Below are 72089 nucleotides of genomic sequence, written 5' to 3' on the forward strand. Positions count from 1 at the left end.
TTCTATAGTAATCATAATTAAACTAAGATCATAATGAGTCATATTGAGTGTGTTAGCATTTTCCTCAAAGTTAGTGCTGAGTCACTGCGGCTGCGAGAGCTGTTTTTATTCCTGGCAGATTCGCTCTGTTCTGCGCTGAGCCGGTTGTTTTCTGCCGACAGAGCGGTGATGCTGAATCTTGTGGCACCAAAACACAAAGATTGGATTTTACACATCACTGCTGCACAACAACAACATCTACGTTCCCAGAGACATAACGTTGCTTCTTCTGCTGCTTTGCCTCAGCATGCATTTTACATTGTAAATAAAAAGTCAGTTCAGTGCGGAGCTGAGTCCTCTGCGTTGACTCCATGCACCACCCAGTAGTGAGCACAGCTAAGATCAGGAGTAGACAAGCATTAGTGTCTCACTTCTCTTTACTCAAATGAACTAAAGTCCCTGAAGACCTGCTGATGTGATGTCTATGGTTTCCTGTCTTCTTAAGTGAAGGTAGACATGAACGCAGTAGACCACATACTGCCTGGTCAACCGGTATTTGGTCTGTCGGCACGCTGTGAGGGAAAAATGCTTCTATATGTTGCTGCTTGCTAAAAGTAGCATTATAATTATAAGTAAATGTATGTCGTACATTTCAAATCACAGTGAGTTAGTACTTCACAATAATCCAGACAACAAATCAATAAAATAAATAAACGGCCATGATCAAATCAGGGAAGGCTGATGTACTTTTATTGGAGCCAGTATATATAGGTTCACATTACACAGTGATATATTCACCACTGTTTTTCTCCTGCAACATTAATGAGTCATGGCTGTGCACATAAACATGTATATGGCTAATTCAGCAAAGCGTTCAGGTGGTAAACAAATGGAAAGGAGCAGATATCAAGGCTTTCTTGAGTGTGATGAAACTCAGAACATTCTCTTTAAACTATCTTAAAAACATGGGTTGCTGGTTTTCTACAGTGCAAATCCTCTGAGACCTTACTTGGCATTTTCACGGTGGAGAACACGCTCCAATCACAATGTGCTCAGGGGCTGAAATGCAGCATCTGCCAGTCGTGTTGATCTGCCCTGGGCAAACACAATCTTACCTGCATTTCTGGTGGTTAAACTGCAAAAACCATAAACCAAGACTGCTAATTAGCACAGCTGACTTAATCATGAACACCCCCCCCCCGTCCTCCTGGCAGAGTTGCACTTGATCGTCGGCATAATGTCTGTTTTGCTTTGACGGGTAAACATCCTGCCTCAGCCTTTTCTGGGCAACTTTGGAATCTCTCCTCTTCGCTCATGAAGCTTTATCAACACCAGCACACACACACACACACATGCAAACACACACTGTCACTTTAATTTTCCACCTGCTCTCAGTTCCCGGCTCCTTGGTGCATACGGCACTGTCCCTTCAGGGCTACTTTACATCAAACATTCACAACTAGATGTTTTTTAAGTGGAAACCACCAACAGAAAAGAACTAAAAAACCCAACTACATCTGGTCGGCAACTTTATGAAACTAGCAAGTGCCTGCTGAGGCAACAAAACTGTGGTGCTTCATGTCTCTAAGAGCCTCGGGTACTGTGTTATTGCTGGTTGGATATTTGCATCTCTTATGTGCTGTTTATCCGTGAATAATCTAACAAATGAGCACGGCAGTGACAGATGCTGCTCTGCTGAAATGCCACAAAAGCAAAAGAAATGGAGGTAAAGAATTTGGAGCTGGTTATAAGAGGAAACACAAACATGCTGTGAACTGAAAAATGGAGATGGAGCATGTTTTATTAATATCAGGCAGAGTCTGTGTCACCTTTATTATGAAGGAAAAGACACAAACTTTTGAGACAGTACCTCACACAGAGAATGATATTCAGCAACAGATGAGATCAATACTTAATACTGTATGTGCTACCGAGCCAGCATTACATTGTTTGCTTTTTGTTTTTATTTCCATGATCCCTCAGACAGCAGCTCAGGATGAAAGAACATTCCTCCTTTGAAGCAATTTCTCGAGAAAAACAAAGAATTTCCAGCGTTCGATCCGAGGACGCCGCCGTCTGAAATGCTGTCAAAAACACGCAGGTCGTCTTGTTGATTTGTTTGTGGTCGGAGGCTTTTCCTTAAAAACTCATCTAAGTCACGAGTGTCTTGATTTTCAGGGTCACATCTGTGTTGGTTGACTGTCTTCTGTCTTCAGCTTTATATTCCCTGTTCCTCTCCTCAGTTATATCTTGCAGCTCATCACTCAGCCCCACATTGATCCTCCTCTCAGCAACCGCAGAAAAATAACACATTTTACTTTATTGCTTTTTTATGTTTTCCTGCACGTTGGCTATGAGAGGGGATTGGATCAACAGGGGACTTGAGTAAAATTCACTCATGTTTAAGTGGCAGCTGTGCCAACCATTTCCCATCATGCTCTGGTTCAAAATGTACCTGTCAGCACAGTGTCGTATGCCCTCGGCCTATGCGTGCATGCATATACAGACTCCGTTCAGGAGAGTGGCTGGAACAACAAATCTTCCGACGTCTTACAGACAAGAGATGCAACACCTTCTTCTGGACACAGGTCAAATTGATTTGGAGAGTTGGGCAACAAACCCCAAACCACAGCTGGAAACATTGCCAGCTGTGGTTTGCACGAGGACCCAATGAAAGCTCATCAAACCCACAAAGCAAAATTGTCTTGGCCCACACTGCGGCACTGTCATCCAGACCACGTACAACGTGGGATGATGGCACTTGGGCTGTCCGCTCATGTTTGCCAGATCTGGGCCACAAATAAGCCGCATGTCATCCAATGCTGAATTTGTTGTGTGCTATTTGGGCCATATTCACCATTTACCACATGGGCCAATTTGGTTTGACATCCAGATTACACTTTACCCAAAGCACCGCATGCTTGCAACAAAAAAAAAAAGGGCCATGTTTTGGCCATATTTATTGTTTTACAAGTCGGCCACTTTGGGCTCACCGTGTTGTCCAGGGGCCCATCTACTGCAAACTTTGCAGATGTGTTGCAAGGGGCCTAAGTCTGTGTCCAATTCCAATGCGAAGAATTGAATGTAAATGCATTTTGAATAAACAAGTGAACAATGCTCTATGGAGCTGTGACAAGATATTCTGTTGACTATGGTTTCATCTCTACAAGCCAGGGGTGTAGCAAGAGGGTAGGAAGACAGGCAATAGTTTGGGGGGCCTGATCATAATGGAGGTGTTGAGGCTGGTTGCTCTGTGAGTGAGTGCAGGACTCGCCTCTTCTTGCTGTGGGAGGGAAAACTTAAATATGGTGCCAGCTGCTCACAGATGCCCTCTCTCCCTCCTCCATCACCAGCACATCTCTGAAGGCTGCGCTGTCAGATATGGACTCAGGGGTCACTGAAGGCTTCGGCGCATCTCCACTGTAGGAATATAGAGAGCCTTGAAAAAAAGCACACAATTCTTTCTGAGCAAACCTGTTGATAGCGATCTTGAGGAAAAGGTCTCCTCTGCCTCTCTGGCTTTCAGTGATAAGGAACAGGATATATTTTCACCTGCTTGTACAGGGGAATATGGCAGCTCCCCTATATAAATCCTTCTCATAAATCGCCATCTCCCATGTGACATTATTTTAATGAGAAGAGATTCAGAGATGAGCTCAGATGTGCAGATATGTCCGTATGTAAATGCGTGATGGGACGAGCTCCTGCTCCCCGTGATCCTGAAATTGATGCTTGTTTGACAGAGTGGACAGATGGGAATAAAACTCAATGGCTGTTAAGTTATTCCACGTGAAGGCTGGACTTAATGACAAAGGGGACACATGGAACTTGAGGCTGGAGCAACGGGAAGCCATAGATTTTCACTGCAGCGGCTCCGAAAGTGAAAAAAATAAAATAAAGAATCTGCGTGTTCCTGGATCCGATCAGGCAGAAGAAAATGAAGGGATGTAAAAACATAAATTGTCCAGATATTTGTAGAATAGTAAGTATCTCCGTTATCAGATTTCATAACGAAGTATGAATGAATAAATATACACTTTTTCTCCAACCAAAATGTTTGATCGTTTTAAGAGTGAATTATAAATATTTTGCCCTTAGACATTCCCTGAAGACATTTTCTCAGAATCTCAGGGTCAATCGGTTTTTGTCTGACAATGAATTAGCCTCTGGGGGCCACGGCAGCAGATATTCAGGCAAAGACTCTTGTCTTCCATTCACCGTAAACTGTTTACAGTCCTGGTTAGGTTCTTTTATCATATTATTGTCTATGTGTTCCACCCCGGAAACCAGAAACCTGACCTTCAGATTCACACGCAGAATCTGTTTATCGAGATTCAACTCGACTTTTTCCAGAACATTTGCCGTCCGCTGCCTTGGTGGAGTGAAACTGGAAGGAAACGGATATCACAGGATGAAGAAGAGGCGCCATGCTTACTCTACCCAGGCGCTACTCCATGTCGTCCTGAAGGTTTTGGAAATGATCTTGCTGTTGTGAACGCGTGTTAGAGTTCATGTTTGAAAACAGTATGTGTTTGCAGATATTTGCTATAACCTTGTGGTGATTGCTCACGGTTCAGCTCACTTTGTTGTGAGTGGTTTGTTTCGTGTTCACCCTCATTTAACGAAGAGCTGTAAAAATGAAGCCACAAGTCAGTCTCATTATCGGTGGCCTTCACCCTGTATTATCACCCGACAGCTCCTCATGTTGCTCTTTACTGCTCCCTCTGTTATTTCTCTTCCTGTCAAGATCTCTGCAGAATTGATTATGAGCATGATCGGTCAAGCTTGTAGCTGGACCCTCAAATGTCATGAATATTGATGAAAAGGCAGAAGCAGAACGAAGAGCACGGCATCTTGTTTGAAGGGGATGATTGTTATTGCAGCCGTAGTATGTTTCACTCAGTTTATAATGAGGAGCTGCTGAAATAAATGCAGGACACAGACTCAACACACCTCTGGATTGACTCGATTTCACTTTGTAATGTGTCGGGGAAAATCCCAGTAGATGCAGAATGTGCGGCATACATGTTACTTAATGAGCTTGTGTAATTAGACGGTATGGATCGCTTATAGGGATTTCTTCCTTGACTTTTCCCATGACCGGCAGAAGGATTTAATTATGGTTTAGCTATTAGATTTATTTCAAAATCACACATCTACCATTACATTCACAGAGGAGGTTATGTTTTCATTTGCGTTGGTGGTAGAATGCGGTTTGACTATTTACCTTGATTATTATTCATTTATAATATATTATGATGATGTTTACACGAGTTGCTAATATAATATTCTATTCATAGTCCTGTATATATGTTCCAGATGATACCATCTACCATTTTGAATATTCCTTTTTAGCTTTCCATCTTGTTTCCACCCAGCGGATGCATCTTAAACCAGTGAATGCTGTGTTGTAATGTGATTAAGACATTGATCTTCATGACCTAAGCTGCGGAGTGCCATTCTGAATAAATCTTGCAGTTGTTTGGTTCTATGTATTTACTCACGAGAAGAAACTCAGGTGGAAATTGCACCCACACCTATCCCAGTGTGTCTGGTGTGGCGTTCCCGACGTGGGCTGGTGGACGTATCTCAACACTGCGTTGTCTTAAATTTAACAAAAGTGCAAACTAGAAAAACCCTCATCATCCAAACACCATTCCACATCGAATATGTGCACGAAACCCCAAAGTACTTCTCTGGAAATGGCACTTCAGCTCTTGAGGTAGTATTTTGACACAACTGTTGGATGAAATGGCAGCTTGACGATGTTTAGCATTTCTGGTTGTCAATCAAAAACTGTTACGAAGGGTTAATTGGACGAGACAGCTCCTTTCAGGGAAGTGTGTTCTGCGTGAGCCACGAAGAAGCTTTGAAAGACTGTGACCTTGTCAGCAGCAGAGAGCGATGAATGATGGACTGCGGTGACATGCCAGGCCCCCGGGATCCTCACAGCTCAAGTCAAGTTGCAACTTGCTCAGAGATGGTGTGCGTGCCCTTGTTTTGCACACAGCACAGTGTGCCTTGTGGATGTTATTTGGCCTGTGTGTGTGTCTTTGTGTGTCTGCATGAGCGTCTAGCCTGCAGAGAGGAGGCTGATCAGGCCTTGAGAATATCCTCTGTGACAGCACATCAGGACCAGCCTCCCTCTCTCCTGACATCCCCCTCTCATTACTGCATTGCAACTCTTTGACTGTTCACTCATTGTCCAAGTCCCACGTCTTGAATGGAAATGACGTGACGAGCCCAATTGCGCTCTGCGAACACAGAGGTTTACCAAAGGGACAAAAAGAATGAAAACACAAACAGTGAAAAGGTTCTCGAGTTTGTTTTTTGAGGACTCTGTGACTGAAAAAGATCCCTTTCATGCTGTGATGAAATCATTGCCTGAAGGTAGCAATAATTGTCCAAGAAGTACAAGCTGAGTTGTCAATGATAACTGAGCTGCAGCTCTATTATGAATTCATGACGCCAAAGTGTATAATTGGCTCATTTGATAAGTTCTGAAAATCTCCTAAACGAAAATGAAGCAAATGAAAATTGCTGTTAGTGTCTTGAAATCGTGACGAGATAGAGGCAGTAATTTGTGTTGCAGAGAGCTTTCAGGCGTCAGTTGGTGTTGATAGATAAAACACCATATTCCCCAAATTAAGTAGATGGAGGACATTTCTGACCTCGTCTCTATTTGACAAACCCAGGTTCTGTTTTATCATCGTCTTTAGGTTTTACTTTAGGCAGCCGTGTCCCTTAGAGAATCGGTTAATAAAGACAATTTCTTTTTTCCTTAACAACTTAGGGGAAATTTTAATCACTGATTGGAGTAAGCTTTTTAATTACACAGGGAAATTATGGATTCTTGTACCGCATAACAGTTACCTTCACCAAGGAGGTCACGTTTGTTCATTTGTCAGCGGGATCTTAAAAACTACTAAATCGATTCCCATGACATTTTGCCGACCTGACCCCAGGAAGAACCAATTGAATTGGAGACCAAAGTTTTTTCTCCATTGACGTTAACATGGTGACCCTGTTCAAAAATGTTTGTTTGGTAGTTTTACTCTCGTTGAGGGTTAATAACAGATGTCAGTGGTGGTGTCTTCATGTCAGAATAACTCTGTGGTCCTCTTGAATGGAGCTCGACTGATCATCCACAGGTTTAGATAATGATAATCACAAACCTCTCATTGTGTTTGAGTGTATTGAGGAGAGTTACCAGTTTCATATACAGCAGATTGAAGAGAAAGAAGCACTAATGAAAATGTCAGTCAACTACAGGATTAAACAGCACAACGCTTCCATGATGACATTTTAAACAGTTTATGTTATAATACAGACTGAAGCCTGAATGGATCAGAGCGTTATTTTCTCACTTTGAAGCAAAAAAGGGGAGCGGACTGTTCAGTGTATTTTTATGACCATGTTTTGTATCACATGAAATGTTAATCTCCAACTGAGCTGCTAATGGCTGCGTGTACGACTGGCTCAGGTTATTTGGGAGTACCGCTCTGAAAACACTTGGCTCCTCGTCCATTGAATTAAAATAGTTTTCACTTTAATCATGAGTAGCAATTAAAGTGACAGAGTTCCCCCTCTTTATTATTTCTAAGTGAGAGCCTCGCACCGCCGGGCTGTACAGTGGTTCGCCGCTCACTCAGGTCTCCCTGCGGCGATGTCGGCTCCCCTTTATGAATAGCTTAACAGCCACTGTAGATCACAGTGAAACCAATTACTGAGGTGAGTCAAAGGGAGCTGAGATTGAGCATGAATTCAGATGCAGCCTGTAGCTGCTGTTGTTGCTTCGCCCAGATATTCCGAACGCATCAGAGGCGCCTCTGATAATCCTGATTAAAAAAACAACATATTGCCGACATGCTTTGATCACAGCGAGTGGTATTGTTGTTTTCCACCACAGCTTACTGATGATGACTGGATTCTTGAGAGCATAAACCAATTCAGCCCCTGACAGCCTTATAATGGTGGACGTAAAACACTCAGAAGTCCCAACCTAAAGTTTGACAACTTGGTTTTGTTTCTCTTATAAATCATTCTCATAACATCGACTGTAGAAGTTCTTCGTTAACGTTTTTCACCTTCTCAAACTATACGACATGAAACTTTAACCTTTTCCAAGTCTTGTTGTCTCCTAGCATCGTACTTTAAAATGAAATGGCAGGAGCCCTGTGACACACAATGTTTCAGAAAGCTATCGTAGTGGTTTATTATTAATTATTTGCACTTATTATACTTTCAGCTCATGAGACATTGACTTGTGTTGTTTATAGAAAACTTCAAAATAACTTTAACAGAGCCCAGCCTGTATATAAAGATGGATGACAAGGATTACCCCTCTGGTGGCTGGCTGTAGTATAGGTCATAAACCCCACCTCCTCCATGTTAGGTGATGGGACATGGACCAAACTAAAAACACATACATGTTTTCCTAATTGTCCATATTTAGTTTCAGTCTATGCCTCAGACATGTTGCAGCTTTTTTTCTGTTCATCTTTTTCAAATAGCAGTTGACAAACATGCCTCATGGGTGTTATACATATGTATTGGATTGATTCATCCAGACTCTAATGTTGTGTTCAGTGCATCTACTTGTTATTGGAGGAGAAGCACGGGTGGAACTGATAACACTAATGATGGTGGTGCTCCACTGCATATCCCAGGAAGCCATGGCGGCTAGTCAGCATGCATAATGATCCCAGGGTCTGGGAGGGGACACAAATAAGTTAAATGGACAGAAGTAAATTTAATTACACATGAAATCACGCTTGACGGGATGTGTTACTCAGTTCTGCAGCGACCAGGGCGGCGCACCAGCCCTCCCATCTAATCACCAAATGACTGCTCACACTGCACAGTGGATGCAGCATGTTCTCGTTTTTCACCGCAGCAAAGCAGACATTTTGTTTGAGAACATAAATACCTTTGGTTTGGTTTTAACACACTTTCTTTTTTGTAGGATGCGTGTGTGGGCGAGGAACACAGTGGGGGCTGTTTTAGTGAGACAGACAGTACTCCCATTACATTCCACAGCGCCTGTGTTAAATAAAGGCTGATATTTTTCCTCCCAGCCAGACCCTTTCAAGAGTTGAGTCTTGTGAAGAAAGAAAAACTTCCTTTTGTCCACAATCTTTATCCCATCCCATGCACTGAACAAACCACGAGTAATTCTCTTGGCAAATGTAGGAAGATGCATACGTGTGTAATCCACTATAATCACACATGATTTCTGTTCTGCTCCACCACAGAGGTTGTGAAGCGTGATTTTCTTTCACCGAGCTATGGATTTGTGACGTGGGCTGAAGAACCATTAAGCCTTAATGGTTCTTCAGCCCATCTTGGATTTGTGATGGATTCCGCTTTTTCCCCAGCTTTAGCCAGGGCACATCACATGACGCCTCTCAGCACTAATACGAAGCACTGTGGTGCCCGTTAGCAGGAAAACAGTGTCGGACCTTATGAGACAGGGAACTCTACGCATTCCTTAACAACTGGAATGACAGAGCGCATACCTCTGCCAAGATGCAGTGGTCCTTATCAAGCTGCAGCAAATTGCACACACAGTATAAATCAAGAGCCGTGAGAAAATGTCACATGATGTCAAGGAAAGTGACAAAAGAAAATATCCTCAATCTGCCTCTTTGTCCGGATCCACTCCAAATTTACATGAATTATTCCCTGGGAAAAATATAAATACGTCAAAAATGCCAAATCTCACAGATAATTCAATGGCCTCTTTATATCCTCTCTAGTTTTTGTGTAACCCGGCATCCTGACATCAATCATGTCAAACCCAGAAAAAACAAAACAACCAATCATAACCTTTTGGCATCTGTAATAAGTTCTCACCGTTCAGACCTGGTATCAACTCTGGACCACTCACTCTTCTGAACTGTTTCACAATGAATCCAACTTATTTTCATGCTTCTGTGTCAAAACATTGATTTGTTTGTGTTTATATAAAGCTTTTCTCATCTAGACCACTGAAAGCGCTTAACAGTATAGTTTGCCATTCACCCATTCACACACAAATTCATACAATGCATCTATTGAAGCACTTCAGTTTGGTGTTCGGCATCTTGCCCAAAGACACTTCGGCAGGCAGATGGGGAAGACTGGGGAATCGATCTGCCGACCTTCTGGTTGGAGGACGACTGCCACATGATGACTGATGTCACAGCAGAACTGCACCAGATTTATTCCAACACATCTGTTGGCTCAGACTGGGCAAAAACGACATTTGATCTTCCACCAGAAATGAGAACCGATCACATCAGGATGTATTTTAATATTTTAATACCAGGTGTGAACAGGACCATTGACAACTTGTCAGCTGACAATTAATGAACATTTTTATGGACCCAAGGATGAACCAAGAACAGAGGGAGCTCAGAAAAACTAAGATTTTAAAAAAAGTGTGAGCGGTTTTCCAACAAAATAGTTGTAAAAATCCAACCTGATCAGATTCTGTTTCTGCGTCTGCCTTTCAACATGTTTAACTTTTACATATGTTTTCTACACTTTGCTCATGAATTCAGTTTCAGCAATGGCTCAAGATAACGGTTGTTTCCATGACGTTAGGTTCAGAACCTGAACACGGTTTCTCACGGTGTGTTGGTGAGTAGCGTCACACAGGCAGACAAACAGCAGGCCACCTGCTCCTCTCGTCTTCCTCTGCACTTTGTTCTGAATCAGGGCCAATCAAGTGAAGTGGCGGCAGGTGGACTGTAATCAGGCTCATGGAGAAGCATGTGGTCACATCTCAACTGTTTCCTCTCTCTCTCTCTCTCCATGTTGAAGCAGAGCTGTTGTTAGTTTTTTTTTTAGATTGGTAGGTTTTGTCCTCTTTTCAACATGTGAGGATAAGAATTTGCCTCAGATCTGGATGGAAATTGATTATAAGTGGGACTAACTCCTTGTTTTTGTTTATGTGCTGTCACTGTTTTAATTAAAAGATACACTTGTCATTTATAAACCTTTTCTTTATTAAATGTTTTGTCCTTTTAAACAGAATCAGATAATTCCAGAAATCGAATGACTGCCTGTACGTAAGTGTTAAAGGCTCAATGCGGAGTTGAATTTGGTGCGGTTCATTAAATATTAATGAATTTGTGGCGACCCAGGCTTCTGTCGTTGACGTCAACAGCACATTCACGACAATGGCAACTGATTGGAGCTTCACTGAACTTAGAGTGAACAGGCAAACATCTCTTTATCAGCAGCGGAGAGGAATTAGGGTTTTTATTTGTCGTGGGTCAAGTACTGCAGGCCCAAACATGCAGGTTCAGATACAACCGCTGGGTTCAACAGAAGCGATTCACTGAGTAGTTTAACACTTTGAGAAGTTGCTGTTTTCCAGTTTCTGAGCAGCCGACTTCTCGCTGGGGTTTTCAAAAGTCTGACAGAACTACACAAAAGATATTAATGCTAAACCAATAAAAACATAAAGATATAGCACACTGACACGTACTATACAGATCTGAGGACAGAGCTCAGCAAGAACGAGCCTTAGATGGATGATGTAAGTTGTGGAGGAACATATTCTCTATTTACAGTTATTCACCAGACAGTCAGTGCACAATCCCACATGCTGCAAAATAGATATCAGTGTTTCTGACACAGATCATAACCAAGATTTTATTAGACCCGTCTCACACAGTGTGACATGTGATAAACCTGTAAGATTGCTGTTTTTTTTTTTTTTCACACAGCGGAGGACACGTGTGAATGGGTCGGGTGTTCATTATGCTGTCGTCCTCCCCTGAACACGGGGATCAGGAAATCTCGGCAGTGACAGGCGAGACTTTTCACCTGAACTGCTGCAGAACCCGATGGTTTCCTTCTCACTGCGTCTTATTTCCCCGGACTGACTCATGTAATCCCACTTCTCCTGTTTCATAACCACTGTGCTACACAGCAAAAAGGAAAAATGGATGGGGTAAATATAGTTATTACGTCCAAGCAGGTGAAAGTTTTTACCCCTGTGCTTCGTTTGTTAGTTTGTCAGCAGGACAAGAAAGACCCAGTTGAGATCCAGGATTATTTAAATTATCTTAACATTGCAAACATTTGACATTGTAACAGGTAATAAGAAGAAACCCTGATATCTGTGAGTATGTGCAGATCAGAATAAAAAATGGATCCAGCAGATTTAAAAGTGGTTCCATGGACTTTCGGACAGAGGGAAGGATTCTTATGTGTTTTCATCAGACTTTCTTTTGTGTGTTTTTCAGCAGGATTCCACTGAAAGAACTCAACTCGATGGAAGGAAGCAGTTTGGTTCTGGGAAGAACCCGATGAACTTTGGTGCAGATCCAGGAATTTATTTTGCTTCTTCAGGGAATAATTGTTGGATCTAGGTGAAAAAAAAAGGAAACTGATATTTATGAGTGTGTATAATTTGGTGCAGATCCAAATAAAACCAGATCTATAGTGAAATCAATTGTTGGCTCCTGATGGAGGTATATACGCTCTAGTGAATTCTACTCATACATGTTTCAAATCTGCTCTTCTTCAAAGTAAATGTGTAAATTAAGAACGTTAAAAGTCAGAAATGAGGGAGGAATCTACTGCTGCCATCAGTGGTGCTTCGTTCACCGTGTTAGCAACAAGAGTCCATTTAATAATTATATTCTTCATTTATACTTTTCAAAACAGTGTTTCTCTCCTGGTATAAACATAAAAGTAGACTGAACTTTTGCAAAAACAGAACAAGTACGCAACATATTAAGTACTCAAACTATAGTACACAGTACGAGTCATATAGCACACAGTGGAGAGGATGAGAGTTTACGAGTTGTGACATCTGCAAAAACTCAGAAATGGCAAAGGCAGTTATTTTGTGCTGAACGGAATATATACAGTATATATATGATAATATAATATATTGTAAATTTAGTTGTATTGTTTTTCCTGTATTGCTATTTCCAGCAGCATCATCTCTTCCTGCCGTCACTATACTTTTTCATTTCATGTATTACATCACGTTCCTGCTGACTTAACATTGCAGTGGCTGATATTAGCGTGCCGCTGCCCGGCAGAGGTGCGTCCTCACCACTTTGACCATCTGAGCACGAAACACACTGCGCACCTTCCCACATCATAACCTTCCAGTCTGAAGGCAGCACATGAAGCAGGGAGCGTAAAACCCCACACGGCTCGGGCAGGACGTCTGATAAGTGAGGACACCTGTGTGGGTGGAGCAGTTAAAATCCCTGCAGCGCCTCCAGCTTTGTTGGGCACTCGCTGGAATGTCGCTGCCAGTGTCTGCGCACGGAAACCTGGTGAGAGTTCACGGGTTTCCTAGATCGAGCGGCAACAGCTGGGACACATCATGACCTGTGTGTGTGTCCATCGCTGGGTGAAGGCCACATCACAGATAGCTTTTCTAAAAGTAGTTCACCAAGCTTCATATATATATATATATATATATATATATATGTACATTATTTTTTTAAATCACAGCATGAAGACAATGACAGAAGAAACTGATTTCGTTTTTTTTTTACAAAATGTGTTGGCGATGTTTCAAATGTCTCCCGTCTCAGTTTCAGTCTCATTTCTTCCTTTGTCTTATACCGTCCCTGCTATTTTAAGCATCATTTCACCACAGTGAACACAGGTTTTTAAAAACCGAATCAATCCACGGGGATTTAAAAGGGCGCGCAGAGGTAATAGCAATGGATTAAGAGGGACTCAGAGGAGATTTGAGTTGATATTGAGTTGCATTGCTCGTCCTGCCAAGCAATTTTTGACAGGTGCTCTGGAAGAATACAGTGATGGGAATGAAAACACATTGATATTGAATTTTCATGAGGACCTTCAGAGCAGTGCAATTACTCCGCCTGTTTTCACTGTAGCATAAATGCACTGGGAATATGTTGTCAGCGCGGTGAGAAGGTTCAGTGGTGGTGGTTAGTTGAGCCTGTAATAGAATAATGTAAGGTAATAACTGCCTAGTGTTTCAATTTAATCTGAAATTTAAATCTTAACTTAACTAAAAAGTCACAACTTCAGAAAAAGACGAAATAGATGGAGAAATTGTAAAGAACAAATGTTTTGCCTCAGGCCCAGAAATCATTTCTGGTTGCAGATATATACCTTCACATGATCATATGTTGTATATATATCCAGCATAAAGAAACGTAATCATGTATACGCCCTTATTAAACATAGTCTATGTAAGTATATTCAACATATATTCAACACATAAGAAATGTAATAATAACTAGAAAATCTCTCCTGCCGAGACATTTTGAATGGGTGCCTTGTGCTCGTCGCCAATGCTCGCGTACAGAGAGACATTTCCTTTAAGAGGAAGGACAGAGACCCTGAGAGTTGACCAATTTCAGAGAGAGAGAGAGAGAGAGAGAGAGAGAGACTGTAATAGTTCAAGAGGAAGGAGAGAGACCCTGGGAGAGAGAGTGAGACAGTGAGAGAGAAAGACATGTATAAAAGCTGCATTTTGATCACAAGTGGTGACTGAGAGACTTTACCAATTTCAGAGACAGAGAGAAACCATGTTATAAGGTCTAATCACCATCCATGGGATTTCATTTTAAAAATTCCGCCTCCTTCAGGCTTCCTGGGAACATCCTGTAACTATTTGGGGGTTTTATTTTGAAAATCCAGTGTCTTTCAGGCTTCCTGGAAACATTCTGTAACTATTTGGGGGTTTTATTTTGAAAATCCAGCGTCTTTCAGGCTTCCTGGGAACATTCTGTAACTATTTGGGAGTTTTATTTTGAAAGTCCACTCTTTTTCCGGCTCCCTGGGAACATCCTGTAACCATCTGAGGGTTTTATTTTGAAAATCCAGTGTCTTTCAGGCTTCCTGGAAACATTCTGTAACTATTTGGGGGTTTTATTTTGAAAATCCAGCGTCTTTCAGGCTTCCTGGGAACATTCTGTAACTATTTGGGAGTTTTATTTTGAAAGTCCACTCTTTTTCCGGCTCCCTGGGAACATCCTGTAACCATCTGAGGGTTTTATTTTGAAAATCCAGTGTCTTTCAGGCTTCCTGGAAACATTCTGTAACTATTTGGGGGTTTTATTTTGAAAATCCAGCGTCTTTCAGGCTTCCTGGGAACATTCTGTAACTATTTGGGAGTTTTATTTTGAAAGTCCACTCTTTTTCCGGCTCCCTGGGAACATTCTGTAACTATTTGGGCATTTTATTTTGAAAGTCCAGCTTTTTTTAGGCTTCTTAGAAACATTCCTTAACAATCTGGGGATTTTATTTTGAAATTCTAGCTTTTTTTACTCTTCCTAGGAACATCCTGTAACTATTTGGGAGTTTTATTTTGAAAATCTACAATTTTTCCAGCTCCCCTGGGAACATCCTGTAACCATCTGGGGGTTTTATTTTGAAAAACCAGGCTCTGTACAGCTTTCCTGGTAGCATTCTATTACTATGGGGGGGCTTATTTCAAAATAAAGGCTCTGTACAGACTTCCTGGTAACATTCTATTACAATGGGGGGGGCTATTTTCAAAATAAAGGCTCATTACATGTTTCCTGGTAATATCCAGTTACTATGGGGGGATGGGGGGGCTTATTTATACACTTAAACATAGGCTCTGTACATGTTTCCTTGTAATATGGGGGGGTGGGGGGGCTTATTTTCAAAATAAAGGCTTTGTACAGACTTCCTGATAACATTCTATTACAATGGGGGAGGGTTGTTTATTTTTATATTCAAAATAAAGGCTCATTACATGTTTGCTGGTAACATTCTATTATAATGGGGGGGGGGGGGTTATTTTCAAAATAAAGGCCCATTACATGTTCCTGGTAATATCCAGTTACTATGGGGGGGGTGGGGGGGCTTATTTTTACTTTTATTCATATGCTCCAAAATTAGCAAAAACCACCACCCTCACCCGGATTCGAACCCAGACTCACGTCACATGATCCAAGTGCCTTAACCACTGGGCCAAAGCGGATGGTGACAGAAACTTTGAATCTAGTAAATTTATAGAGGAGACTTTCTCTCTGACAGTCTATGGGGTTGCTATGGTTACTCACTGATTAGATGAGGAACACCTGTTGTCACCACACTTCGGAGACTCAAACTGGTTTCAGACCAACCCTCAAACAAAAGCTTCTAACTCAAAATCTATAAGTCGTATCTGAGAAATGAACACGTTGTGAGAATCACAAGACTTTGGCCGACGTCCACATATGTTTTTATTGGTTAGAGTTAAGAAATGAGACCGTAAGAGCGATTTAGAAATTTAGTTTTCTCATCGGGAATCTTTTTTGGTGATCTCCATTGAAGTCAATGAAAACGGTAGAGGGCGCTGCTCTAGCGCCACTCTTCAAACAAATGCTTGTAACTCAAAAACTATAGGTCCTATCTGAAAAATGAAAACATTGTGAGAATCCCAAGACTTCCACGAACGTACAGATCTGTTTTGACGAGAGAGAGTTCAGAAATGAGACCGTGGGAGCGAGTTAGACATTTTTCTTCGTATTTCTCCTTTTCGGACTTTTTTCCAGAAATTAACATGGGAGTCAATGGAGAGGTGAGGCAGAAGTCTGCCTTCCATCGGTCACAGACTCTCACGTACAAGAACGGCTTCGCTCTGCCCCGTACCCCCACTGTTGGCATCGGGCAGGATCCTCTTCTGTCAGAGCGAGTGATCCAGCAGGAGATCAACAAGCGGACCTTCAAAACACCGGACATGACTCATGGCTCCTCATACAAGAGCCCGCGTAAACAATTCGTACCAGCTTACGTGACCTTAGACAAGAAGGTATGCTACAACTTTGAAGACTTAGTGTTTGATGGTGTTTGTTGCTGTGTAACCTGACTAATTAATCCCTTGTTTGTCTGCTCACCAAACCTTTGTCTTGTAGGCGCTGCGCTTCTATGCATACTTTAAGGAGGATGTCCAGTTTTGCCCTGACGAGGTGTACCGTGTACGCCCTGTGATGATATACTACTACCCAGAGGATGACAGCATGTACATCTATGAGCCCATAGTGGAGAACTCTGGGTTATCGCAGGGGAAACGGTTGAAACGACAGCGTGTGCCCAAGAATGAACGAGGAGAGCATTACGAGTATAAAGACCTCAGCCTTGGCATAGACCTGGTGGTGTATGGGGTCAAGTACCACATCACAAATTGCGATGAGTTTACAATGGTACAACCTGTTTGATTGATCTTTATTTTTTTTTACAGTATGTTTAATATGTACCCGTCAGTTGTTGAAAATACACCCTGTCTATGTCTAAACAGAAATTCATGGAAAGTGAGGGCATTATTTTGAACAACCCTGAGCCGACGCCAGTTGATCCTTACAGCAACAGTCGCAAAATGACTCTGCCTCGCCACACCACACCCTCAGAATTTGACAGAAAACACCAGTTTCTCACTATGGACGGGAAGGTAGAGTCAATTCCTTCTGTAACCATTATAAACTCTGATCCAGACAGCCATCAACACAGAGGCAGAAAATGAACCGGTTCTAGGTTCAGTCTCTTAACTTCTCTCTGTTCAGGTGCTGTGTTTCTTCGCTCTGTGGGATGACGCTGATTGTCTGCAGAAGGACACCGGATCCGTTACCATCCACTATTACCTTGCAGTGGAGATCAGAGAGATCCATGGACCCAATAGTGGTCGTGATCCCTTCCCTGTTGTGATGCGCCGACAGAAGCTGCACAAGAAACTCAAACCACGTATGTTGCAAAGTCGAGAGACTGGAAAATGCAATTTCTAAAAGAAACATCCAGTAGATGACAACAAATATTCCAGCTAAATTGTGATATGGTGGCATTTTCATTATTGAGTCACTGCATAATTGTTCTTGTCTTATTTCCTTTCAGAGCCCTTCCCCAGCTGTGTGATGCAGGTCTCAAAGGATGAGGTGGAGGAGTACTACTCCCCCAAAGACTTCCAGGTGGGTCACACAGTGAAGCTGCTGGGTCGTCCCTTCTTGCTGTATGACTGTGATGACTTCACCCGAAAGTATTACCAAACCAACCACCCTGACATGGATATGAAACCCATTGAAGTACACAAGACGGTTGATGTGGACAGGAAGAAGGTGAGAATTATATTAAATGTCTTCATCTTTTCTTTCACATGTCAATGTCATCTGACCTGCCTGTGGGTACTTGTGTTGTGGTTACTATTATCTCTTGTCCATAAACCTCTCATGTCCATGCTGTCCACATCTACAGGATGTAGGAAAGATTTGATTGGGGCAATGTCTTGGAACAATAACAGCCACAGATTACCGTTCTTACCTGGATACACCTTTCAAGATATCACGGTATGTACGTTTTTTATGCTAAAGTGAAACTAGCTATCATTTTTAATTTAAAGCGTATTTAAGTTTACATAACATGAGGGTTTAATGTTTCAGTACAGTTAGCAAAACTGAAGTTATATAATATTTACAGTTTACTTTCTGCATTCCTCCAGTTTAAGCAAATTTGAATATATAAATTTTAACTTTCTATCAACTGCAGAGTTGACAGAGGGATCTGAAACAAAAGTTTCTATACAAATGACCAAGCTAAAATTCTCCGTTGCAGTGTTGTCAGGTAGAGACGTTTACTAGTAAACATGAAAAATATTATATTCAAATTATTTATCTTGTACTGGTTCTTTTCTGTCCACTCCTTTGGTTGTGTGTCAGACAGGTTTTTATGTAGTTTAGTGCTGTTGTATGTATTGTAACAATAGGATCACATACCATGTTAATTGGACTTCAATTTAATTGGATTCTTGAATTGATTTATATCTATTTACAGGATTTAAAAAATCTAACGCATGTACTTCTTAATGATCATTCTCTGCAGAAGTCTGCCTTCCATCGATCCCAGACTCTCACGTACAAGAACGGCTTCGCTCGGCCCCGTACCCCCACTGTTGGCATCGGGCAGGATCCTCTTCTGTCAGAGCGAGTGATCCAGCAGGAGATCAACAAGCGGACCTTCAAAACACCGGACATGACTCATGGCTCCTCATACAAGAGCCCGCGTAAACAATTCGTACCAGCTTACGTGACCTTAGACAAGAAGGTATGGTACAACTTTGAAGACTTAGTGTTTGATGGTGTTTGTTGCTGTGTAACCTGACTAATTAATCCCTTGTTTGTCTGCTCACCAAACTTTTGTCTTGTAGGCGCTGCGCTTCTATGCATACTTTAAGGAGGATGTCCAGTTTTCCCCTGACGAGGTGTACCGTGTACGCCCTGTGATTATATACTACTACCTAGAGGATGACAGCATGTACATCTATGAGCCCATAGTGGAGAACTCTGGGTTATCGCAGGGGAAACGGTTGAAACGACAGCGTGGGGCATTGAACTTTGACCAAATCCAGTTAATCATTTTCACCAACTATTGACACTCCAGCAGTACGAGCTGTCAGGATTATGCAGTTGTCCACTCCCTGCTCACGTCCGGGTGTGGTTTCATGTCTCTCCCCTCCTGCTGGAGCTCTGGAGCCTTCCCACCTCCTGATCACTGCACCCGCTCACAACCATCGAATCATCTTCACCTGGTCTCCGCAGGATAGAAACCCCTTTAAAAAGGTGCGCTTCTCAAATGGCGATTGTGAATAAATAGGCGAAGCAGCCGTACGGACACAAAAGCAGCTTTTCGACTTCACAAAGTGGATTCCGAACATGTATTTGATTTATAATGTATCTAATAAATGATAATCGTTCTCCTCCACTTCTAATAAAATTGTGAAAAGGGGAAAAGAAAGAACTTTAAATTTACAAATCTGTTCTTCAAGGTTTGCAATGAATACAAATTCCTCACATAAAAAAATCAACTCGCCTCAAAATAATAAGTGGTTCTTTTTATATACAAAAATAAATAAATACTTCCTGAGCCTGACACTTCTTCTACCTCTGTTTTATTTTTCTGGGATTTATTGATATAGACTTTTTCTTGGAAAATCAAACTCAAGGACAAACAATAAGTAGTAAACTGTAAAGATGCCTTCAAGTGCTGCAAGGTTACAAGTGATACATATTTTTTGGCTGCAAAGGAAATGTGCCTGATACCTTTGGCCCTGTGTTAAAGTCACAGTGTATAATTAATTCATCTGCAGAAAATGGACAGAAATGGAAAATCTGTGTTCCACATTTAATATGGAGATATGCTGTTCCTCTGGCCGGCGTCTAATCTTGCGGTGCAGGTGCTCCACATGCATGCATCAGAAGTGTCCACATTAAATTTGCATCACTTTCAGTGCATACATTTGAATTTGGTTTCCCTCTCAGCAGATGGAGGGAGAGGAGCTTTGATCGGGTTGGTTCACCGTTGTCCTGTGAGCGGCCGAGACACGGATACATCCTGCTACTGTCATGGGAAGAAATACGTGACAGTCATTTAATTAGAGTATTTTCATTGTTCGAATAAACGGAGAACCATTCAAATCTTTGCTGCCTCAACATCCACACTGAACATTCATTCATTATGCTTTTTACCTGAATGTGGAAAAATAAACATTTAAGATTTATGTGATTTTCCATCTCGTGTGTGTGTGTTGATGTCTGGGTGTAGCTTCTTGTTCCCTCCTCCCATCAACATGTCCACGCTCATGTGCAGTTTATTATCATTCCGTTCTGTTAGTTGTTCTCTGCAGAGGTAGAAACACTCATCTTCTGGTTTTCTGGCACCGTGCCTCAATATTTACCATTGTGTTTATGCATCAATCAAGCAGCTCACAATAAGTATGAGTTTACAAGCCTGATCACAGGATCTGTGGAAACTGTGAAAGTCCACGTTAAGTGAAATAAAGATAATTAGTTTATCACGTTATTGCAGATAATTTTCAAACGTTTCCTTGCATTGGTATTAAAAAAGTTAGTATGTGCTGTTTCCATCAAATACATCATAACTAAAGATAATAATCAGCTGGGATAAACCTGCATCTGTACAATCTAAAAAGCACATTGTGCCACATGTTTATGCACTGGAAACAAAAACAGACACATATTTCTTTTTCTTTTCAATTCACCTTGTTGTCTGAGCTCCAGGGAGATAAGACATAAAGAATCAGGAGGAAGATCTTATCATATCAAATGTTGGAGAAGAGATTACACAGACTGCTTAGAGAAGCAAGAACAGATTACCATTGCTGCCACCACCTCTATCTTTATCTTCTCGCCATAATGGACACGCTCGCCATCTTTTGTTTGGCCGTCATTAATCCAGCTGAATTGTGATGAAACTGGGTCACAGCGAGCTGGCTGGACAATGGCTCAGGAATGGAAGCTGTTGAGGAGCATTTATTACGTCCAGTCCAGATGCTGCACATGTCAGTTCTGCTGTAACTGCTTATAAAAGCACTACTGAAATTAACTAGCTCGTGCTGTGCTGCACAAAGGACGTCGCACAAGATCTCACCACGTGGAGAAACATTACAACTGAGCCCAATCAGTTCAGGTCCTGAGCTTTGGTGTGTAATTTTCTTTTTAGTGCTTGGAAGAAAAAAGTCCTTGAGTTGGGTTGTATTTGTGCAGGGAGACACTGCACACTGTCAGGATAAACAAATCTGCTATGGTTACCACTTACCATCAATCCTTTACACCAAAACAATAAGTTGATGGCAATATTTGCAGGAAACATCAATACAATGACAATATTCAGTGCAGGTGCCTGATGTCAACTTATATCTGAAATTAACTTTTAAATACAAACATTTTAAATTGCTCTGATTGAACGCTGCAGCTATGTCTCTGCATTTGAAAACTTGTTGAGTCGTAGCGGTCCATTTCTGCTTTCCGGCCCTGAAAAATAAAGGCTGCAACGAGTGTCTCCTTCCCGATCGAACCTTTCCCAGCATCCAATGCTGTACCGTAACGAATCATTGTTCAAACATTTTCTCTCCTAAGGAGTCTGATTCCATTTGAGACCACGTGTGCTTTGATCCCCGAACTCTGAGCTCTGACATCGACATTTCAAAGTTGTTCTAGCTCGAGACTTTGAATCCTTCAATGTATACGAGAAAAAAAAAAAAGCACTTTTAGAGAGTCAGCAGCATTTCAAATATGATGGAGGAAGAAATAACCATTAGACGTGTGGGACATGAGGTTGAGGTGTCTGCTGTTGAGAGAGGATTGAAAACCTTTTTTAAAAGTGAGACATTCACAGAATCGTGTTAACTTCACCCTGAAGGTGCATAGAAAGTTCTAATTAGACATATTTCGAGTAAACAGGAGCTCGGCAGCTCCAGACTGGAGAAAACAACATGGACACAAAGGATTATGTAACATTAAGAGTGAGGGCGTCTAAGATAACAACGCTTCTTTTCTGGCTTAAAGTCTTAGAATCTATTTTGATACGTGGTTTATGCCCTGCATGAAAACAAGTCAACTTTTTGGTTGGATGATAAAGTTGAAGGATAAGTAAGAAGGGAAATTTCAAAATGGAACGAGGGAGGTGTGAGAATGAAAAAAAAAAACAAAGATGTAATTTTAAAAGAATGAAGAGAGATCCTTATTTTATTCCCACTGTTCATTGGATGGAAAAGTTGAAACTTTGCAGAAACGGTATACTCTTCAGAAACGCAGCTGCTTCTCTCCTCTCTCCGAGGTGAAAAGGACCAGCTCGTGGAGAAGGTGAAGAAATGCCTTCCAGGCATGTTTGATGTGTTGGATTTCAATGAAGCTCCTGCCCGGGCGCCCGGTCACCGAGCAGCTTCACTGCTGCAACTGCCTGAACTGACAGGAGACTCCTGCAAGCAGAATAACTGCAGAGTGGATGCAGCCAACTGAATCAGTAAGCTGGGCCAACTTCACACCTTTGTGTTTTGACAGTCATGGGTGCGGCAAGCATCAGGTGAAGAAAAGATCTAGTGTCATAATCACTATCACGCTGGTGATGGATAAAAGCTGTGGTGGATATACTTTGCTTGTAGTAAAAGTAAGAATATTGTGCAAGGATGTTAATTATGTGCATTAATGTTCTTCATTCAAAAGAATCATTTCTGCAGAATCTGTGTTACGGTTTAGTTTTGGTTTCACGTCGCATTTCACGGAGGTGGCTAAATCATCATCACCACCTACCTACACTTGACATTGCATTCGTCTGACATCAGCTTTTTGTCTGAACCAGGGTTTAGCTGGATCTGGAATGAGATCACCTCTGCCTTAATTAGCTTCTTTTTTTAAAAATCCGACCGTAAGTGTAGGTTAATGCTGCGTAACTTTGATCTACTGAACTCTGATCCAGTCCAGATGTGCGAGTCAGCTGCTGGTTATGTGCAACATCAGCAAAACGTATTATCTTTGAGATCTACACTGATGCTGACGTGACGCTTTTCATTGGAGTCATAAAATCCCAAATGTTCCGAGAAGGAATTGTCTTAATCCTGATTCTTCGAAATCTGTCACATAAACCGAAGCATAGATGGGAGATAATGTCTCTGTCTTTACATTTTATTTTCTCTTCGTCACCCTGCTGCTGTGCTCGTTACATCCCAGTTACATGTTCCTTTTTGACGCTAATGGCCTGTTTCCTGTGAACCATGTAAAGGGAGAACAAAGGAGGTCCCAGAGGAGCCCAGACCTCAAGACACAAAACAAATTGGGGTCTTTTGTGTATAGACGCCATCAAATGCTCACACTGTGCAATTTAGCCATTATACTGTTTCTGCCTTTTCCGTTGCTGACACTCACATAAATACACTGGAATGCTCCCTAATCTTTTTCTGAATGCTCTGATGATTACACTCTGTAAGAGAAGGTTCGGTCAAGAGACCCCAGAATTAAACATTGTTACACATTTTATCTTTCACCCAAGACGCTGCTGGTTGATCAAAGTGTGTGTGTGTGTGTGTGTGTGCGTGCAGGACCATACACAGCGAGGAACCTTCATGTGTGCGGCACCTTTTTTTTTCAAATGTACATTATAGGACTTTATTTACAAGGCACTATGGGAGGATATAGAATATGTTAAAACAATGTCAACGCAAGAGAAACTCAAACATAGTTAATATGGAAAATAAGTGAACACTGACACATGGGAAATATAACACGATGACCAATATTACAGCAATGGAAGCATAAACAGCTTCAAAACGATTATTATAGTGTATATAATTAAGCGTAACAGAGGACATAATGCACATTGAGGATGAATTGTGCCAAACATTCAACAACATTTATTTTCTTACCTCATGTGTAACCATGGTTTTTGTCAAGGAATGAAATGATGTGTATATTCTGGAATCATTTGCATCTTCATTTGTTTGTGTGTGGGGACAAAACAAATCTATTTAAATTGTATAATGTTAAAATCGTTTCAGTGAATATTTGTCTGCTGCAGTTTGAATCTGGCTTTTTAAATCACAGTTGGTTTTTATGTGATGGGTGTGTGATGAGCTGCTGTTTGCATGTGTGTGTGTGTGTGTGTGTGTTTACATACTATATATTGTGTATGTATATATATATGTATATATATATATGTGTGTGTGTGCATAATCTTTTAAAGAGACACTAGATCAATACAGTAGATCCAGGCAGCTTTAACGATGTGTTGATTAATGTATTAGCGAAACTGTGATCTTCTACATATTGATTTTTCATTGAACCAAATCAAATAGATTTATTGAAGATGTTCACATTAAACATTTACAATTTACATTTCATACTTTACATCTTTTATTTATTTCACTATTCTCTGGTCTTTTATAATTGGCCGTGTCCACTTGTTCTCGGGAACAATCTGCACTCAGCTACTCCGGCTTTGTTTTGCATTAGACGTGGATTGGACACTCTGGAGCTTGTGCGTTGAGGGTGGCTGCGAACAGACGTAATGAACCACTGTTTGTTTGGTTTATCTAACAAATTAAAAACGAAGACAGCTGAGGACTGGACTGCAGGATTGGCAGAATGCTACACGACTACATATACTACTACTTAATTGCTTAATGCAGATTTGAAGCATTCATATGGAGGATTTCCAAACCACAGATGAGTTCGGTTGTTGAACGAAGATGAATTAAATATCTCTTGGGCTAGAATCCTCAGATTTTTTATGATTTTAAGTGTTTGCCTGTTATGATGTCAGGGCACAAGGGTTATACATCATGAGTAAATGTATCCTTGAACTACCAGTGAATAAATATAGCAACATCTGACATTGCTTGTTTCAAACTGACTGGGCTAATGGCTTATTAGTCTTGAGCTAACTGATGTTGCAATGGTAACTGTATAAATATCTGTTACGGTTCTGCTTAGCCATATTTGCTAGCTACCGATGTTTAACTTTATTCGTATCAATATGAAACTCACAAACAATCCAGTGTAAAGAAATAATACAGGTAATAACAGTCAGAGACATCATGGGATGAAAAGTTTTTTATGGAGGTGTGTCTTAAGAACAGAGATAAAACCGTTAACTGATTCTGCTCAGCTCAACTCTCCGGGCAGCGTGCAGAGTTCCTCAAAGCAAAGGCTTTGTCTCCTTTGGTTCACAGTCTAGATTCTGGGATGGCTACTAATGATTTGCTCGTAGGGACATAAAAGGTCTGAAATATAGGGAGCGCCCCTGATGATGCCATGTTGCACTACACGTGTTCTAAGGTTTCTTGTATGTTCTAAACATGACCAATTAGTCAACATGTCTTGTTAGGGATCCTCATTCTTGTGAGCATGTAGAGTATGTGTTTGTTTGTCAGTCCTTTGTACTGAAATATTATATGCCACACATCTGGCCACTTTGTATGCATCACTCACACCATTTATAAAGAATGAGGCAGAGTGCATTTTAATTACACTGTACTTCAAAATCCTCTTAAGCACAAATGAACTCAACTTGTGAACCCACTCCAGTGAAATGGTAATTAATGAGTGGTAGTTTAATGGAGTTCCTCCACATTGTGTTTTGATGTCAACCAAGTGTGAAGTATGAAGTAAAACTCAATGGGACAGAAGCTATTTTTTAAAGCTGGGACAAGCTAGTAAGCTACACATTTTATTTGGCACTGTTTTGTACTGACATCCATTTATTCCAGAAATCCCTGTCTGTCTGTTGCTGGTATATCTCGAGAAATGTTCATCTAATCAGTTTCACACTTGACATGTTTATTATTAGCAGCCCAGTGCAGTGTCGGATAAAGTGTGATTTGATAATGAGCACGTTAAAATAAGCTTCAGGGAAAACGCAACTGCTGAACGTTTGCCCCACTAAGTTATTCCACCGGCATATTCCAGAAATCTGTCAGTCTGCATGTACAATATGTGGCTCAAATATCCTGAGAACTGTTCATCTCATCGTCTTCAACCACTCGGCATGTGCAGCGTTAAGGGCCCAAAGAAGTGCAGTGTCAAATTTGGTGTGATCTGCAACCAGCATCACCACAGACCAAACAAACAGACAGGTTTAGAAGCCGTATTTAATGTATAGGCTGTATATTACTCTGTAAAGCAGGATGATGTTTAGTGGGTCAATAATAATTCATGCTCTAACTTGGATGACAACCTGATAAACTCTTATAACAGCAGATGGCATTTTTTTGAGGAAATCCATTATTAGCATTGACTAATCCAAAGACAAGCAACAATTCATTAAAATGCCAATTAATGAACCAACTTGCTCCAAGACAAGCAGGGCAACAACTGCAGCCTCGCTGACTATGAACTTCATTATTCTGGATAAAGGCCAGTCTGAGATTGACTAATTGCTATTGGCAAGAACACAAACGTAGCTATAGGCAGCCAAGGCGTAAAGTCTGTGAACATTTGATTGGTGGTTCAAATCTCCTTTGAGCAAAGCACTGCAGCTTTCATTAGACTTTAGAGTTTCGTGGTGTTTGCACTGGGCAGCTTGCACAATTTCCGTGCCATTTTTACTCTAGCAGTGCCAAAGCTGGATCTAACGGTCATCATGCTCTCTAATGACAACAGTTTTATTACTGCTGTAAATGCTGAACTCATTGTGGGTAAATGGCTTTGCTGTAATTGGGTTTTCTGCTTCAATTATGATAACCTGAAAGATGGTATAAACTCTGCATTGAACAGGAATCCAGCATCTGAAAAACCTGTGTTGTCCAAAAGTAAACTCAACATTAGCCTCGCTTTCAAAAGTTAAAACACGGATGTGGCAGAAAATTGATTAATGGGTCTTAAATTGAAGGCATTGCAAAAGTGCAACCCCAGTAGAACATTGAACTTTTAAAACTAGAACCAGAAGCATATTGTATTTTTCTTTGCTTGCATTCTTCCTCCTTAAAGGTCCAGTGTGTAAGATATAGGTGAAAGGATCTATTGGCAAGAATTCAATGTAGAATAATCCTCATGATGTTTTCACTAGTTCGTTTCATCTAAATTGTATGAATTGTAGTTTTCTTTACCTCAGAAAAGACCCTTTATATTTAAATACTTTATAATTACATCAAGGGGACCCTCTCTACGGAGGCCGCCATGTTTTTTTACATTAGTCCAGACTGGACAAACTAAACACATTTTGAGTTTTTATGACAACTGGAGCTACCACAGGTTCTTTTTCATGTTTGGAAGGAGAGGGTGAGGTGAGGGGTGTTCAGCTGCAACATGTACTTTCAACACTAGATATCACTAAAATCTACACACTGAACCTTTAAAGGTTTAAAATATTTAGAGCAGGTTTTTTTTAATGATGACATAAATTATTCATAATGATGTGTGCATGTGTAATCACTTGAAACTAGGGATCATTGTGTTCATTATCTGAAAATGAGCCCTTTATGTTTACAAAGGGGTATTTAGTTGTATTCAAGATGCAACTTTACAGACACTGAACTGCTTCATCCACATTTTTTAGATCTGTACCAAATTGCACACATTCATAAATATCAGATTTTTCCCTCCCATCAAAATTCTTGAAATAATGAAGAAATGGATTAAAGGAAATCCACCAGATCCCTTTGTCTGCATCTGCCCTAAATTGAGCGGCCTCTTATTTGACCCGTGTCCTATCTCTCCACCAGGTTTTGTGGAAATCCTTTGAGTAGTCTTTACGTAATCCTGCTGACAAATCAGGCGAAAACAAAACTTCCTTGTCGGAGATGACAAGCAGAACTACTGCATAAATTGTGTTGCACATCTTTCCATCATTGTTTTTTATATTTATATATATGTTGATAAAAACCACCATCCATCATCATATTTGCATATCTGGAGTTTTCTGTTCAGGGTCTCTGTGACCCACATTTCAACCCTTTTCAAAAACCCCAAAAAACAAATGTGGTGTAAACATGTTGTGGGTCAATGCCCCTGAAAAGTCGTCCTCCAGGTCCAGAGCACTGCTGGTTGTCTTCTCCAGCAGGTGGTTAATTGCATTCACGTGTCAGACTCGGCCGCAGGTTGTCTGGCTGAGGAGAAACCAGGAGAAACGCACCACAGCTTAATCTTGTGTTGTATCAGTGTCAAAGCATTTGAATGTACTCAGAAGCATATTCATGAAGAAAATGACCTTAGAGCTTAATGCAGCGCATCCCCAGCATAGAAGATGTCCCGTTTTCATTTATGTTTTGTAATAAATGTATAGGGAAGGTGTGAATGCATTCAATGACATGAGTAAGAAGGACAACATGTTTTTCAGGGACGCCTCAGCGTGTGTTGATGTTGCACATCCATCTCTTAATTCTCACGTTTGCTCATCAAGCTGAACAAGATATGGTCACTTGCTGTGACACAGTGTGCGGCTTCCATTCCTTCCTTCATGATACTGCACGATCAGCAGAGTGAAGTCGTCTGCTGCAGAGGCTCGTGGGTGGTCAGGTGGTCCTCTGTCCGTAATTACTGCAGCGACTCAAACCTCCGCTGTCAGCTGAAAGCGGCCCAATTAAGACGCGGCTCCAATTTGTATGTTGCATCCAGCTTTTGTTGCAGTTCTTTTCTTATTTTAAGTAACTTGAAAAGCTGTGAGTATGAGATGTGTAAATCCCAATGTAATTGTTTCCCATATGTAAAAGAAAGCTAAAAATCTAGAAGGGCACTCAGAGTGCACCATCAGCAAAGCTTACACCCAAATCTTATATCTCCTCTTCCTCCCATTATCCAGAAATCTATGCAGAATATCCTGAATCCAAAACCATCTTGAACATTTGGAGCCAGATTCAATGAGAACAGATGTTTTGAATATATTTAATTTGGTCAAAAACAGGTTTCTCCTTGGTTCATAATCCACTAATGAGCTAATATTTGTTCCAACAACCTCAAATCAAGCTTCTGTCTTTTTAAATCTCGTTTGAATGCACATTTGATTTTGAGATCATGTGATCCTCTGAAGGTCCCGCACCCCCCCAGCTCTCAGAAGGTGATGTCTCATTCTGTTAGTGAGATGATTGCCACCGTGGCCACTCCGCAGCAGGAAGGCACATACCTGTTTATTTCACGCCGCCCGCGCTCAGTAGCTCTCAACAGGTGATAAAGGACTTGTGGAGGAAGCCTGCGAGCGTGAGTCCAGTGGGCTTCATGGTTAATAAGACCAGTCACCGCCCGCATGTTTGGAATATCAAAACATCCTCTGCCTCTGCTGCTTGCATATGAGGTCGGAAATGTTGCGTTTCAATAGATAGTATGTATGTGTTGATGCAAAGACGGGAACTAAAAAATTGAGTCTGACGGCCAGAGAACATTGAATATTTTCCTATTGTGCAGAAGAATCTGTTTATGGAGGACACATGATAAAGATTGTTTATTCTTGGTTAGGCCACAAACCTTTCATACATCATTTGAGCACTGAAACGTTGAGGCAGAAATACATTGCTTATATGTGAAATGTCCTTTTTGTGAGCTTTTAAAGACATCTCTTAAGAGTAAAGACATTTTCGGACGGTATGAGTGTGTTTAAAATGTGAATCAAAAAGAAATGTATCTGCTCAGTTTGTATAATCATGTGCCTCTTAACTTTATTTCCAGCCCGTCTGCCCCAGTCTTCAAACCAGATCTACTTCAGCTCCCTCTGGCTCTGTTTTGACTGGAGGCTTAACTTGGGATTAACGGAGAGATGGCCTCCATTAAGGGCTTGTGAAGAGGTTACATCCAGAGTGGGGGTGCAGTCTGCCAAGACCCACTGATCCCTGGGAGGTCAAGTGGCAGCGAGCGAGCTTGAGATTGCTGATGCTCCACAGTTGTGTCTCTTGACTGTTGTTCAGTGAATTTGTAAAAGAACTCTGGACAAACTACTTTGAAATAAGAGAAGTGCTATATTAGGGCCATATTTATTACACATAATAAAGTTGTAATTGACTGAGACACTCAGGTCAGAATATTGTTAGAATAAAGTAATAATTTCAGAAATAAAGAAACAAACAATTGAGGAAATAAGCAGCATGGAGAACCCATGCTCGCCAGAGTTTCACGCCCTCTGGATCCAAAATCTTGACCCAATCTCATTGTGTCTTGAGAAACTAGGAAATGTATCACGAAGATGTAACCTCACAGTCGACCACTACCAAACATCTCCTCCTCCGCAACAGAGACAATTTCCTTCAAATCCATGTGGATCTTTTTTTCAGATTAGATTCAGTTTCTTCAAAGTCCTGATTTTTATGCTAATGTGGTGCTGATGTGACAAAAGAGGAAGTATTGTGTTGTTTGTGAAACTGGTTGTAAATTATAACTTTACAAGATGCTCCACGTTCCTCGTTTCAATGAAGGCAGCAGCGTAATTTATATTCTGCCTCTAAATACCCTGAAATTATGCCTTTTTTCTGTAATATTAAAACTTTATTCTCGAAATCTTTCCCTTTCAAATGCCCCTAATAATCTTAAAAATGAATGTTGTGATTTCTTTTTTTTTTTACAGTATTTATTTAGAACACTAAAAATGGGACTTGGTGCAAGAAGCTACTGTAGATGACACATAAACATAGGATGAAGCCAGGTAAAGCTGGGGCGATTCATCAAATGGACCCTGAGGGAGAAAGTAGGATTGAATTAGTATTTACAATTTAATGGAAGATAAAGTGAAATAAAACAATGCTGGTAAAATCTACACTTTTCTTCAAAGTCATGGTGTTTCTAGGATTTTTGCGAAGCTTGTCTCCGGTGTATCCTCAGATTTGTCATCTGGTAAGGAGTCATCAGTGTCATTGTTAACTTGCGAGGATTTAGCAAAAGCCCCCTTGAGGGCTTTCATTCTCAGTTTTCTGGTTTGGTATGCCATTTCTTTGTCTGGCAGAGCTACATAGAATTTTTCTGCTGTAGTGGGGTCATGGCACATCGCATGAGCCACCTCCTTCCTCTCCTTCTCAGTGAGGTGATTCTTGGCCTGTGAACCCAAATGAAGAAATATGTGTAACATAATCTGAAAGTCTTCCAAATTCCCACCTACGACATACAGATTCAGATCAAACAGATGGAAATCTGGAAATTATCGATGAAAATTGTGAAATACTTGGCTATACTTCAGGCACTCCTAACGCATATCACTTTCCTGAGTACTTACCTGCGTAGAGACACTGCTCCGGATCTGGCCAAAGTTGACTGGCCCCGTCAGTCCAGCATTCACCCAAGCCATATGGAGTAAGAGTGAAGGCTTCCCGATATTCCTGCCGAATATTGTGTGGAAAACATATTTGTTGTCCTCCTCACCAAGGCAGCAGTCACCGCAGGCAACTTTTTTCAGCCACTCAAATTCCATCTTGTTTAGGCACACCGCAGCTTGCCCAAATGAGCTCATAGTTTTGTGCTCATCCACCTAGGGAAACCATGCAGAAAATTAGCTTATTTCTGTGGATAGGTAGACTTAAACTGAAATAGAAAAATACTAATAAAACTTTTGCTATCTCTTCCAACGAATAGTTTAAATACTTACCATAACCCTATACTTCTTGCCACCACCCCAGCAGTCTGCTGACATCACCTGATCACGGGTCATGTTGGTAAAGACGATGGCGCGATGTCCCGTAAGGATGCTCAGATAGCCCATGAGGTAGCCCATGAGCTGACAATGTTCCTTACCAAAACTTCCATCAGCAGGTAAGAATTCTATAATAAATAACACAGATAAATTTAGTTTAGTCAAGTCAGGTTTATGTCAATTCTCCTCTCTCCATCTCCCAATCTGCTGTCATGAGTAAATTTGTACTGAATTGTACTTACGAAGCAACTCAGGAATTTTCTTTTTGGCGGCCTTCATAAATGTCACTTCCTTTTTCGCCTCAAGCAGTTGATCTGTGAAAAGAGTGTCACATATACCACTCATTTCTGAGGTCCCAAATCCCTATTTTTTAGATGACAGAATATATACACAACAATAACACAATAAAGAAAGAAAACATTACCTGTCTTCTTTTTCATCATCTTCTGACGGTGGACAACCACATGCTTGTGCACATTCGTCTGAAGCATCTTAAGCTCATAGAGGAGTTTGTTGAAGTCAGGAGATCTGACTTTGCTGACCGCCTGGAATGAGCACTTCATGTGCCTGATGAACAGGGTGACATTTGTCATCATGTTTCTCACAGTGGTTGGGAGGTAACCCTTTTCGGCGAGGTATAGTGGCCACCTACAAAAAAAGGTAGGTACAAGTAATGAAATCTCACCTCTAGTTCCCACCACCTGATTCCAAATCCAAATTCCAATTTTTCATCTACTAAAAAACATCACATTATAATTTCAAATTCATAACAATAAATGTGTATATATATATATATATATATATATATATAGAGAGAGAGAGAGAGAGAGAGATTTTATCTCTATTTATTCTAACCAAAAAACACACTTACATGCGCAATTTGTCAATGGATATGAGGAACTTCATATCCATTGAGACCATTTTTGGAGGTAGCCCAGTAGCCATATAGAGGCAAAAACGGAGCGCATGACTCGCTGCCTGCCGGGAGGTTGTGGTAGATGAAACATGTCAGTGGAAAATGGTTCAGGACAGAAGCAGTCCAGCAGAGTGGGAAGTCTATAGTCTGTGTCCCGTGGAAGATGGATGCTGAGGATTTGTAGCGGAGCCCGTGGAACAGCACATAGGTGAATTAAGCATTCGTGTGCTGAGTTTAAAGCAGCTGGTAAGGGCTGTGTCAGAAGCAGCAGTGGGAGGTTTGTGAAAAGATGAGGAGAGAGGATGCAGACTGGGGCACTGAGACACTAAAGCTGCATGGGCTTTAAAATGTGCACAAGCTACGCAGGGGTCCAACATAAAAATATGTATGGAGTGTAATTTAAGAGGTAATATTAATGTGGCTGTTTGGTACAACACAGTATGTTGCATTTTTAAACCCACGTATGTTCCAGATGCATCTTTAGGTTGTCTGACTTTAAAGGTGCATTTTAATTTACCATTTAAACCAATGTAGCTGCAGCCATGGTGACTTCACTGTTCGCTGGACTGGCTCCTGAAGCATCTTATCATTCAACTCCTTTTTGTTTCACAGCCTCGCAGTGTCCCTAACATGTTTTGCATTGCTTCTGCAGGACGTTATATTATTTACCTGAGGACGGCAGGAGAACAATCTTCCTACCTGAAAATGTGCACATATTTTGGTACTGGTATGTCGGCTGATTACGTTCTTTATTGGTTTTCTAGTATACCACCATACTTAACAATAGAAAAACATCCAACCAATCATGTTATTCTGTATTATATGCTCTCTATGGAGGACATGTGCTCAAATCAAACCACAAATTAATTTACTGCAAGAGGCTTTCGCCTGTGGCACAACATACGCTGAAGCAACTTATCTTCTGCAAAAACATGGCCCCAATTTACAAAAGGTACAAGTAACCAGTAACTATGTTTGTTACCTGGATATGAAATTACTCTAACTGTCGTGATTCAGCTCCTGGAACTTTAAATAATTAAAACAGGACTGTTTTTGAACAGGACTTTCTAAAGTGTGGCCTTTTTAGTTTGTGGGCATTTACCTTGTTTTCCTTGTGTTTGCGTTCTGTTTGGTTGGTTACTCTGAGTTCTCCTTGTCCTGTTTTATTTTGAAACTTTGCTACTTGTGTGTCTCTGACTCTATTTCCTGCCTTTGTCCTGTTTTGCCGCCCTTGTGATTGTCTGCCCCTGTTTCACCTGTGTTCCATTACCCCTGCCTCTCCTGTTTATACGTCTCTGTGCTTCCCTTTGTCTTGTTCAGTCCATCTTGTTCATTTCAGTCGTGTGTTCCAGACATTTCTTGTTCCCTTGTGTTTCTCACGGTTTAGATTACAACCCCTTTTTTCACTTGAATCTGTGGCTCCAGCATTTGTGTCCTCCTGCTCTTTAAATCTAGTTAGATTTGTCTAAGTGTCAGTTTCTTTACTTTCTGTACCATCACTCTTGTGTATCCTTGTAAACGAAGGCCCTGCACACCCACATAGGGGTTTTCAGCCATTCCATTTGATTTGGCCTCTGCAGGTTAAAGTTGGACAAAGCTTCAGTGTGTTGGGAATTACACAAGGTTGCTGACTCTATGTGATACTGGGAATGTTAAAATTGTTCCCACCCTCAGAGACATCTCCCACCGCAGATATCTTATCTGTATTTCATCCGAGCAAGCGCAGGTGTAACTAGTAACATCCATGATGGATCTCCTCCATTCAGGCGTCCCTGTGAATCGTGACAAAGAGGCAGCTCGCACAAGATCAGGACCCTGGGACTGGGAAACCTAAACAGTGAGCAGCCATTATTAGTGTCATTAGTCAGAACTGTGTTCTGTAGGAAAAGCCCACTCGGCCGTGAGAACGGTTTTATCGCCTTTATGGTTTAAGCGACTAAGTCATATAGCTAAAGGTGGTAATGGCAATGATAAAACGGTCATTGTGAAATAAAGCCCCTCTGCATTATTACTTAAGACCAAAAAATGTACTTTAATTTAAGTTTCAATGAAGTAATCATGATTTTCCAATGACCAATTCTAATGCACAAATATTCACGACTATGAATTAGCAGAAACCCCGTCACTGAAGCTCCCATAGTTACGAAGCAGCCGTAGTCGTCATCTTTACTGAAAAATATTCTATTCTGAAAACCAGTCATTCACTGAGTGTGGATGCTGGTCACTCCTCTTAGATGAATAATATGCATTCTGCTGCAGCAGGGAACAGAAAATTAAATTATTGTGATTGTCAGTGCTCCCAGTTCTGTCTCCATCCGTCTCCCCTGTCTGTCTCACTCGCCTGTCGCACTGCTGCAGCACAGAATCACTGAGTGAGCGCAGTGAAACAGTAAAATGTGACGATTGTGAGACATAGATTGGAATCAAATCTTAACAAATCAATCAGGAAAAAGTCATTTCAATTAAAAAACAAACTGCACTAAATTGCACATTAATTCAGTCATCAATATATTTCAGATGTTTTATTTAGTGGGTTCTGTCTTTGCCTGTGTCCCATCCAACGCTCCAATCTACACCACCCTCCAGTGGAATGTATGATGAAATCATGAAATGTGTGCAAAGGGAGACAATGTGAGACAATGAAAAGTTTTCAGGAGCATTTCATGAAGCGTAGTTAATGATAAAAGAGATATCACTACATGTCCAAGAAAGGTTTTTGTTCCTGGGACCAGAAGAGTTAGTTTGGAAACTCAACCCTAAACATTAAAAACCTATCTTACTCAAATTGTTTTACAGATAGCTCGAGATATCTGGAGCTACTTCAAGAAGATTTACTAACTGGTCATGAGACACTGGTTATTTGTTGCGGCTCATGTCTATCGTATCACATCCTCTGCTACATGTGTCGGGTTTTGTCCCACGACCTTGGTTGCTAAGGCAACTACCATTGAGAAACGCATCAGCTGAATTCAGTCAGACAGCGACAGGCAATGCACTTAGTGAGTGACCTGCAGACACAGTGACTGATACCCTAAAGACCTCAGCAATTGAGAAATACCATCACATTCGGTTGTTGAAAAATAAAATTATGGAATATTGTTTGTCTGCAAATTAGTTTTTACACGGATAAAATTTGATTTTACAGCATTTAGATGTTTATTCCGTTGTCACAAAAAGGAACATTCAATCTTTCATATTTCTCTTCAAATACAAAAATATTATTTATTATTTCCATTTCTGTCGATGGGAAGCTGTAACAGACACATTCGCAATTATTTCTGCTGTCAGCCGATCATATGATTTAAAGCTTTAGAGAACAGTCTGCCAAGTGGATGTCAGCACAGGTGCAATATGCATATGCATACATTTAGATTTTCACCACAGGGAGTATAACAAGGGCATAATGAAATGAAGACCTATGCATTTGATACCTGCTGTAATGAGAAAGATATTACGTTTCTTTGACAACGTGGTCTCTTGTGTGAGCTTTGTCCTAATACCCATTAATGAACTCTGGTTCTCAAAACCCACATCACTGTCAGCAGAGAGCGAAATACCCAACAGGGACTAACCTCTCAATTATGTTTATTAGGAGTGGTGTGCTGCACCATTTAGAATCATTTAAAAACACATTGAAAAAGAAGTCTGTGCTGGATCCTGTGAAGTCTCCGATGGGCTTTTCTTTCTTTAAGCGTTAAAGCCTTGTAAAATGTTTCTTTGCATTGTGCAGGGTGGTGTTGGTTTTCAGTGGGCACCAGAGAGAGGGTATGGAGTTTAAAGATGGTATATTTGGATTGAATCTCTCCCTGTTTACTGTTAACTTAATACTTTGGCTGGCAGTGGTTTAGGATAGCGGAACTGTTTTTGGATGGGAGCAGTTAGGGAAGGTTGGCAGTTGTCAGTACTTCCCGCTTCCTCTTGCTATACCAATGTTTGAGCCCTTTTATTATGCCTGCACACCAATGACAGCCAGGGGTCGGAAGCAGAATGTGTTTGGGTTGTTCGACCCGTTCTTGTCTCAACAATGCCCTGAGGGACTTTCTTCATATTTGGTACAAAGGTTCATGTCACAGCTCTTCTGTGCCCCGCAGAGTTTTACCCCCTTCACTTGTCTGTCTTCCCTCCGCAGGTGAGCAACATCTCTCTGATGACTCGGGTGAAGCGCAGCCAGGGACAGCTCACCACCTCACCTGCAGCTCATCCACTGATTACTGCAGGGATATCTACCCTGGTCGTGCTCCCAGTTCGCCCTCAATACCATAGTACTCGTTCTTGGCTGCTCTAAACAGTGTGATTAGAGTTATGTTACCGTGTTTTGTCACCACCGTTGCTAACAGTTATTTTCCTCTTGTCTTTCTTCTGTCCTTCCCTCCCCTCGGACTGGATCGAACGAACACGTTGCTCTTCACTACCTCACCACCTCCACGTGCCACCTTACTGAGAGACAATGAAATCTGATCTAACCTTCCACTCAGACCATCTCCTTGTGGATCTGTCTCTGCGCTGGGGTCCAAAAAGAATCCCTGAACCGTAACAGTTCACTTGGACTTGTGGATGAAGTGTGGAGAATTTGATAATCAAAGGACAAAGTCGCTGTCACTTAGCTTGCAAAACATATTTCTTGTCATGTGAACACAATATTTTGGAAAGGAATTTCAAATTTGATTGATCGACCTCACAAGTCTGACAAAAACTGCACTGTTTGGTGGAGCCATAAAACTACAGGGTGGCAATTCTAGTTCAAACAACTTTACAGTCTATAATTCAGTGTCTTGCCCAAAGACACTTTCACACGAGGAGCCGGGGATCCAACCACCAAACGTCTGAGTAGGGTACGACCCGCATGACCTCCTAAGCCGCTCTAAGACCACTTTATCTTGCTCACCTGACATTTTGTGAGAGCACTTTGATCAGTATGGGCCATCTGTGGATGACACACTTGATCTCACTCTAGATCGTGACCTTGGTGCGGAGGAGAATATTAATCCTCAAAAACTGATGCAGAGGATAAAAAGAGAAGAAGGATTTTCAGAACATGCATGGTACTGGCCATCTAACACTTTGAGCACCAAGCAGATACTCGCCTTAAAGTGCAGATGGATGCCGTGTAATTAATCATGTGGTAAAATATATTCTAATCATTTTTTATCAAGGAGCAAAATAGAGTTGGATATTTTCTGAATAGAGAGAGCTGATGGTTGAAAGACACGAATGACAGAGAACGAAGGTGCATCCACCGACGTGAACAAAGGTTGTTGTGGTTATTGGCCAACGTCTTAACACGTGTAAAAACCAGACTGTCCCAAACCCCCGAAGTGGATCACAGTTTCAATATTGGGTTGAAAAGTATTGAGGACATTTTGGTACCTTTTCTTTTTTTGCCTCAAAATTTGTTCTCCATCGAAATCCATCCTGTTATTAGTTCAAACATACCACACTGTCCTTGGTGTGGGAACAAACTACAAACATTTACATTTCATTCTCCAACGTTAAGTGGAATTTCATAACGTGTTCATTAAATATTTGGACATTTCCCTATTATTTCATTATTAGTATGTTCTTCTCATCTCTGTCCCATCCCTTCCCAAAGCTCTGATTTATGCAGTGTTCATTTTTGCCTTATTATTTAGGCACAGGGTCAATATGCAGGTTAATCTGAATCAGATCATCTTGAAATGAAGGCAAAAAGATAGAGGAATCAGTTGGGTATCATTGAAAAACTGGAAAGATCCCAATAATGTATAGGGAATTATTTAGAGCATTTACTGAATCCTCACATCATAACATCTTTGGACCTCACATCTACCCACAGGTTTGTTTCCATCCAATGGTCTAACAAGTCCACAGTAAATATCTCATTAGAATTCCCTCTCTGCTCCACATTATCTTCTATAGTGTTTTCCCTTCATTGTTCTGCCCACAGGAGCAAAAAGAAACAGTGCAGACATACACATATCTGTCATCACAAGCAATAATGATTGTCAGCCTGGCCTATCCATTATTACCCATGAAATTCAACGAGTGAAGCATAAAATTGAAATGAAGAGCTGATCTGTATTGTGATGGCTCATTTCCTTATTCCACTTCTCTGCATTAATTCTAATTATGCCCAAGCTGTCTCCACTTCCCTTCTAGGAGAGGCTTTCTGTGTCAGGGTTTCTGTCAGAGCTGCCTCTCCATGATAAAGTAGCAGGGAGAGCCAATATTCCTCACTGCCAGAGATAGGCTTCACACACATCTGGAGGCCTATTTATCAGGACGCGCCACCACTGGTGCAGAAAGACGCACAAAGAGGCACCTCAACAGGATATGAACAGCACATGAACAAGTGCTGTACATGCTTTCATGCGGAATTCACATTCTTAATGTGCAATTAGCATGTAATTGGGGTCTCTGTTAATCAGTGGTTAAACGTTGGAGATTCAATAATTTACATACATGCACATCCCACGTATTAAAAAAATCTCATCGTAAGGCAAGAAGCTTTGGAGTAAAATAAATCCAGTTCAACTTCAGTTGTCGACAACAACAGGGTTGTTGACATTCAGAAGTCTGAATAGAGACAAATGTCCTCAAGCAAAGGTCGGGAACATTATGATGTCTTAACAGTCTTAGGATTTACAAGACATGCAATTGATCTGTGAAACTTCTGGGCCTCTAAACTAGTCCCTTATAGCCTAGAAAAGCTACGCCTGTTAAAATAGAAACACTCAACGATGAATCGATTATTATAGGTCTGAAAAGATCTGAACCCTTGTCCGCCCATTAGTGACCTCTGGAGTAGAACATGTTCTATTCAATATATGAACATATATCAACATTTTCAATTTGTAAGTATGACGATGTTGTGACTTCTAGTGTTGTAGATGTTAATGTTTCCTGATATAAAATGACACATGGATGCTCTTAACGTCTTAGAGAGCTGTGTCACCACATCATGCAAAATATGAAACCTGCTGATATTAGTTTTGACTGTGAATAAAGAGAGGAAGATTCTTAACATGGTAACTCTTTAAGTGTTTTAAAAACAGATTCAGTTTTTCATAGTGAGCAAACTACAAAAGGAATGTTGAGGGATATTTTTTTTTACTGCGTTATCTCTGTATTTCTTTGGCATCATCTTATAAACATTTGATTTCCACCTCTTCAACGTGAGCTGGCACCCAGCACAGTCCCACACAAAGTCAAATTATATGCTCCACTGCTCTGCAGACAAATGCCTAGAATTAGCATCTGAATATGCATTGTGCTCCAATCTCCCACACCAGCAAATTTTAATTTAAATATACACCCTTTACTGGAACTCTGAGCCGGCTCACTCAAATGAGACCAGAGTACCTTTTTATTACGTTATGTCTACAAATTCTCATAGCAGAGTTTCTCAAGGTTACAATAGGCCATTTATTAAACTGTAATGGATTGTGTAGTGGATATAGTCTGTGTTGAAATTGCACACAGAGCAAATGAATGCACAGTCTCATGAATGGTCTTCACCACAATGCATTTTGAACAGCATGCTCTTTTTTTTGTTAGACGTCTCAGATTTTCAGTATTTTATCAAATTTGAAGAAGATGTTTTCAGTCAGCTGCAACTTTCTCCATTAGGTTTCTTACTAAACTTGGATCAGTCTCAAGAGTTTTCAGTCCATAGAAACAAAGCATGTTTCTTTCCTTTAGGCATTACAGGAATGCTGAATCAAGCAGTTATATTATATTACGTATTCATGGAGAGGGAGTTCTGCTGTGACATTACTGCCTGCTGCACCTCCTCCGGGGTCTTCAGCTGGGTACCACCGATCTACATTTCAAAAGATGCTCATCGTCTTCAGCCGGGTCCTTCAAGGTCTTCCATCAATCCCATTTCCGTCAAAAGACAAACTGCTGATGCTCTGTCATAGCCATCCTACCTCATTACATTGAGGCTTTTATTATCATAGTGCGTTAATGTGTGTACAGCATGTTGCATGTATATTCATCGCTTTAATTTTCGAAGGATTTGCCTCCCAGTGGAAGCAGGATACACAAGGCAGGCTCAGACAACATCCAGGCTGCTTTAAAATAAAGATGTGTTGGGATACTATGCCACATGACACAAGGAAAACCATGGGCTGGAAGCCTACAACCTTCATTTGGCAGAGTTTGGGTTCCCAACAAGGATCTTTCTCAATACTTGATTCTAAATGTTGAGTCTGAGCTGTTAGAATAAAATGCCTTGCTTAAAGGTGACAACAATATTATATTATGACACTAAAATAATGATGGGTTGTTTTGATGAGTTATAGGTCCCACCTTAATGAACACAGAACATATAACTCAGTGATAATTAGGCTGACATTGTTGGAATGCTAACAGATGATTCCAACATGAGCTGCTCTTCCTCTTTTTTTTTCTTTTTCTCTCAGTCTCTTCATCTTCTCCAGTACCTCTCCTCTTCCTCCCAAAGTTCCTCCTTTGATTCATGTAGTCTTTTCATTTTCCTCTGTGTCGGCGAAGAAAGTAAATACAGGTCAATGATATTTATGTGCAATTGTTACAGGCCTGTGCTGGGATGATCTTGCAGTAAAAATAAAAATAAATACATGGCTACCTGTAATTTTAATATGCATGTCACTCCTCTGCACAAACTGAGTGAAACAAAGTTTATCCATTTGACATTGGATGGATGGAATTACTTGTTGGCTATAGCTCCCTCGTTAAAACGTAAAACTAAATAACCTGCACCATGATTGATGGTCCCTGTTTATCGTAGCATTACTGCTTTAGATGAATTCTGAGGATGAAAGACATTGTACTACAAACACTTGGCTCGGAAAAGTTCTCTGGTTAATTGTGTCTGTGCTTCGATGCTGCGGGTTTGTTAGAATAATCAAAAATTTCTGCCGAGATCGTCTTGTCTCTGGTTTTAGGTGTTTAACGATATCCTTGTAGCACCTAGTGTTAAAAAGGGAATTTATTTCACAAGTTTTATTAATTACAGCTCCTGAAAAAACTGCACAGGTCGAACCATAAAGAGCATCTTGGGCAGCAATCTTGGTTTGGGCTGTTTTGGGTGTATGAATCCAAACTGAGCCCAAATGTCCAGCGAGTCCGACCGAATAGTATTTCAACATTTTTGTCCAAACATAATGGTGGACCTGTTGAGCGCGGGTCGGGTATCCATGCTCTAGGCCCTATGATGGACATGGTCGCCTATGCACATTTGGAGTGCACATAAACCTGAAATGACTCGAGCTAAGGCGACGCTCCAACATTTAAAAAGACCTCCAGCCTTCGCTCCATTAAAATTCCTCCAGCTCACGCTCCCCATTTGCTTGCGCTCGATTCCACTCACATGCTCTGTCAGAGGCCAGACCTGTGCTGGCCTCAAAAGGGATCATTAATATTTCAAAATGAATCCTGTTTCATAGGAATCCACAAAAGCTTGGACTAATGATGAGAGGAACATGTTCCATGTGAAAGAATTCCAGCTATTGCATTCTAAAAAGGCCTGAAGTCATTTTGTCTCTCGTGGAGACCAGAGAGAATTTGTTGTCATCTCCTTAAAAATGTCAAATTACAAACATTCCGAAGATAATAATTGGAATAATTTGACCGAACAAGATTTCCCTCAGATTTCTTCCTCGCTGTTTGTGTGTCATCCCGAACAATTCAGCTCTGCTGTTAGACAAAATCTGTTTTTTTATTCTGTTTATGTCCATCTTATATAGCCAAATGTTATGAAGGTCAATAAAACATAATTATCCTCCTTAAACTCGTCGAGGTCGTTGCTCCTCTCTCTTCACAGAGAACACAACACGGTGAGAGCTGTCAGGTTCATCAAGTAAGATCAAATTCTAAGCATCTACACACTAATGAGCTGAGACAGCAACACGTGGAAAGTGATACAGACACAGAAGTTTATTTACAGGACACGTATTTTCTCATTCTATTGCATGATTATTGTTATGGAATTTTCCTAGACACTGTCTCTTGTCCTCTCTGGGGCAGAGCGCAACAGGCTGTTGTGTTTGGGGAGTGCGAGAGCTTGGCGAAGGTCAAAGCCTTCACTCCCTAGACATCACTGATATGAGGTTGCGTACGCAGGCAACACTGTCTCCATAGCTAGAAAATACATTTGATTGTTTAGGAACAAGCACACCCATAGATTAAATGATCTGTTGGGGTTTAAAGTGCGACTGCAGGAAAGCAGACTTCAGAATATGAGAGAGCATCATGCACAGATGTTGTATGGATGAATTCTGATTTTCTCCTTCGCCAAGCTTCAATAAATACACCAAAGAGCTCCTGAACGCTTTCTACATTGATGAGTTGACCATTGATCAGCAAATTTTCCACAACAATTATAATTTGTGTTATTACATGAAGATGCTTACAGACTCTAATGTCCAGAAATAACTGTCCTCAAATTATCTGTTGCTGCAGCTCCTCTTTTCAGCCTCTGTCTAAAACACTTGGTTACAGCTCTTTAAGCCCCTCCTCCCCATAAAGCCCAGTCTGCTCTGATTGGCCAGCTCACCCACTTTTGTGATTTGTTACCTGCTTTTCATTTTACCTGGCGTGGTTAGGGGGCGTGCCAGAATAGCCGCTAGGTTTACTGAAGTATCGGCTGAACTCCTGACGAGGCGTTTCAGGTTCAGTGTTGGGGAGTGGAGCTCCCTTTACCACAGACTGGGCCACAGTCACACACGAGAGGAAAGAGACAAACTTGCGTCTCTTTTAAATTTTCCATGCCAATGAATCACTTCCTGAGTGGAGAGATCATAGTTTACAAAAGTGCTATACAAATAAAGTTATCATTATTATTATTATTGTAAGACCATGAAGATGTCCCGACCCTTGAAAAGACCACACATGTCTCATATTAAGGGAAACACAAACTCGGAGCACATCAGCTGTTGTCAGATGACGAATGAGCCTCTGGGGGCAACAGTGAAGACAGCAGACGACTCCTGTCACTCTTCAGTGTTCACAGTCCGACTTCCTGCAGGCAACCGAAGCCTGCAAAAACGTGATCGTTCAAACCAGCAACAGAAACCACGGGACATCTGGCCCCAACATCTCCTTCCTCGGCTAATCTGTTTATGGAGATTAAGGGAGACGTAGCTTTACCTCCACTGTCTGATGTGCAGGTGTGTTTTTAGAGATTTCTGAGAAAGTCACACTCACATAGATTTGCAAAAATCAAACAGATTGTAGATAATGCATGAGCCAATGGCAAAGGGCTTCCCTCCGGCAATTTGCATGTTTTAAAATGTGTTTTGAGTCACCAATGACCATTTTAATGTGGCAACATGAAAAGGATAAAATGCAGATACAGTCTTTCTTCACACCAGCTTACGTGCTGTGTTTGAGGTCCGTGCTCTTTTCTATTTCTGTTATTCTCATAAGGTCACAGTCATCACCATCATTAACCCAGTGAACTGTTGACCCCGGAGAGAACATGCAATTCATTCTGTCCTCTTCAAATTATCTGGCAAATTAGCTCTGTCTAAGTTAGGATGAGGCAATTATCTCAATCGTCTGAGAACTCTATTCAGCAACTCGTCTCCATGACTAATACACAGACCTATAAACTGCTCATGTGGCTGTATTTTTAGACGGTTTTCTTCTCTTCTTTGTCTCCTTTCTTTGTCGTGTCATGTTGAAATATTCAGACTTTCAAACTTTGCCATGTTTCAGTGCTTTTTTTTTTGTTGCACTTTATCCATAAAAATGTATAAGAAATACTTTCAAGAGCAAGAAAAGATGCAGTATTTGAAATATCCAGGTAATGGGATCAAAACATTTTTCAGAAGCTGACAGTTAACCTGAGGGGTGAAAAGGTTCCCAGCCTCTGACCTAAAATGTTAATCGTTGATAACACTCTTTCTTTCTTTTCACCAGCCGCACTCAATCTTCCACATTTCCCTTAAATTACTAATTCAGTGAAACCCTGCAGGCTATGCCACCTTGCTCTTTATTCATTCTTACAGGCATTCATCCCCTTGGCTTTCAGTCTCTCCCTGCAACCTTTTACCTTTTTCTTCGTCCTGCTGTCTCATTTTTCTCCTCATATTTACTCCATTTTCTCCTTTTCATTTCCAGCGGACCTGCGTAAGAAGAATCATGGTGTGGTGCAGGCCATCTATCGTCTGCCTTCCTCTCAGCTCTTTTCCCTCCAGCACTCTTTTCTCCTTTTCATTAATTAATGAGAATGATGAATGAATGAATAATGCTTTGACTCTCTTTAACCTCACTCGCACAGCACGCTGGTCTGTGTTTGAGACAGACTGATTGAAAGTTCACGTCCTGCTTTAAGCACCACTTCAATGTCAAATGAAAAACACATTAAGAGAAAATAATAACGGATCTATGTCCAAACATATTGACAAAGTGTCACTTTAGATTTGGAGAGGGATTTGGATTCAGAACAGTAGTGGGTCATTACTCAGCTCAGGCCTTATTTGGGTTAATCTTTTTACATGCAGCTTCAATAACAATGACACTGGGTCTTGTTACTGTGCTGCAGTGAATTAAAGAGGAAATGAACTGCAGAGAAATCTCTGCCCACTGAAATATGAGGTCAGCTGATTGTCACCCTGCCAAACGAAAATACAAATCATACATGTACGTTACCATGTTGAAAAAGATCAAATATTACATGTATATATAAATGTGTAACTTTGGTTCTCTCAATCACAAAAAAACAAAAGACATAGTTTGATGATGTTGTGAAGCAGCGTTGGATCATGGGAGTTGTTGTATTGAACCCCATTGATAATGAAAATCTAAGTACCTCGATGAGATCATGTGTTAAACAGCGACTTCTACTCCCAAGAGCCAATTTAAAGAAAACCTACAAAGTCTATAAACCCCTCAGACCATTCAGCCACAACACAGTAATTACCAGAATTTATCTAAAACTCCCTTTTTTCCCAATTTGGGTAGTGAATATATTCTCCTGGTGTTGTCCCAAACATTCCCCTCTAGTCAGCCCGAGTGCCTTGTTGCTTGTCCAACTATAAATGTCCTGCAGGTGCACATTTTTTCTTTGTCCTTTAGATTCTGTGCACGACATCTGCTGCTGTTCAATGACCACCAGGAAGTTTTCTCACTGAAAAATTGGGCCTCAGTGTAAAAGCAGGGTGCCTCACCTCCCACCTCCAGGTCGACACCGCACGACAAGAGGCTCCACATCATCGGGTGATATTTTGTGTGTGCCAGGCCGACACCACGGTGAGTTGAGGGTAGAGGAAGCGGTGAGCGGAGATGAGACCATCCTTGACTGCTGGTAATTGTCTCATTTGTCATGTTTCTCTGTCTGTTTCTAAAAGAGATTGTGAAGCAGAGCACAGCTACTGCTGACTCTGGGTCTATAGAAACCCCCCCCCCAAAAAAAATAAGAGCTCCTCCAAACACAAACCCATTGACAGTTGATCAGTTGAAGTCACAAGCTTCCGCAGCAGAAATCACAAATTTAATAAGTATAATGTGATCACAAATCCCCTTTTTGCTTTCAAAGACAAGTCATATTATGAAGTGCCCGAATTCTAATTTAACTTAAGTTTCAAGTCCCCAGAAAATGTGATGTGAGTATGTGTGGGCCACTACTATAGTTTGATGTCAACATCACATCAATATTTCTCTAAATGTATTTATTTACTTTACTTTATATATTATAATAATTCATGTATTTTTTGCCTGATGAAATTTCTAGTATCAAAAGTATCAAATTCGTGGTTTTCCTCCGATGCAGCATTGAATAGCTGAGTTAATCGCTCACTCACGCTGTCGTCCATAAAGCTTTTACCATCCACGCAGACACTCAGACATCATAGTTTTACTTGCAGTTGTGTGCGTGCCCGTATGCGAAAGAAGTTCTCTCTCATTTGAGAACTGTCTGTGTACCTTCTGTCAGCCTCAGGCCGCCTTGGTCTCTAAAGACTTGAGACTTCTGAGAATGATTTTGAAGACAGGTGGGTTACAGATAAAGAGGGTGTTTGCAAGAATCTGTTAAGCAGCAGATTAGTTAATTGACCTTTTTAAACCATGTTCCACGTTTACTGGGATCTGAGTTCTAGATCCTATCTCACAAAATGTGTTTCCTGACAACAGGACCCAGAATTTACCAGGTTATAAGACGCTTGAATCACCTCACTACTCAAGTAACCTGGAGGACAAGTGCTGCTAGTGGAAAAATGCCTAATTAGTAACTTGTGACCGGTCGTGTTTGTTGTTGATTGGCGAAGAAACTGATTTCGAAGTTGTCACAAACACACAAGGAGGATGTTTGCAAGGTGTCAGAGAAGTGAACAGTGGGAGATAAAATCTGTTAAGCAGCAAATTGGTTTTACGCTTAATCCGACAACTGAAACCTCGACGCTGCCAAGGCCTGATGTTCAGAGAGACCACAGACATTACCTTGAATCCAAGTGAAAAACACTCCTATAATACTGCAGTTTTAAACTTTGTAGTAGCTACATGAAAATGTTGTATTTTCTCTTAGAAACTGTGTTTGTGCTCAGTTAGCTCATCGGTTAAATTCATGTTTTCTGCATTTGCCTGTTTTTGTTTTATTAATAGTTATTTATAATAAGATTTATGGTTAAACTGTAAGATATCAAGCTTCAATTACATTTCTTCTGGTTTTGATTTCTTCTGGTTTTTAGATTTTCATCGGCTGATATATCAGTATCTGAAATGTTTGACCCCCTAGTATCAAGTTGATCCCTGAAAATCCACATCAGCCGTTCTGTACTGATAAGTGCAATACATCATATTAAGCATGGTAATAACAGTCGTACTTGCAGTGTCTCAGTCTGACTGAAATAAGCAGAACCTTTTTTTTGTCCTTGCTTAAAATGGCAGTAGAAGTACAACAAATGTCTGTGGGATTTTATTTTAATGTCTTATTTTACTAATCTTGAATTTGGTTTTCTGTCTATTCAGGCTCTGCTCCTTAATTTATCTTCCTCTGAAGAGTGAAGACAAAAGAGAGAGTCAGACTCCAAAAATAGTTCTGTTTAACAAACAGCATGCAACAGTGGACACGACAGCTTCCCACTCCTCTCTCCTCCTGCTCAGCCATAACTAACAAAGAGTGAAGACTGTGCAGACCTGGAAATCATTCAGGGCGTTCACACACCAAATCCCAGCCCTATCTCACGCCGTCCGAGCTACAAGGACCAAATTTAATTTCCAAACACAAAGCTTTCGAGAGCTATTGTGATTTATCGTGAGGTGAGGACGGCAAAGCATTTATTTATGTCAGAGATGTTCCTGACAAGCATGTGATCGTATCATTTAACAATCTGAGCCAGAACAAGAGGCGCTTCATTGTTACAGCGACAGTCATCAGGACCCTTCTTGAATATGAAATTGAACAATTCTATTGCACCTTCAGAAAGAATGAAAGCAGCTGTGTCCTTGATGATGCTCGAGTAGAGAGAATATCTGAGTATTCATATTCAGTGGATCCAATCAAAGCTCTACTCTCATCATGTGTTCACACTGTAGGTGAGAGACTAAGCTAAATTAGTGAAAAACCCTAACCCATGCAGATACTATGAGGCCATTAGCGTACACCTGAGTCTATTATGTCATTGTTGGTGTTTTTGATAATAACCACAGGACCTTGTATCCGTCAGAGGCCGTTAATGGAAACTCAGATGATGTGAGGAGCTCGAGATGGAAACACAAAGACACTCCGACATCAAACACTGGATGCTGTGGGTGACGTTGAGCTGAGGAGTGACGGGACTTTATATTTCTAGAGAAAATCTCTTTCAGCTGAACATCTGCTGTCGTCCATCAAAAACTCAAAGACGAAGAAAAATTTGCTCACGGAACCTTTTTTTTCCGCTTCTTCGCGGAAATGTTTGACATGTTTGTGTTAAAATATCTTGTGATATAATAACAGCTCCCTTTAAGTGAAGCCAAAGCCTCCTGATCACCACCTAGTGGCTGGCTGCAGTATAGGTCATAACTCCAGCATCCTCCATGTTAGTGGATGGGACATGGAACCAACAACTAATTCAAAGTACATGACGAATGCATTTTTCTCAAAGCTCACAGGTGGTCGCTCCATCTTGCACATTCGGAAACACGTTGGCTTCATTTCAGGATAGTAGGAGGAAGTGGAGACGCGTCGTCCTTCTGCATGCGGAGTCTATGGTCTTGACCGAGACCAGTTGCCTGGCAACCGGCTAAGTCTCCAGCATGTTTTTTACTGTTTCTACGAATTACTACTAGAAGGCTGTTTGGAGAGCCCATACTTTCACCAAGGCTAATGCCCTATCCAAGGCTCATTCTGTGTCTACCCATGTTACAGATCATTAACCTGATCTGCTCCAAATTTCATTTCTTAGTGGTCTTCACAGTTCCCATACTGGATATCAAAAGCTAATTTGTCAGTATGCAGTCGAGTGAGCTAACCATACATTGGGCCTGGAAAATCAAGGTGGGTATAAAATGCCATACGACTACTGGCAGTCACAGTCTTCAGACATAAAGACTCAACTAAACACCACATGAATCACTCAAGAGTAAATGTTCGTTTTGTAACTAGGGGCTGAAGTCGGGTTCATCTGATTATTAATTCAGAATGGAGTGAGGTTCAGTATTTGCTCACAGTGAAGATTCCCTCAGCATGTTGATGAGATGCGACCCAACATTATCGCAGGATATAAACATTGACGAAGGGCCGATGAAATAATGTTTAATTTTTTTGTAAAAATCTGTGTGAATACAAATGGTGCTGTTATTAATAACGCGTTGCATCCTGGACAGTTGTATATAGCTGCAAGGACACGTTACCAAGAATGTGCTTGTTTTCAGCACCTCGCAGAACAAGTGTCATAACCATGGACATTATTTCTTGGTTCTCTGAGGACGGAAATTGTGGTTTTCAGAGTTTATAATTGGTACTATTGTCAGGTTTGAATGTGGCTGTGATGAACACAGCTTGGTTTGACATATTGAGGTTATCTTAAAACTTCAACTCCATTAGGAAAGTACAATGCAGAGTAGAGAATTGTGTACAAGTACAAGGACAAAATTTCCTTTAATTGCCAGGTTTGTATCAAGGTGACGCTGTATTGTTTGCTTTAATTACAGTGTGTGTTTAGACACTATGTAGGTGAAAGTCAAACACACTATTACAAATCACTGCAAGAGACAAAAGGTAACATAAAAATAATCCTGTAAAGACTGTAACAGACCAGCACATCCTTTTTTCTCCAGTACAATTAACTACTAGTTTTATCAGGACCTTCTAAAGAGACAATCAGGCACCACGACTCATCCAGAGTTTAAACCCAATTTAAAAGACCGCCCCCATCACCCGTAAGCCGCTAAACTGATTTTAAAGTTTTACTTCTCATTTTTAAATCTCTTACCAGAGCTCCTCCCAAACACATAACAGAAATATAACCCTGTGAGACCCCTGCGATCACTGGGGAGGGGTCTGCTCATGGTACCAAAGTACCTTGATGATCGTAGGAATGCCCAATATACTTCAACTGTCAAAACCAGGTTGAAAACCTCAATGTCATTCAATCTATTTTTATTTTATTACTTTGTATTAATTTTCCTTTGTCCCTGTACAAACCAAGGTTTATTTTTCTTAGGATAGTGTTTTATAAAGATATATTACATATGTATATAAATACACATACCTGGGATGTAGTACAGTCAGTTTTATTCTCTGTATGTTCGGATGTCTATCTTATAAATTTTATATTTTTCCTCCTGTTCAATTTCATGATTCACCTACAGGGATATCCCTGTCCGACTCTTCATTTAAGTATGCATGGGAGTACGGAAACAAGACGGCAAATTTCATCAAAATATAATCTGTGTGCAGCCTGGGAGTGGGATTTGGACCTAACACCATGAGTTTTGACCTAGAAAATCTGCCCATATACCCAGAAAAATCATTCCAGCTGGTGTAATAACCATCCTCTCTGCTGGGTCTTTTTAAATCTCTGTCTTTTTCCTTTATCCATTGATTCTCTGTGGGCGCATTCAACTCTCTGCATTTTTATATTCCTGTTTATTGCTATGGGAAAAAACCCCATCAGTTTTAATGTAACAACTTTCACAGCACAGGGGGCTGGGGTGTGAAAGCTGAAATTGACTTAGAGTTACCAACCGTTAAAAATATGCATTCAGTTCATTTTCATGTATGTACATAAATATGATCCGATAATTGTTTGCTTCAGTCGTCTGTTTGTTATCACTCTGTCAAATCTGTAGTTTCATTTGCACATCATGATTTGTTTTTGTCCCAAACTTGAACATCTTGGAGTGAGATCGTTCAGAAGATTCACTATTCTCGCAGTATTTTACCTTTTTTTTTGGGATAGTGTAATGCATTATTAAATGGGTTGATGATGGGTGGATGCATTACCCACAAGCCCCTGACCCTTACACAGTGTGATAACCGGTGTCCCATGCTGTGTAGTGGCATCCTCCACTTTACCTTTCCTGTCTGTATTCACATACGTGACAGTGTAATGTCCAATACGTGGTAACATAGAACTTTCTACTCCTCAAGCAACAATGCTACCAGGCTGCCAAAAGATATTCAGCTGTATCCTTCCCAAACTGCTACAGCCCCGATAAGACTGAGACAGCAAACAGGACACTTTGCTTGAGGCTCATAAAGTCTTGGGGTTAAACCTTGGTCCTTTACTCTGAGGGGTGTTATATGCTTTCTTTGCATCACATAGCCGAAGTGAAAACATTGCTCGGGATGATCTTGGACTGAATTGGCTGAGTCTTGACATTTCCTTTCCCAGGATAGAGACAAGCTCGAGTGATCATCTGGATCGCCAGTTTAAATCTGTTCTTAAGTGTTCCGAAGTACAAGATCCCCGTGTCTAACACAAAGCAGCTCCGATACATCGTGGCTCTGAGCATGCAGCAGGTGATCTTCCCCTCAGACTGACGCTTTGACTCTAATGGTTGTGGCAGTTTGACCTTCTGTGGCCTCTTCACCCAAGAGAGAACGACATGTTGGAGCAGGACTGAAAATGTCACTCCAGTCACTCGTGGGCTCAGACCACCGGGGCTGACTCATACACAAACGTACGGGGCGATGTACGGTATCTAGAGCGTTGAACCATCTGTGTTCAACGCTCTGTGTTGTTGGAGGTTGCGACAAGCTTGTTCATTAAAATTCAACACCTAAAGCTTCAATAGATAACAGTAACACTGGAATGCCTGAAAAGAATAATCCAGGCTGTGCTTTCTCAGCCGAATCAAAGGATATTTAAAACGTTGCGACTTTCAACTCAAGTACAGTTGGCTCAGTCAACGCCAAGGCAAAAAGATAAGAACCGTATCTATGACCGGAGGGTGTAGATTTGTGTTACAGCATCAGGAGCCTGAGCTGGATATTAGGGTTTGAATTAGGGTCTGTGTTCAAAAGACGAGGTCATAGTCCAAGAGAAATAAAAGACAGAGTGGTGCAGGAGACGTGGACGCAGGAGTTTTTTCTTTCCCTCTGGTAGCTTCAACTTTCCTGGCACACGAACTAAAGAGAGAATAAGTTCAACTAAAGAGAGAATATCTGTTGAGAAGTTGATTTAATCTTTAAAAGTGCCGATAGAAACATAAACGTTGTGAGCAAAGGATATTCCCCTGCGGAGTACGTTGTAGAGTTTGTTCCAATGGGTGAGTTTCCTGAAACGTCACTGACAGACAGGATATCATCGTTGCGGAGTAAACAGGAATCAAGTGCAGGTTATTGGTACAGTAGGTCCCCGCACTCATACGACCTCTGTATGTTTGACTGCAGGAAAAGTCAATGAAAGGCTCCAGCCTTCTCCTCCACCGTACGTCTGCATGACTAATGAAGTAAGTCAAGAAGGCTGGGGCACGACTCGCAGGGGAAGATTAGGAAAGAAGACAAAAAGCCTCCTCTTCCGAGGGAGAAATCTTACTCTTGTTCAATCTGCCCACATTACCTTGCAGTGTTACCTGATATAAAGAGACACACAATGCTGGTCAGTGTTAACGTGGCGGCGAACAGGGAACGAGAGAAAGGACAGCAGCCGGTGAGGAGGGGGTGGGGTGGGGAGAGTGTGATTGTCTCTTAACCAATCCTGATTAAAAACTGATGAATCAAGTACCGTCATCTCCAGACAGACAGAGGACATCCATATTACATTCAGCGTTAATGAAAAAATTAGGGGACATTTGCAATTTCTTTCTCATCCAGAGGCAAGATACCGAAGTAACCAATCTGTCACTGTCATTTCACAGACCTCACTGAAACAGTTAATTCACACCTGAGTTCATACGCACAGATGTTTCACGCAGACTCCCAGAAACCTTTTTATTTAATTTGAATGTCAAATACAGAATTGCATTTTATGCACTTTTAAATAATCCTTTCTTATTGGAAGCGGTTGCTGCCAGGATTGTCTTAGAAGGTAAGATGTTTTTTTCAAGGTAAGAAAGTGTCTAATACTGGTCTCAAGTTTTCAAGAAGTGGATATTCTTGATTCTCTCACTATCAACTTGCCAGAGAAGCATCGCCGAAGCAATAAAACAAAGGAAATTCTTGGTCCGGAGATATTCTCATTTTTAGTTTTACCTTTGCTAACTTCTGAGATCAATGTGACCGCAACACCATCATAGATCGTATGTGAGGCCCTTAAATAAATACCGATGAGACGTCTGTTAACTTTAACCATGCGTTTATTATTGTTACCACGACAGCAAATCTTATTTAATCCTTAAGAAACGAGTCTATTCAATTTAAATGTTTCCCTAAACCGAACCAAACCCAACATTAAGGACTAATTTTCACTTATGTCACAGTCATAGCACCCACACGGACGATCAGAGGAGAATCAGTCACTTGTAGCTTTTGTTTGTCTCCAGAGGAAATACAGCTCAGTGTGTTTGGGTCAATTTTCTTTCATGTCAAAAACTACTTCACTAATTTTCCAGATTGCATTATAAAAAACAAAACAGGAAGAGATGTGTGCTGGCTACAGCTGTGGTTCAACAAATAATAAAACATTGTGGCTCTGATTAAATCATTTTCCCTGGCAACAAACAGGCTTCAGGGGGTTAATTGGTCTTTGGACAACATAATCACACTTGATCCTCTGATAAGAGGGCACCTACAGTCCCTGACAGCAACGTCCCATTGGCTGTTGTTAATTTCACAGTCTTTTAATTCTGACCTCTCTGAACTCCCAGAGCCTGAAACAGAGAGTTGAATGTAAACACTGTGGAGACATGTCGAAGCGTCCTCAGGGAGACGGAGCGAAACGCTGTCAGGCACATGTGTCGCGACTGAGCGGTGCATGTGTGGGGACTCTTTTTTTTCCAAAGACTCGGGACACGTCGAAGACAAAGTGCTCAGCTTCCTCCTCCGCTCTCATGTGGGACGTATATATTAGCCAGCAACATGTAGTGTAGTGCAAAAACCCCAGATTCCCCTCATAAATCTTTTGCTCTCTTAATAGAGACAAAGCGCGAGTCTGCATCTGGGTCGAAATTCCATTGAAAAAGTGGGAAATTTGTTTCCTCTTGCTGCTCGGATGCTCCCCTAGTTGGACGATCAATTCTTCGTGCAAGCAAATTATCCTTTTCCATATTTTCCGTTGTGTTTCACTCGGGCACAATCATTTGAAATTGCTCTGCGGTTTTTGACATGCAGGACTGCGAATGTCAGATTTGGTATAAGAGAGTTTTTCAGTGGGTGAAGCAGAGAGGAGGCGGACCTGTTCATTTCTAACAGTCTTCTCCTCTTGAGTGTTGTTTGGTGAGATACTCCCTCTTCTCCCACACAAGTGCATGAATACCCTCACCTTTTTTTTTTTTATTTACCAGTGCACTAAACACTCGGTACTTTGCAGAGTTCTCATCCTCCACCTCCAAACATCCCACGGAGAGACAATGGGACGATCCGAGCGTGCATGTGTCCACCAGCACCTCTTGTCATTCAGATTATCCGACATTTCACACATATTTGTTTTGCGGCCGCCACAAATCAAAACGACCTATCCCGGAAGTCGCTGCAGCTCAAAGAGAAGAGGATGGGCGTGATTTATTTCTGGTGGGGGGGTGGGGGGGGATTAGCACAAAAAAGGAGACGGTGTGTTAAGGAGAGGAGGAGATGAAAACGAGGCCCTTTGAGTGTGAGTCTCGGTTCAGCGGTTTAACTGAAGCCACATAACAGCTCTCGCATAACCTTTTTTATAATTTTATTGCATCGTCATGGCGACTGCTGAGGTAAGCAATTGATCTCATTAAAGCAGGAGCTCAGGCTGACAACAGTTAGGGAAAGTTATCCTTGAGAAACAGAAACAGCAGCCTCGAAATGCTAACTCCAGCCCCCCCCTGACACAAGCTACGGCTTTTAGGCAAATTCCACTTTTATTCATTGTATCGGGCTTCATTAGCATGATAATGGGATTCAGGGGGAAACATGCAATGTGGCAGGGCGGACCTTGATACCCTGTGAGATGAGCCAGCATTTCATATTCGTAAGATCCTGAAATTCCCTGCATGTGTTCTTTTATGCAAATTGGTTGGAGTCCAGGATGCTTTAAATTCTGGGAAAAATGCCTGAACAAAAAAAAGTAATATGACAAATAATAGTAATCTTGTGTATTTCTGCTGCATGGTGCCTCCGGAGCTGCTGACATATTTGTTTTCAAATGACCATTAATAATCGAATTTCTGATGTGATGTCATTATACACTTAGGCCTAATCTACATTTTGTTTTTTGGGGGAAAATGGTCAATAAGTGTTTGGTAAATTATAATATATTAGTAATAATACTTTGGCCCAAAGTGAGCTGTGTGGCTGCTCTGACCCGATAACGTGGGCAGCAATATGAAAAGCAAAATGGTGACTCATCAGTCAGTTGACTTTTTATGACCCTTATGAGATAACAGCAAGAAACAGGGAAATGTCCAGAAAATACACAGCGAGCTTTTTGGCGACTTGATGACATTTCTAACACGTGAAACTGAAAGAATGCAAATATCAAGACCAAGATTCTAGAGCTTTTGGTAATAAGGTCTGATACCAGGGTCAAATTAAACACTATGTGGTGTATGTGTTTAAGGAAAAGGTCCATGTTGGTGGTAACACAGAACAGAAGGTGTATGTCACCTGTGCTCCTGCTTCTGCTGTTTCTTCTTTTCTGGCCTCTCTGAAGTGGAAGCTGAAGAAACATCACAAAGCCATGGATGCTTTGTGAGGGTATAAAAAAAGGAGAAGCAGGTTGAGCACTTGCTTTGTTTATTTAAAGCGTCTGTGGCTTAAATCTGCAGCTGGTCAGTTTAGCTTCGCGGGAAAAACTGAAACGGCTCGCCTGGGACTTGATCCGCCCGTTTGGATGAAACAAATGAAATGCAACACGTCAATTAGTGAACTTTAAACCTGCAGATAAGCAGATTTTACTGCCGTTAGTCAGAGCCTGGCTCGCTGTTACCCAGATGTTTCCAGTTGTTAAGCTGAGTGGCTGACGGCTGCAGCCTCATTCACTGACGAACAGACATGAGTCCTCTCATCTAACCCTCCACCAGAAAGTGAATCAGCATTTTTTCTAAAAAAATGATGAAGTGATTCAGTCGCCTGCATCACATCCTCTCTTTCTCAGTATGAAGACAACATGATTCACCTCCTGAGTCGTTTCCACTCCACATTTTCTTGAATGTGAGCAGTGAGCTATGGCCCCAGAAAAACCTGCAGCTAGTAAAGTAATTACAAGGATATGCAGGTTATAATTCAGCTGGAGATTCCCAGAAGTGACGATGAGCAGATTAGTGCAGCAACGTGTATTTAAATATGGAAATTAATCATAAAATAAATTCCTGTCTTTTTGTTTGCGTGCATTAAAAACTCAGAATATAGTTTTTTGTGCTCGCTCCCTGTGCTCTGGCATTTCTGTCTGACACTTTTTACTGCTGTGGCAGAGTTTTATCAAAGATGGCCAGGGCCCACGGGAAAGTGAGGAGGGTAACACAGTTAGAGGTGTTATTGTCACCTCTGACAGCTGCACACACATAATGTCACCATCTCGACCGCGACCGTTTCAGCTGAGCGGCCGGGTCCTGCATTTTGTTAAAGCGTATTTTTGTGCTTCTCCAAATCAAGCTGTGCATTGCACACAGCATCTTCTGACATTTGAAAATACCAAATGTCACAGGAGGATGGTAACCCTATAACCATATGTCAGCTGCTCTATATTTTAAGTTCAATATGCCTGGACAACATATTCACTGAGGGACCTGTGAAGAAATAACATGGACGCATTCAGTTTATTTCTCAGGCACTAAATTAAGCACCGGTTTGTTTGGTAGAAGTGTTTGAATTTATTTTTTTTAAAATGAGAGAAATATTTTGGCATTTTCTGCCAAAACTCTGGCTGCTGTGTTTTTCAACTGGTAATCTGAATATTAATTATGCTGACAGGCAGTTCACTGCAGTGGATGGATGCCAGAGAGACCTCATCAGCTTTGCACAAGAGATGTTTATATAACTGCACGTAACGCTTCAGATACCTTCTGGAAATAACAGCTTGCCTGCAATCAGAGCTTAAAGCTACCTTGACAATATCAACCGTCTGGGACTTTAGCGCTTCCTCCTCATTTAGTGTTGTTGACACATGAGGAGCAAAATATAGAACTCATAATTTTAAGAGTGCTCTCATGAGCTGTGGAATTAGAAGTAAACACATTTTACTGACTGAGAGTTTCCGAAGTGTCTCGTAAATTTCTCTTCCAGAATTAAGTTGAAGTGCATTTTTTTTTCCTTCGGTTTACTTGTAGATATCGGATTTATTCTGAGGCCTTGGAGAATATTTCTGGGATGATCTGCAGCACATAATCAGGACAGTTTGGTAGTTTAACCACTGATCCACGTGTGAGATAACAAGTTGACTGTTAACGAGTGTGATCCTCATCTTGTCTAATGTCTTCTCTGCAAAGAATTCTGGCATAAAGAATGTTGGGCTCCATTATTATTATTAATTTTTTCATAATTGAATTCATTGCAGTTGGTAATAACAACTAATAACAACTCACACGACACAAACAACAACGGTTCTCAGACTGTATTGTTTTGAGACACACAGACACACTGTAATGAAGCTTTTATGAATGGTGATTACAGATTAATGCTTCGTTAGACACGAAGCAGAAGTCAGTTATGAACCCGAGTTGTAAACGCCTCTCAGACAAAAGTGACAAGTTAACTGAGTGCTAAGTCAATTTTACAGGCAAGCTGCCGTCTCTTTTTCCTCCTCGCTGGAACTACAGAATTCAATCAGGAGCGAGACTTTAAGAACCAAAGCCTCGACTTGCGTTGTAGTCTGAACGGAGTTTCCCTGGGGAGATCTGTAAAAATGGCTCAGGTCGGCCGTCTGAGCTTCGCTGCAGAGCCACGGGCTGATTGGCGAACTCACTGCAGAGTTAGCAGCTAATGATGAACACGCATGTAGACGGAGTGCCAGATGCTCCAGACTCACAGGCACACACGTCTGGCAGCCAGGAACAGCTTGTTTGACTTGTGGAGGTTCTGTGTCTGTGCAGGTTTGACTGAGCCGTGCACATCCACGACTCCACCTGTGTGCACGTGTGTGTTTGTGCAGGTTTATTTGCAACTGTTTTTACAGGGGATCTCCAGTGCAACAGGCCGAGAGTCGTGTATACACATTTCTATTCAATGCTCAAACAAGAGGAGTTGTTATTCTGACTGCAGCGTGAGCTCTCACTGCCTCAGATTGAGAGATGCATCCCATATGTGTTATTGAATCCAAATTTTAAAAAACTGATTGAGACAGATCATTATATATAATGATAATAATATAAATAACAAAGGCTTCTATGAATAATGTAAATCAAATATCATTGAATTAGCTGGAAATCATACCTCGAATGTTAAGTAGTTGCTTAGCAACCATGTTAGTTGGCGTTTTAAATAAATAATGTTTGGTAATTGATTATTGTACTTATTTAAAAATAAAATGTTTGAAATCTATTTATCTTAATTCAGACAGACAGTATATGCTAATGCATTTAAAATTACACAATTATAAATTCCGTGTCTGCCCAACATTGTGTTTAAGTAGACTAACCTACAGAGTTATAGATATTTTATTTTTAATTCTTTTAGGAGTATGTCAGTGATATTTGCCAGTTGGCAAAAAACTCACTCGCTTCTTTCACCACTGGAGAGTTTTGCAGTTTATTTCCTGCATTGATGCATCAAACCTTCAAATCATGAAGTCTACACATCGTTAGGTTTTCTCACTTTAACTCTCACCTTTGCAATCCCTCAAAGAGTTCACGGTTTCTCAACTGGGAAACACCCCAACCAGAAGAACGTATATTTTTTTAATGTGGGTCATTGTTCTTCCTGTATCTACTACCCACCTGCTCCTCGCCTGTCCAAACCTAAACAGGCCATGTGTTTGTCACCTTGTCAGCTCGGTGTCTTGTGTCACTGCACTTACACGTCTTCAGCGCTGCAACCACCAGAATTGTTAGTTCTACTCCAGCGACGCTGAGCATTCTTTCACACCCAGTGCTTCTTCTTCAGAGGACCGTGTCTGCTGGGACACCGCAAAGCCAATGAACTGCGACAAGAGGAGGAGAATGTGCACGGTAGCGATGTTGGATCAACAACAGGGACAAGAAGACAAAGTGGAGACTAAACCTACAACCTAATACCTTCTTCAGCCAGAGTGTAAAACAATAATACTTTTACTGGTGTTGATGTTATTAACTCTGCAAAGAGGTTATGATTTCGCTCCTGTTGGTTGGTTTGATAAGCAGAAAACAGATTTCCATGAAAATTGGTGGGAGGATGGAATGTGCTGCAACAAATGTTGGTGCAGATCAGGATCAACTGGAAGATACAGCAAGCATTTTATTACCACTTCCTTTAACATTATGAGATCTGGCTTTTTCAGGGAAATGTTCACCTGTTCCGAAGAGAATCACTCATGGATCATGATAAAAATAAGAAATCGGCCAGGGGAATGATGGCTTGAATTGCATTTGCTGTATTTGTGTTCCACTTAAACCCTTGTGGGTTTATAACTTTGTTTTTTTTTTTTCATGCTCTGTTGCCCTGGAAACAGTATTGACTGTGTTTTGCAAAGGTAAAGACATCAAGAGCGCAGCGTGTTGATTATGATGATACGATGCTGGTTAACGATCAGCAGGTAAACCCTGTGATTGTAAATTATCTAAAAAGCTCTTTTACTTTCCGCCTGTTGAATGAATCCACATATTAATCTTTTTAAATGGTTGTTTTCACTTAAACCTTTTGAACTGTGCGTCCTCCCTGACCCCGACTGTCTGAGTCACACAGATACCTGCCAACCCAAAACACATTAAATTAACTATGCTCAGTCTAATTTTCAAACGGCCCATTTTAAACCGCTGTCGTTGTAAGAAATAAAAACTAAATAAAAACTCTCGGTGAGGTGACAATGACAGTGGCGCTGTCCTTGCCTCTGCGTCTGGTAATGTCGTTTTCATTTTTACGGACCGGTGAGTCATCATAATGATAAATGAAGGAAATAATCAATGATGACAAATGCAATCACTCAAGTTTTATGCAATATTCATGCAACAGGCTTTTATCAGATTTATTTACTGTTCATTATACATCGACCTAATAAATTGTTCACGAGAAGAAGTTAATAATGCATTTATCTGTTTAGCCCTTCCCATGATTAGCAGCATCATGAGGTACTAATACAAGGCTTGGTCTGCAGTGTTTGCTGTTACTCCACTCTGTGTGAAAACGACAGTGTTGCATTGATGTTTCCAGTCTGTGAGGAGAGATAACCGCTCACTGGTTTCACCAGTGCACTGTGGGAATTTGCAGCTGAACTCACAGTGAACTGGAAGGATTTTCGGAAACAGGACAGCCCTGAACATGTCTGACTCCCTGGGCACTACCCACTGAACTCGTTTCCCTCCCAACGTGACTCCTGCTGGCCGGGACTTCCTGCACTGTAAAGGCACGGAGGCGCCGAACAGAGGGACACTATGTATGGAAAGCATCAGCTTAAACCGCCACCGGTGGGTTTAGATGGGTCCTCCACTGTGCAGCTTGTGAGCAGCCACAATGGCCACACACATTCACCCCCCCCGCACTGGACCCCGCCACCCCGAATCACAGCCATTTTCCACTGACCCCGCGTTGTAAATTGAGCAGGAGGATGATAGTGATAACGCCGGAATGGGAGAAGAGAGTAAAAAGAGAGGGAGGCATGGGAATAACAGGGGAGATCTCACTGATAGAAAAGAGGGAGTCAGGTGCATGTTGAAAACGGAGGGAGCCGTGTTTGCGGTGTAATCTGGTAGAACACGGCTGAGCCCGGAAAATCCTCTGTCTCTTCTATAAGAGATTGCTGCAGGGCCGGCGAGCTATCGGGCTTTGGAGATAAAAATATGTGTGTGCACATGTGCAAGCCAATGCTTTATACATACCCAAGTATACGGGCACTGTGAGTGTGTTTTCTCTGTGTGCGTTAGAGACAGCAGCACCCGGACAGGAAATTGTTGCTCATATCAGTGGTCGGCCAATGGCTTCGGTGAAGGAAGAGGGAGCGAGGCGATGCACGGCTGCCCCGCTGTCCCCTCGCCACAGAGTTTTGGCAGCCCATCAGAGGCACACAGATAAGGACTCACGCATGCTTCATGTGAGCTGGCAGTGGGGCTGTTCAGAGACAGATGCTCCGGCCCGGTGGGAGGAGTGGACATTGCACTCCCCGTCTCCTGTCTCCCTCAATTTCCTACAGCAGGATGTTGATTTACACCAAAGTAGCATCTTCCAATTTGTTTGAATAATGCATCTCTCCTTTTTCCTGCCACTACCCTCTTTTTCTGTATCGTAACAAATACTGCTCAGGAAAGGGAAACAAGCTCCAACAACAGCAGGGAGGTCACATACAAGGCCCGGGAGCTCAAAATGGATGAGCGTCAGACTGTTTGCCATTAAAACTAATGGCTTTAATTACTTTCAGAGAGTAGTGTCATCCATTTTGTAGCAAATGTAGGAGCTGGAAAATACATTTCTTAGCATAAAGGATCGTTCTGCTATATCAAAATCCAGCCTGGGCGGAGTATCCCAATCTTTTTCATTTCATCCTGTTCTCAGAAGATAATATCCCCACAGCATTTTTAAAGCTCGACAAAAAATGTCTTCTTTGAATGTCACACGCTAGAGGAAGTATTTTTTTGTTGTGTTAAAGCCTGAGTGCAAAACAGACAATGACTCTAAAATAAATAAACTTCACAGTCAGGTGGTTGACTCTGAAGTTTCTGAAGACACTTCATGTACGTTTGGAGGATTCTAGCTTTAAACATCCATGAGGTTTGAGTATTTTTTGTTAAAATGTCAAAATACTTGAAATGTTTTAATACCACCCTGAATGAGTTAGGATTAGATTGATTCTCACCACGTTGCTGAGCTGTATCTGCTTTTGATCAATATAATATTTGTTTGTCTTCGTAAAACATTGTGTGTTCAACTAAGCAGCAGTAAACCTACGTAAGCTTCATCACGGATTTGAAAAAGTAATAAAAAACTCTCAAAATCAAAGCTGACCTGATAAAAAACACAATTTATTTCCAATAAAATCTGATCACTCTGGACTTGTGGCATGAAAAGAAACATAACACTTTTATTTCAAGGGATTGTCGAAAGATTTACGCTGTTTGAATATCAAAAGCAATGTCTCCGTGGAAACAGACTTTTTACATTTACTGCTGCAGGCTTTGTGACCACATGCAATTCGCTAATTTTACTTTTTGCCAAATGTTTGGCACCGAGAATGTTAGAAAGCTTGCATTCGCGTTGGCGGGCGTGATTACACTGTTCATCCTCAAACAACAAATCTAGACCTGCAAAAACACATGTGAGCAAAATGAAATAAAAGAAAATCTAAATTACTCGCGACAGCGAATCCCCAGGAAAGCTGGAAAGATGTCCCACTGCATTAACACACGAGCTTTGGACGAGGCTCTCCATTTGTAAATAAATCATGAAGCTCTGTTTGCTCTATTTACACAGAAAGCTCTCTCATGCATGTAGCACGTATGATTGATGATCCAGCAACAATTAGGAGTGTGATACTGTAAAGCTTATTTTTATACAGTCATGTGACATACATGATTTAACAGATAAAAAGCGACGGCTGGCTGCAGCATAGGTCATAATCCCAACCTCCACCATGTTAGCAGATGGTCATATATGGTTTCTGCCATTTTCGGTAGTTTTAATGTTCATTTTCCATCCAATTTGGTTTGAATTAGTTATTGAATTGTTTAAAAACTGGGGGAAACATCTGAAACTGACACACGCATGGTGCAAAGCATGTATTGGTGGGATCTGTTCACGGCGGCTCGGTCTACTGATCTCTACTGCACAGATTCTGGCTACACATGCGCAAGATGGCAGCGTTTGTAATCGGGATATTTTGGTTTAATTACTTTATAGTGGGAGGAAACAGAGAAAGTCTCTGATACAGATGGTGACTTGAAAAAACAATTCGTTTTTTTTTAGAGTAACACCATCACAGACTCAGGAAGCATTAGTTCTAAACTGGCGGCGCACACAAACACACTGTTCTTATCAACAGTTGCAGAAATGTATTTCCTGCGAGGTTGGCGTGGACCTGTTATTTATGCATTTGAATAAATACAAATGTTTGCGGGAGGGAAGCTGGTGGGGCAACGTCACACTCCACTAGCAAAGCTCCTTGTTGGCAGATGAAACGAAGCAGCTTGCGACACCATGTGTATCAGAGAGATGCACAGGAAGTCTGCAGCTCTGCTCAAGCCAACACGACAGTAAATAATGACAACTGAGCGTGCAGGGGGGAATTTGAAATTTCGGATTCAGGAGGAAAAAGGGGGGAAATTAAAAGACAAAAAAAAAAATAAAATAAAATGGTTTGTTGTCAGATCCCTTTATACAGGAGCTAAATAAAATATATTTAGTTTCCCTGGTATATTTCAAACCTTCATACTGTTGATTCAACAACCACCTATGAATAAAAACTTTTGTTCTTTTTCATATCAGTCTTTGAAAATTCACTGAAATTGTGGTTCTTTATTCTCAGAGTTAAAATCGTTTTCTTCTCTTGTCTTACAACCATTGTTGACATTGTTTGTGTTGGTTGATTCGGTTTAAAGAAGAAGGCTACTGGCCTGAAAATCGTCAGGATCGTGCATTTGAACACAGATGAATCGACTTCTACCTCTAACGTGATCCAGCGTTTTAAAGTCCATCGCAGTGATGATGTCAAAAACCTGTTTTTAAATTAAATAAAAGTGTCATCAGCTGCTAAATAGCTTCTTGCCCAATGACTTTGATGCTAAGACTATTCCCTTGTTTGGACGACTGAGCCTTGCAAACACGCCCGTTAGGTTAAAACAACACAATTAAAAGTTATTGACGTCTCCAGTCAGAGACTCAGTGGTGAAACACTTGCGTTAACACATTCAATATTGATTTTGCTTTGATTTCCAAGGTGTCAATACATCATTATCTTCGAGGACACATTTGAAGACGAACACTGGACCGAGGGATGAAGATTTCTTTTAAAATCAAATACTAACACTTGATAAAAGCAGCATCAACGATATAATTCTAAAAGCTCTGTTGGATTTATTTTAATCACCAATCAGTTCTCTGCCTGTTTTGCACATTTTCCCCACATTTTTGGAATATTGAATGTTTTCTGGTGATTCAAATTATATATTATAACTGGAAATGTTCACACAATGGAGCCATTCGGGTTATTTGAGCTTTACAAACTGATAAAAAAGCGTTTATAAGATGTTATAACCCAGATAGAGCCGCTGTGTCCCCATGAAGCAGAGACACGATGAGCTGCAGAAGAAATGTCAGGAGCAGAACTGGATGTTGAGTGACGGGCACGACCTTGACATTACTCTGTTGCCTGTATCATTTCCTACAAAGCCGCCTCCAACCTATTTAAATCACGGGGCTAATTCGGGCCAGTGTCAGTTTCACTGCCCTGTCATTGTTTGTGCATCAGCCGGCAGTTATTGCTTTCTCACGTACTTACTGCCTAATTAGTGTTCTGGATTAATTGGCCATCTTGTTAACTGTAGCCTCTGAATATTATGATAAAGCTGCTGAGCAATTAAAATGAGGTGTGTTAGAGGCTGCAGAGCTACGACGGAGTGCGGGGGGGGAAACTGTGTTCTGTGCTCGCTGAACGGGCGAGATGGGGGATTTTATCAGAAATGAAATGACAACAACAAACCTTGCAATTTTTGTGCCGCGTCGTAGGAAAAGTGGTGCAAAAAATGATTAAAGTCATTCACAAAAACTTATTTCAAACCAGATATCGGTTTCGTCAGATGAAACTGATTCCTGTGCTTTCTTGCAGGGAGAGGGCAAAAAAAAAAAGAAGCTATCATCCAATTTCAGTTGTGTGCATTTTGTCCACATTTGTGTTTGATACAGACAAGGACGACGAAAGGGAGCAGTACCAATGGAAGTCCTGCGGGGGCGTCGTTGCAAATAGTTCAAGGAAGACGACCATAGGACATGAAGAGAAATGGTGGAATCTTCGCAGAGACATTTAGCCTCTTTCTTAAGAGGTACATTGCCATTGCTTTACAGCCATGCCAACGTAACGGGCGCACACTGGTATGTGGGCATTGATGGTTTACGTTGTTTGAAATGGACGCATCTCTTTTCGGACGTAAAGGCAACATAAATAAACCTTTATTGTGTGTGAGTACATTTCAGACATTTGCCATCAAGCAACAGATGAATGGGACAACAGGAAATAAATGTCTCCGACTGCAACTGACTGAGTTTCTTTTAACCACGATTGTTATCAAACCTTTACAAAGTGGTTATTGGAGTATCTATGATTTTTTTTTTTTTTTTTAAATGCCTCTTTATTGAAGAAGGAATTTTCACTCTGTCCCCAACCTCGACCTCAGACACAATCTGTTTGAATATAAAGCCTAAAAAACATCTTAGATCACAAGTATTTTGTTATTGAGTTGTTGGCTCTGGAAAGGAGCCTTAGAACAAACTTAAGGTGAAGGATCGCTCGACGATTTAAGGTCATTGTTTATATAATGGATGATACTTAGTCTGTTTTGTATTGTCTTAATCTTACAGCTAAGCAACTGCAGTATTTTAGATGTTTATACTATTTATATTTCTGTGTGCGTCCAAAAATCAGGAGATAATTCTGACCTCCTGTTTTTGGCAGTGCTCGCTGTGACCCAGATGTAGAAGATAGAAGTTGATTAATCTCAGTGCGCAGACGAGGCAGCTCCTGTGTTTACTGATTATATGTGATTCAGAAGTATTCTCTTTTCTTTTTAATTTATTTCTCTGTTTTCCAGTGCAGTCAGGAATGAATTCTTTCAAACAGCCCTATGTCTAATCTTCGTCCGTGCATGTTAAAACACAGACAGGTGCTCACATCTGTCTGCCTGTCACAGTTTCTCTGCAGCTGTAACTCCAACTGCTGAAGGTCTGATTTACGAATCTGATTTGGATAACAAGAGGCAGTCGGTCAGTAAATCAGGTCAATGGGCATAATCCAATATAATCCACTTTAATCTCACAGAGTACCCATGGCAGGAGATTACCTAAGTGATTCATTTTAATTGCTATGTCAAAATCCAGATTTGGCTGTATACACTTTATAAAACTAAAATGTAAGGTTATACAGAGCACAGCCATTTGCTTGACTTTTTTTTTTTTTGGACATCTTCCTTTTTTATAAAATCCCATTATTTAACATTGAATGCAACAATTGTGTGCTTCATTTGCTGTTAGCCGCCGGGAATTACCAGTGAACTGTGGACCCTTGCTGCATTAAAAAGGATGCACTGAGAAGAGACAGACGGAAGCATAATGGCAAGTAAAAGCATCAATTCTCTCAAAATGAGACCAAGATAACCCATTAATCTCCGACTGGAAATACCAACTAATCTCAGCAAACATACAACAAAATTAAAGGATTCATATCACAACGCACAACCGCAGTCTGTGAACACCACACCCAGACACATGGAAAGCAGAAGAATGTTTATAGCTCACAAAATTAATTCTATGGCTGTTAATTTTTTTTTCTGTCTTAACGCTAAAACAAAACACTTGGTTTCTCTTGTAGCTATTGCAGATAATTGTGGCAGATCTAGATCCTGCAGCTCTGGAGTCACAGATTCCTGCAGAATGAGGACAGAGTGCGAGTAACTACAGGTGAGAGAAGACCCAAAGTTAATGTCGTGCAGCAGAGTGATAAAAATGCAATCCCAGCAATCTAGGCATTTGGTAGCATAGCTGACCCAAAGTAGGAGCTGGTTCCAAAAGAGAGGAGCCTGGTAGAAGTCTCCATCTTGAGAGCAAAGCTTCGGTGATATGGCACCATGAGCTCTTTATACAGTGGAGTCTGGTCAAAGGCTTCGTACATAAGAAGAATTTAGATTTCTATTGGAAATTCTAGAGGGGACGTAGTGGGGGCTTTGTAAAGACTTATTAGGGTATTTGATAATAAGGAATTACAAACACACACAGACTGTGCATCTTTTGGATCCTAACATGAAGCAGGTGGAAGAAGTCCGTCCCTGAGAGTTGTTTTAAGCGCGAGGTAAAGAACACATCCGGTTCTAAAATAGCTCCAAGGTTCCTCTCAGCAGAACTGGAGGCCAAACCCCTAATTGTACTTTATACACTCCACTTCACACCAGCAGCTCTTTTCACATCGTTTCTTTGATACTTCAATAAACTGAACTGGTGATTATCATCATGTGTGTGTGTGGACTCGCTCTTCTCTTACAGGCCTCAGCCAAGTTTGTAGTGTAGCAGCATCGTGGCACAAGGTCTTGCCGGCACATTTGGCTCCTTCTATCGCAGCCATAATCAAACCTGCCTCCCCTTAATTTGCTTGGCACAGCTTTTGGCAGAATATTAAAGCCACTAGTGGACAAAAGTGTAATTTTTGTTGAAATTCTACCTTCAACCAGGTCTCCATAGGAAAGTTTCAGTGATAACAATGTGTTTTGTGCCATCTTTCAACATTTGTCCCAAAAAGAAAATGTTGTGTAATTCTAGGTATCGGTAATCATACAGTTTTAGTTTTTCTGAATGCAACGTAATGATGATTATGGACTCCTGCGATCGACTTTGAAATCCACTGAGGTCCTTTGCAGGTTGTTTGATGGAAAAATGAGAAACAGCAGGAAATGCACGAGCTTCAATTTGCACAGATACATTCAGAGAAAACCACATTTACATTGCACCAACAGGAAGAGTCAACGCATCTGTCTTGAAATTAATGAGCTTGAAGTTGAGTTTTCTGTTGAACATTCAAACATAATAAAGTATTTTTTTTTTTATTTATTCCACCGTATAAACCTGGATCTTCAATGTTCAGAGCAAGATGCGGTTGCAACGTGCTTGTCATGGTATTTGTGTTGAATATTGTTCAATGATAAACTGGCAAACAAACAACTTAAAAGATTTTTGTGTTGTGCCTCGGGGGCAGAAGTTGGAAGAGTGTCCTCCTGTGCCCTTTGTACGGACGTGGAGAACCAATGGATGCATTTTGTGATGCGATGGAGAGGCACTTGCATGGTCAGAGCAGTGAGTGGCAAGCTGTCTCTGGAGGAGTCATGCCACATTAGTCTCCCGGGGAGGGATGCAGCACTGTGACTCCCAAAGCTTCAGTCCATAGCTGAGGGGCAGGGATGTGTGGTGAGGGGAAACAGCTGAATCACCTCACCAGGCTGTGGAAATTCTTAATCTGCACCCTTCTTCAGATCTGAAAATCATCCACCTTCCTAAATCATCGCAGGTATTTGGGCAACCAGTTATGATTGGCAAATTAATTTTGAAGGAAAAGATGATTGTGACCAGATTATTTTTCCTTTCCGTGTATTGAGGAAGTGTGAATAATGAACATCTATGGTAGGAGCCAAATACCGAATGTTTTATTAAATGTTTACGTGAACTTTCAGAACAACATCCATTTGTAGAGGGTGAAGCGTCAGTGAAGCATGTGTTAGAAAGTGCTTTTTTTCTTTTCCAGGTTTCAAGGCAAACAGTTCATCCTCGTGCTTCTTCAGAAAAGCACTGCGTGGCGGTTTTATCCATGACAACACGAATATCCCAGCCAGCATTGTGCGATAGACCAGCATTCACCCTGTCGTCTTTGATTACTACTTGTGTGCTTTTTCACTATGAGCACCAACCAGAGCTGCGGACGCCTGCCTGCTTGTCGTCGCTCAAAGTGACAGCTTGACTTGTGTTGTTACTTGCGTAGTCGACAACAAGCTTACAGAGCCGACAGTGGTTGCCTGAAGAGAAGTTACAGTTGCACCACCAGCACCTTTCTGAAGAGTTCCAATTGAAGCATTTAATAGTATATGAACGTAAGAGTTTCCACTGTAACACATGTGCTGCATGTTGATTTTGGTGAGGGGTCACTCACCCTCTTTTACGCAACAGCCTCTGCAGGGAGTGGAGCTCTAACGTCTGACTGTTTCCCAAACTGTCTCACAGCGGGATCTTTTTATGGTATTTGATGCGCTCTTCTCCATAATTCATGTCCTCCTGGTGAGAGATCCCTTAAGTTGCTGTCTCAAAAAGCCCTGTTCATGGTGCTGTCTTGAGTGTGTGCTCGTAATCTATATACTCCGTCCATCTGTGCTGCTTTTTTTTCTTCAGATGTTTGCAGCAGTGCTGTTTGGAACAAATCTGTCGTGCGTTCCCAAGAACACATTTAGGTTCAGTGTGGGGCAGTTATATTGTTTTTTTTTAGGCTGCATCTATACTAACACATTTAAACAGCATTCTAAGACTCTGCCCAGACGAGTGTTTTAGCTCTGTATCGCATAAAATCCACGTCCTTGCTGTTTCACATGACCATTCATGTACACTGGGCATGGCAGTGTAAACAGGAACCAGGTAAGTTAATTGCTTGGTTACAGAAAATACCACGAATGAGAAACAAGCAATGATGAAAATTATGAGCAGGGGTTTATTTTCCTGAACCAACAATGGAAATGGAAACATGGAAATGATCTCAGTTTCTTTCTGTCCGTAGTACAACACAGTGGCGAGTTTTCATAGTAATAAGTACTGCAGGTGTAAATGTAGCAGTGATGCATCTTCAAAACTAAAATGTACCAGGGTGGATGGAGCGTTAGGACAATTGCCTAAAATGAAATACCAAAATTAAAAGTCTGCTTTAAAGTAAACTACTCCTTGACTAACCCTCGATCCTCGAACAATGGCTTCTGAGCTTCAGACAACAATGAGTGAAATGATGAGCCTTTCAGAGCTGACACCAAGTACTCTGTTCATTAACTCACTCAGTCACTTTCATTTCGCATCCTTTTATGCAGCAGATCAAGTAGTTTCCAATCAGTACAATTTGATCTAAACAAAGAAGCAGCGGTAGTCTCCTCAGTGCAGAATATGCATGTGCTTCGGTTTAAGAGCTAAAGAGCACTGATTTCCCCACTTTGCCAAAATACACTCTCACCATACACCATCAAGATTAATCACTGATTGGGTGAAGAACAGAAAGAGAATTAGTAACAAATGGAGATTTAGTGAAAGAAAAGAGCCACATGAGCTCAAAGGTAACGGGGAATTCGATTTCTGGGGCATCACTTATGAGTACACGCTCACTCCAGATTATACGAGTACATTTTGAAAATAGATTTACCTGAGGAGGTGATTTGTATTTGATGAGTCATTTAGTCCCACGCTCCAATGTTCCAGCTTTTCACTCTCACAAAATCAACATGAGTCCCAATACTGAAAGCTCATTTTAATTAGTCAATCTGAGTTCATTACTTCAGGAATGTGTCTCATTTCTCTCAGGGCGATGACGTTGCCATATGATCGCTCGTCCTAATGTCTCTCTCCCCACCTCAGTGGTTTTGCCGTATGAACCGCTGTCCCCCACGGACTCTAAGGTACGCGTGGTGCAAAATGGAGACCTAATTGGAGATGATCGCTGACAGAAGCTTCAGCCACAGGGTCCCTTAATGATCCAGGCGGCACTCGGATCAGAGCGAGCCCCTGCACTACCTATGAAAGGCATTTAGAGCAGATGACAGCAGAGCGAGCCCTGTTGTGGGACTAAGGGGCTACAGCCATGTTGTGCTCGGAGTCTCGCGGGTCGGGAGAGAGGGATGGATGGAGGGAGAGTGGGGGGGGAAATGCAGGAGGAGAGTGGAGTCTCTTTGACAGATGAAAGCAGGCTGGAAATTGAAGTGATGGGAGCTCAGATGTCATGAAAGAAAATGTTGGCCTGTTCTGATGTGGGATGTAGAAGCTTCGTCTAATAGGAGGAGACAACTTTTTACATGCTCCATTTACTAAAAAGCTCGAATCGTGCACCAAGCATGCAAACGCAAAAAAAAAAAACTCACTTAAAAATGGAATATTTATCATATTTCTCGCCAGATCTACCCACAACTCAGCAACAGTGTGTTCATTGTCTATGCACCAGGACACAACACGGGTTTGTACTGTTTGTGTGACTGCCATCGTTACATCACAGTGGGTAGTGTGCCATTTTTATCCGCACGGACTCCATGGCAACAGAGCCATGTGTTTTTTTTCTCAGCTGTTGTACATTACATCACAGAATATCTCAATTGTTTGTTCTTCGGATTTCAGTAAAATACATTTTCTGATCACTGTTACACGGTGGGAAGTTGCTGCGAAATACTCCATGTCGCTCTTTGTGCTGCTGCGGTTTCAATATGGACCAGAGTAAAAGGTGAGCCACCACAGAGACACTTACACTTTCCCTTTCTTAGATCTACAACAGAGACAACAATGACTTTGCAGGCAGACGCATTCAACCACATGCACTTCCCAAAAACCCAGTGAGACCTTGTGACAGTGAGATCCTGACCCAGGTCTTTAATTTCACCGTATATGACAAAACTGACAGTTTAATCCCCGGAGGCCAAATCGCCAAAAGGCTGGCTTGTCCAACCAGTGTCATTTCCTCATTGCCTCGGGCGTTGGGACGCTCGAGCTTCAAATTTCCCTCTTGTCAATGGGGCCGGAATAAATCAAACAGTCAATGCAGTCATCCATCATGTGAAGTTAAGTGAAAAGGTGACACTTTAATGAAACAACTGAAAGCGCCCTTTGGCTCTTTAGCTGTTGAATGATGACGAGAGATTGTCTGAAGACACATTTTCATCTTGCTGCAGCTTGAGTCTGGAACGTTGTGTCTTCAGGTCGCGCAAACAGGTAGTTTCAGACCAGTGCAGCTGTCTCTATGCTGCACCCACTTTCCGTGGGAATGATGCGCGGTACCCAGATCCAACCGGTCTCTAACATGACAAATAAACTGAA

The 72089-nt window shown here is 41.2% G+C and overlaps 2 protein-coding genes and 1 long non-coding RNA gene across 5 annotated transcripts; 2 read left to right on the forward strand and 1 right to left on the reverse strand.

The window, feature by feature from the left end:
• The first annotated feature begins 10227 nt into the window (after positions 1–10227).
• On the forward strand, positions 10228–13377 carry LOC109637243 (uncharacterized). 2 transcript variants are annotated; one of them, XR_002203247.2, is made up of 3 exons: positions 10228–10795; positions 11697–11923; positions 12219–13377. It is a non-coding gene; the product is annotated as an uncharacterized lncRNA (long non-coding RNA). The 2 variants fall into 2 exon arrangements; XR_002203248.2 differs by having other exon boundaries at positions 12222–13377.
• A 2494-nt stretch (positions 13378–15871) lies between these two features.
• Positions 15872–18936, forward strand: LOC109637221 (EF-hand domain-containing protein 1-like). 2 transcript variants are annotated; one of them, XR_011243224.1, is made up of 7 exons: positions 15872–16741; positions 16845–17132; positions 17228–17377; positions 17490–17667; positions 17815–18035; positions 18172–18263; positions 18796–18936. XR_011243224.1 is itself a non-coding variant. In XM_069526898.1 (6 exons), the coding sequence occupies exons 1-6, from the start codon at positions 16421–16423 to the stop codon at positions 18187–18189; spliced, it is 1176 nt and encodes a 391-aa protein (XP_069382999.1). In that variant the 5' UTR covers positions 15872–16420; the 3' UTR covers positions 18190–18789. The 2 variants fall into 2 exon arrangements, 1 of the variants encoding a protein (XP_069382999.1); XM_069526898.1 differs by lacking the exon at positions 18796–18936 and having other exon boundaries at positions 18172–18789.
• A 5704-nt stretch (positions 18937–24640) lies between these two features.
• LOC138410517 (uncharacterized) lies at positions 24641–35063 on the reverse strand. Its single transcript, XM_069526905.1, has 6 exons — positions 32678–35063; positions 32231–32454; positions 32049–32120; positions 31762–31934; positions 31393–31644; positions 24641–31215 (listed from the first exon to the last, which is right to left on the reverse strand). Exons 1-6 carry the CDS (start codon positions 32749–32751, stop codon positions 30955–30957), a joined length of 1056 nt encoding a protein of 351 aa, XP_069383006.1. The 5' UTR covers positions 32752–35063; the 3' UTR covers positions 24641–30954.
• Between the last annotated feature and the right edge of the window lie 37026 nt (positions 35064–72089).

This window comes from Paralichthys olivaceus, chromosome 1 (genome assembly GCF_024713975.1).
Source record: "Paralichthys olivaceus isolate ysfri-2021 chromosome 1, ASM2471397v2, whole genome shotgun sequence".
NCBI lineage: Eukaryota > Metazoa > Chordata > Actinopteri > Pleuronectiformes > Paralichthyidae > Paralichthys > Paralichthys olivaceus.

What these genes read in the sequence shown, in the direction of transcription:
- LOC109637221 (XM_069526898.1), top strand. Translation starts at nt 16,421, where the DNA reads ATGAGACCGTGGGAGCGAGTTAGACATTTTTCTTCGTATTTCTCCTTT. An exon ending in TTCTCACTATGGACGGGAAG is followed by an intron (nt 17,378 to 17,489) that starts GTAGAGTCAATT and finishes CTCTCTGTTCAG; the next exon opens with GTGCTGTGTTTCTTCGCTCT. An exon ending in GCACAAGAAACTCAAACCAC is followed by an intron (nt 17,668 to 17,814) that starts GTATGTTGCAAA and finishes ATTTCCTTTCAG; the next exon opens with AGCCCTTCCCCAGCTGTGTG.
- LOC138410517 (XM_069526905.1), bottom strand. Translation starts at nt 32,751, where the DNA reads ATGGCTACTGGGCTACCTCCAAAAATGGTCTCAATGGATATGAAGTTC. An exon ending in GAAAATTCCTGAGTTGCTTC is followed by an intron (nt 31,935 to 32,048) that starts GTAAGTACAATT and finishes TATTTATTATAG; the next exon opens with AATTCTTACCTGCTGATGGA. An exon ending in GGAGCAGTGTCTCTACGCAG is followed by an intron (nt 31,216 to 31,392) that starts GTAAGTACTCAG and finishes TTGGGTTCACAG; the next exon opens with GCCAAGAATCACCTCACTGA.